The sequence below is a fragment of the Carya illinoinensis genome, chromosome 9 (assembly GCF_018687715.1).
Source record: "Carya illinoinensis cultivar Pawnee chromosome 9, C.illinoinensisPawnee_v1, whole genome shotgun sequence".
Classification (NCBI taxonomy): Eukaryota; Viridiplantae; Streptophyta; class Magnoliopsida; order Fagales; family Juglandaceae; genus Carya; species Carya illinoinensis.
In genome coordinates, this window is record NC_056760.1 from 23,899,013 (window position 1) to 23,971,101 (window position 72,089).

The 72,089-nt window shown below is 38.4% G+C and overlaps 2 protein-coding genes, 1 long non-coding RNA gene and 2 pseudogenes across 3 annotated transcripts; 2 read left to right on the forward strand and 3 right to left on the reverse strand.

Annotated features, from left to right (window-relative positions):
- Window positions 1-1,392: 1,392 nt before the first annotated feature.
- Window positions 1,393-5,501, reverse strand: LOC122276039 (annotated as a pseudogene).
- Window positions 5,502-44,185: 38,684 nt separating this feature from the next.
- LOC122276040 lies at window positions 44,186-53,510 on the forward strand. Its single transcript, XR_006228745.1, has 3 exons — window positions 44,186-44,522; window positions 44,833-44,935; window positions 53,168-53,510. It is a non-coding gene; the product is annotated as an uncharacterized LOC122276040 (long non-coding RNA).
- Window positions 53,511-54,145: 635 nt separating this feature from the next.
- On the reverse strand, window positions 54,146-54,950 carry LOC122276946 (G-type lectin S-receptor-like serine/threonine-protein kinase At1g11330). Its single transcript, XM_043086833.1, has 3 exons — window positions 54,917-54,950; window positions 54,573-54,787; window positions 54,146-54,488 (listed from the first exon to the last, which is right to left on the reverse strand). The coding sequence occupies exons 1-3, from the start codon at window positions 54,948-54,950 to the stop codon at window positions 54,273-54,275; spliced, it is 465 nt and encodes a 154-aa protein (XP_042942767.1). The 3' UTR covers window positions 54,146-54,272.
- A 6,531-nt stretch (window positions 54,951-61,481) lies between these two features.
- LOC122276947 lies at window positions 61,482-62,775 on the reverse strand (annotated as a pseudogene).
- Window positions 62,776-67,726: 4,951 nt separating this feature from the next.
- LOC122276948 (zinc finger BED domain-containing protein RICESLEEPER 2-like) lies at window positions 67,727-69,639 on the forward strand. The gene is made up of 3 exons (XM_043086834.1): window positions 67,727-67,852; window positions 68,593-68,954; window positions 69,135-69,639. Exons 1-3 carry the CDS (start codon window positions 67,727-67,729, stop codon window positions 69,637-69,639), a joined length of 993 nt encoding a protein of 330 aa, XP_042942768.1.
- The last annotated feature ends 2,450 nt before the right edge of the window (window positions 69,640-72,089 follow it).

Consider the following 72,089-nt stretch of genomic DNA (forward strand, 5'->3'; position numbering starts at 1 on the left):
TGTATTAAAATAAAATAAAATTTCTTTGAAATTTGTAAGCCTGTAAAATCCTTTAGAAAGTTATTTCCAAGGATTTGCATAGTGAATGTTTGATAAAATTACCCCTAGATAAGGCAAATCTTTCTTCCTGGGTTATTCCCCGCTGATCTTAACTAACAACACCAGAAGGAAAAACTCTATGATGTTCAACAAGAGTACAAATCACGTCATGCATTCGATCTAACCTATAAGAAAGAATCTGAATTGTTTGTTGCTGGCCCTCAAGCTACCTCTGGGTTAGTTCTTACTATCGTTGTTTGCTTTATTTATTATTCTTCAAAGCTAATGACCTCATCCCTTCTGCCATGAGAGAATCGTCCACTCTAATACCACTGTTAAGGCACAACTCAATAATCAAACAATAATGAAGATGGAAACAAGAATTACTTATGTAATTCTTGAAAGAGCGGGATTTTATTCAAGGCAAGATCTAACCTCCATATAAAACTAAGTGACTCGCTCAAAATTAAGTAGCACAAATGCTCTCTCAAGTGCAGGGAGATGTTGTGTAATAATTAGGAATAAAATTCTTAAATTGTTTCTATAAGAAAATGTTGCTTAAAATAAAACCCGTATAAAATAGTGAAAATATTCACAAAGTGAAAATAAAAATTGTGATATATACAATGAATGGAAGAGTGCAATTGAAATGAAAAATATACTAGTCATGAACTAAATTAATATTTTTGAATTTTTGAGTGTAGCGAAGAAAAGTAAACGACATCAAATTAAATAAGCAGAAATTTAAAAGCAAGTAAAATAAATGATGTCAAATTAAACATGCAGGAATTTAAATGAAAGCTTAAAAGTGCAAGAAAAATAAATGACATCAAATTAAACAAACTAGAATTAAAATAAACTGGAGAAATAAAAGCGAAAGGCGAAAGAAGAGAGACGAGCAACAAGTTATGCCTATTAACCATTTTTTCGTCTAAAACCAATAATAAAATAATAAAATAATTAAAAATATATTAGTTTTTAAATGTATAAAATATACAATAATGTAGCTCAATTACTAAGAAATTCTCCAAGATGATCTACAATAGCCCGATACACTTCCCTTATATACTACACATAACGCAGCGTTTAAAGAAATTAGTAAACACATCATTTTATTAAAAGTACAACACTACAGATATTGACTCTGCTAATTAAATGCCCTGTTTTCTTAAAACAAAACTCCCCATTTCACTTCAAAATCGTTCCTTTGCCGCTGTACTTCAGTTTCAACCATTGCTTCTCCCGCCACATAACACATGATCAAACAATAGTCAAATTCAATAGATGAGATGAACCAAAACAAGTCAGAGGCAAGTAAAAATAATAAGTGAATATAAATACTTTATTTGCAAATGGAGCTCATAAAAATAGTCTTCTAAATTGATGTGACTTGAAGAAATACATTAGTTTGTAAAAGTTTTTTTCCACAAAATAAATTTAGCATACCATACAAAGTCACATTATTAAATTATGAGTACAGCATATATATAGATGGATAAGCACGACTTTTGAAGATAAGAGATTGTCTCTCTTTCTTTTTTTATTGGCTTACATTTTCTTCTTTGAAAAACAAACCCTACTAACACTTAACTTCATATCAGTACATTGCACCGATCGAATAGAATTCGACTTTAACGACCATGAAGCAAAGTAATTGTTACTTCATTGATAGAAATATTGGCTCCTTCGCTAGTTGATGTGTCTTTTGGATAGCTACCACTCTTCAAAACAAATGCAGGTTGTTGTGGAGAAGGAAGAGGTGTGTCACTACCTAACATTGCAACAACTGTTGACATGTTTGGCCGATCTTTTGCATATTCTTGCACGCACAAAAGCCCAATTTGAATGCACCTTGCAGCTTCATTATCAGGGATTTTGTCACCCAGTGATGAATCAACTATTTCCATGGCTTTGCCTTTGTTCCATAACTTCCAAACCTACAATTAAATATCATGTTTGTATGTTTGGGTTTAAATAATATAAGGCATATTATTTGCATAAACGTGTACTCACATGTCCAATCAAGTTTGAGGAGGGATCATCATGATAAGATGTATTGTTCCTTTTGCCAGTAATAATCTCCAGCAACAAAACCCCAAAGCTATACACATCTGACTTCACAGAAAATACCCCTTGCATTGCATACTCCGGAGACATATAACCACTGAAACAACGTAATGAAATTATCAGAAAACTAAAAATAGATGCTTAATGTTTTGCTTAAAAACCAATTTGGTTTGTATAATTATTATATCCTTAATTTGTAACACACTTACTATGTTCCAACAACCCGATTTGTATTTGCTTCAATTTGGTCTCCTGACTCCCCTCCAACAATTCTTGCCATACCAAAATCTGCAATTTTCGGATGCATTGCATTGTCAAGCAGAACATTGCTGGCCTTTAGATCTCTATGGATAATCCTTAATCTTGAGTCCTGATGAAGATATAAGATTCCTCGAGCAATACCACAAACAATCTCGAAGCATTTTTCCCAATCCAACAATGACCGTTTTGTTTCATCTGAATGAAGAGATCAGATCATAGAGTATATATTTGCTTCGGTAGGGATGTTGTACACCAGAAGAAGAAGCTTAGGTGAAAAGAAGACATACCAAAAATGAAAGTGTCCAAGCTTTTGTTTGGCAAGTACTCATAGATTAACATCTTTTCTTCTCCCTGAACGCAATAACCAAGAATCCTTACAAGGTTCCTATGTTGAAGTTTAGCAATGATTGCAACTTCATTCTTGAACTCTTCTATGCCTTGTCCAGAGTACTTTGATAGTCTTTTCACTGCTATTTCCTTTCCATCGTATAAGCAACCCTAAAAGCAAATACCAATTTCAATTTTAAACATTCAGATCAATAGAATTACTGATGCATTGCACACATGAATTGAATTTTAGGGAGATTAATTACCTTATACACTGATCCAAAACCACCTTCTCCTAGCTTGTTAGAAATAGAGAAGTTCTCCGTGGCTGCAACTATCCTACTTAGGTCAAAGAATTGTAAATCTGAATTTCTCGTACGTCCATCAAGTTCCCTTCTAGTTGAAGAATCTTCAAAGGTTGCTGCAGCCGAGGTAACGCTAAAAGTTTACTTTCTTTGTCTTTTAAATGCGGTAATTTAAAGTTTTCAAAGTGCAATATTTAATGCAATTATGAATTCCTTGACAATGGCCACGACAGAATGAAATTGACTGAAGAAAGACACTAAAATAAAGGAATCAAACCGAGGAAAAGAACAGATTATAAAATAAATAGAAAGATTTAGAGCGTATAAATCTCGTACAAGCCCTTTGAAAATAATTACGGCCTATTATAAGAAAGTGGATTTTTGAAGAAATTCATGACCTAACTCTCTTCGAAAACAGGTTCAAAGAGAGAGTGTTGCTCATTGCTTATAAATATGCACAAGACCTTATCTACAGGTAATGTGAGATTTATTCCTTAACATTTTCCCTTACATGCAAGCTAGTATTTTTCCTAGTCTTTATCAAGGGATAAGTAGTGTGGGCCTCCATTTGTCCCGTGGTAGGCTCTAATACTATGAAAAAAATTCATGGATCTAATTTTCTTAGAAAACCGGTTCAAAAAGAGAAGGTTGCTCATTGTTTATAAACATGTCCAATCCACAAGCATGTGAGATTTATTCCTCAACAAATTTTTTCAAATGGTGCCAGCCTGTTTCAAAGAAATTAGATGCCCTGAGTTGGAACAATCCCTTTTCAGTGCCATGGCTGCATGATTTGTTCACCTGCCTTAAGAATAAACAAATATTTGAAATGAATAAACCGCTTTAAAAAGTATGTTTTACTTACCCTTTCTCTTCCTCACTATGAACCAATACACGATGGAAGCCGCAATAAGCAACAATATTACTGCAACAGAAACCACAAGAGTAGCCAGCATCCCCTTATTATGGAGAAGACCATTTTCCTTTGCATATTGAGCTAAGTAAAAAAAAAAAAAGAGTAGAAAAGTCAATCTTTTTAAGTTCTTCATGAACCTGTATCTTCACTGAAAACTCGATCTTTAAAAGAAGTAATAAAACTGAAGTACCTAATGTAGCTGCATCCACGCGTAGATATAATTCTTGTCCTCCACTGGAATAAACTCTCGTGTCCACCAGGCTCCCGTGCCATGTCAGGCACCCAATCCCTCCCTTTGTCTCGTTTGCGCTAGTGTATGCCATACAAGAACAATTCTTCAAGCACGCTTGCTTGCACTCTTCTAACGACAGACTCATGTCCACACGTGCTAACGAGGTATCCGGCACCTTCACATGTGCCAGCGTCACGAACCCTTCCCCGCTCTTGCACCTGGACACTCCTGGGTTCCTCACGCAGCCGCTGGACCAGTCTCTCCGGTACCAATCGCTGGTGTTATAGGGTTCAAACCCGGGCAAGCACGTGCACTCGAACATTTCTGGGTTATACGGGTCACAGTAACTATTTGGACCGCATTTTTGTAGTTATCGCAAGTCTCATTCGGGGCAGACCAAAACATGACCCAGCTGGTCTTGTGCCAAGTAGACCGCTTCACGATCCCGGGTTCCTCCACCACCAGTCTAGTGAAAACATTAGGAGCAGTGACATCGTATCGAATGGTGATCTCATCTGGATTATCCACGTAGCTGGCCTTTAAGATGTAAATCCGTGTCATCTCAGGTACGCCGCTCCATCTTTGGCCGGTCCAAGGTCCGCCCCGCCACAAAGCAACCCCACCCTCGTATAAGAACAGTTGCGGACGCCCGGTAGGATCAATCTCAAAGGTGCAGTTACCGGTTCCAGGGTCATTTTTGGACTTCCAAGATGTCAGGATCCTGTTCAATCCAGTCCGGCGGTCAAGCCCGAAATTCATAACCGGAAGCCAAGTGTCGGTCGGAAAGTCAAAACTCTGCCATATAGGGCTCTGGGTTTCTGGATGAGCCAAAACGAGGTTCCCGGTGTCCAAGAGCCGAGCCATGGAATGGTTCGCGGAGACAACAGAAACCTTAGTAGACCAGATAGGGAAGCTTCGGTTTGTCTCGGTGAGGACGAGATTTCCATGACCGTCGATGGAGAGGATACCGGCGGTGTCGTCGAGAGGATCGTCTCTGTTAGCGACCCAAACAACCGTTTTTACTGGAACTTTGTTATACCAAATCCCGACGTAGCGACGGCTGGAATTGGCAGGGCTGAAAAACCCAAGTGCAAACGTTTCTCGGTTGGAGACGAGGATGACACCGTCTTTAAGAGGCTTGTCCGGCGTTATGGTATCTTCGGAAACAAATTTTTGGAGAAGGAGAGAGAGAAGGAATAATGAAGTCAATAACTGTTTACAAGGAGAGTCCATGGTTCTTAGTTGATTTTTTTTTTTTTCTATTTATACTGGAAGGGTGTAAGAGTAGGGTAACGCGCTCTTCTCAAACGAGCTTTGCAATGTATAAGAGTAGCCCCCACACCACACATTTGTTGTGGATTTTGTCGCTTTCTTTTTTGTTTTTTTAATACTGAAACAATATCGTATAGAGGAAAAGAAAGGGCGTTTCGAATTTGTAGCACTAGCACCCAGCATCGCCCCTCCCTCTGCCCAGCTCCACCCCGCAACCCCCCTCCCTCTATTCGGGGTTGCTCCGTCGTTCACTCCTTGGCCTGCCCAGTGCTGCCTCGTGTTCACTCCTCCCTCTGCCCAACCCCCTATGGTCTCCAATTCCTGTTGAAGTGTAGTTGAGCTCTGTTTCGCCACCCCTTTGCCCAACTTCGTAGATAACTCCACTACTATTTTTCCTTTTGTATTAATTAATTCTACTCTTTTTCTTTTTTGTTTCAAAATAACCGGTAACCACTCACGGCGCGGTCCCAACCCAAATTTGTTAAAAAATCAACACTTCTGGCGGAGGAATACCAAACAAAAACACCCCAAAAACCAAACAAAACCAACGAACCACTCCTGAAAAACATCTCAAAAAAACAAAAGAAAACCTCTCTACACAAGCCTATTTACGGAAAGATGGTAATCCCCACCTATTCAACCGAATAATTCCCTTAAGATACAAGGGTAGATTATTACTCTCTTCATAAATCACAGTCTTCCCCATCTCTCCCTCTCGAGCAAGAAAGTGAGCCGCACTATTCCCTTCCCGATATAGATGAAGCACCCTGAAATCCATCCCTTCCATCTTCACCAATAAATCCTCCCAAAAATCCCAAAGATACCATAAGGAGCAAGAACCTTTCTGAAGCCACTTCACGACAATGTGTGAGTCACTTTCAATTATTACCTTCAAATATCGAAGTCGTTTGCACAAACGAAGTCCCTCCAAAATTGCTTTTAATTCCGCAGTATTATTCGTACCATGCCCGAAATAGTTAGAAAAGGCAGCTATCACCTTGCCCCAGCAATCTCAAATAATTCCTCCACCACCAGAATTTTTGGGATTTTCCTGACAACTACCATCACAATTAAGCTTTACCCAGCCAGAAGGGGGCTTGACCCACAAAATTAACTTACCAGGTCTTGTGCACAACGAACAGAGAGGAAGTTGTAACTCGTGCACTATCTCCATATCAGACAGATAGAATTTACGTAGAGGCCTTGAGGACTCGGCTATTGCACAAACCCAGTACCTGATTTGCCTTCAAACCTGCTCGGCGTTCTGTTTCACCCCCTCCCTTCTAGCTTTGCATCTCCTCTTCCATAAACACCATGTTAGCACACATGGCATTACACCAATTAAAATTCCCTTAATAGTAGATTTCCTTGCAAATGAGAACCAACTAATTATTCTATTCTTCCAAGGCATGACACGGTGAAATGGAATTCCCAATAGCACGCTACGCCAGATATCTGCAGCAACTTCTCCTGAATAGAAAATATGGTCGATGGTTTCCTGCCCCCTCTACACACAACAATCACATGCCGAAGCCATTTGTTTTCCTTTGGCCTTAATTCTATCATCTACAGCCAAGCATTTAAACCAAACTTTCCATAAGCAAATAGAAATTCTTTTTGGCAGTAACGGGTGCCAAAACCAGTCATTCCACTCCAGCATTTCACCTCTTCTTCTTATTACCTCCCATGCTGTTTTTGTTGAGAAATTGCCATCAAGGGCAGGCTTCCAAATGCAAACATCTTCCCCTCTTTTTCCAGCCAAAACATTATTCAGAATTTCCGTAGTTTTTTTAGCTCCCACAAGCTCTAACAATAATTCAGAATTCCAGTTGTTATCTAGCCAGCAATCTCAGATACATAGCCGTTTATTCATAATATCGTTTGAACTCACCGAAAGCAACCCAGATGTAAGCCATCTATCAAACCAAAATGAAGAGTTTCCACCACGCACCATGATTTTCACATTCTCCATGACTTCCGGAATGCATTCCATCATTGCTCTCCAAAATCTTGAGTCATTCAGTTTCTCCTTCCGGTCAACCACTTAGATATGTCTACAATATTTGGCCCTAAAAAAATCTGCCCATAAACTTTTTGAGGTGAGAAATCTGAAAGCAAGTTTCATGTGGACCGATTTTTGGACTTCCTTTAAATCTCGGACACCCAAACCCCCTTCCAAAAATGGTTTACATACTCTCTCCCAAGAACGCCAATGAACTTTCTTTTTTCCTTCCACTTCGCCCCACCAAAAATTTGCCCACAGCGAATTAATACAGTAGGTGGTACCCTACAGAAATTTAATAATAGACATCAAGTGAATGGCCAAGCTCAAAAAGACGTTTCGAATCAGCACCAATCTACCACCTTGCGAGAGCAATTTGAATTTCCACCTCGCAATTTTTGATCTAACTTTGTCCACTAACGGCTTAATCATTCGGGATGTCAATTTACTTGAAATCAACGGCGCACCCAAGTATGTCATTGGAAACTTGCCTTTTGAGAAGACTATGCTTCTCAATAAACCTCTTTTACGAGCTTAGGAGATATGTTTAGACAAGAATATTGTTGATTTCTGCTTACTAATTTTCTGACCTGACCACTTCTCATATGTCTCAAAAACCCTCACCAAATTCTTTATCGATTTCTTCCCACCGTTTGCAAAAATAAGGACGCCATTTGCATATAAAAGATGAGAGACTAGGGGGGCCCCGATAGGATGGTAAAATTTACCGATGTGAGCATCCTCAAAATTCCTCCAAAGTAACCTTGTCAGGGTCTCCTCCATAAGAATAAATAGAACGGGAGAGAGGGGATCTCCTTGGCATAGGCCCCTCGCCGATTGGAAAAAACTTTTAAAAGTGCCATTCATCATTACCGAAAACCACGGGGCCTTCACACAATTTTTTATAAGCATGCAGAAATGCTCTGAGAAACCAAAAGCCTTCAACACCTTCAAGAGGAAAGTCTAGTTAACCCTGTCATAGGCCTTAGCCATATCCAATTTAACCATCGCGTTGCCTCCCATCCCCTTCTTGTGCAAAGAATGAACCATTTCCTGTGCCAACGTAATATTTTCGAAAATACTATGTCCCGGGATAAAAGCACCTTGCTCATGCGATACCAACTTCACAACAATATCATTAGTGAGTCTGAAAGCAATAATCTTTGAAAATATTTTATACGCCACCGAGCACAAACTGATTGGCAGGAATTTCTCAAAGCTAGAAGGATTATCCACCTTTGAAAGTAAAACCATAAACAAGGAAGAATAGAACCTGGAAAGAGGAGTACCCTGAAAAAAATCTTTCGCCGCTTCAACGAGGTCATCCTTTATTATTTCCCAGCAAGCCTTATAGAATCCCAAACCGAAGCCATCGGGCCCCGGGCTGCTGTCCTCTGGAATAGAGAATAACTTCCTCTTCATTCGGTCTTGCACACAAAAGGTTATTATCAACCTCTGAAAGTTGCCGTGTGATTAACGCTGAGAGATCACAAGGCTCAGTAATCGATGTCTCCTGAAGAAGCTGCTGGAAGAAATTTGTGGCCCCTTCATGTACCAATTCCACGCTATCTAGAATCCTCCCATCGGATAGCACCATTCTCTCTATGCGCTCCCTTCTACTTCTCTAGTTGAAAACTAAATGAAAGAACTTGGAGTTTTGGTCTCCCTCAACTAACCATTTTTCTTTTTGTAAGTTGCCTCAGGCGAGATGCTTCTCTCTTTTCCCACACCTGTAACTCTAGTTTTGTAGCCAGAAAATCATCTTCTTCTTCCACTGAATAGCATAATTGTAAATTATTGTCCAGGATATCCAACCACTCCGCAAGGGCCTGAATATACGCATCCACCCTCACAAATACATTTATTATATTCCACGCACGTAAAGCAATCTTGGTGCGTTTTAGTCGCACAGCCAGTTTTGAAAGACCCCACCCCAAATCATTCCTACACCAGGCGTCTTTCACACACAAAAAAAATTATCATGCGAGCACCACATGTTTTGGAAACGGAGTGGGGCCAGACCATACCTCAAAAAAGGTCGATTCACATATACGACCATAGGATAATGATTAGAAGACTTCCGACTTAGATATTTAAAGTGTGCCGAACCAAATAATTTTGAAAAAGTAGTATTAATAAGGGCTCTATCAAGCTTCGCCCAGCTGCGCGACGCCCCTTCATGGCCATTGCACCACAACATGCACTGTCTAGTGCCTAATAAATCCAGAAGTCTACAGTGATGTATGCAGTCGTTAAAATCCGCCATAAATACAAGAGGCCTTGGATTTCCTCCAATTCTTTCTGCGTCTATTCAAATTATATTAAAATCCCCAAGAACCAACCAAGGTGCATAAGAAAATTGACGCTCTTCCAAACTCCTCCATAGCTCTCTTCTTTCCATGTAAGAACACTTCGCATAAACAAAAGTCACCAATAATCGCTGGCCATCTTTAGTAAACCAACCGGTTACCATTTGAGTCGTCAAAGAGATCTCCTCAAAGACATTCACCTCCTTCCAAAAAATCCACAATTTACCCCCTGACATCCATTGGACATAAAGTGATAAAAGCCCAAAAAATGCCCCAATGTTACCATCCGATCCTCAGCAACGAACGACTCTGAAATCGCAAACAAATCCACGTGAACCTTCCTTGTTAATTTTTCAACGTTCCTCTAGACCTGCCCAACCCCCTAATATTCCAAAAACGAATTGTATCAATCATAAATCCAACTTATTTGCCCGAGTATGCACTCATTGAGACTTCCTCAATGCTTTTTCCTCCATCTTATTTTTTGATGTCAAATGATGCTCTGAGTCCGAGTCATACATTTTTTCTTTACCCTGTAACAAAGATATTTCACTTACCTCTCAGATGAATAACCCCTCGTGCCCATCTCTTGACTACAGACCCGTGGCCCTTCTACTGGTTGATTCGAGCAGTCTTCCCCAGTCTCCTTTACACTCAACAGAGACTCCTCACGTGAGCATCTGATCTCTTCATCACACCCTACCTCCTCACAGTCCTCCTCCTCACTTGCATTGTCTCTAACCGGATCACTTTGGTCCACACGGTGCTACATGGCCTCCATATTAAAGGAAACTAAACTCTTCGAATTGTGATGCATTGGTATAGTTGGGGCTTCGGAAACCACATCAAGAGCCATCATCTCATTGCTAGGTTCCACCATCACTTCACTAGATTCACCATTCCCCACCCTCCCTAAAGTAACTGGAACATCCTCGGACGACGGTATCTCCCCTTCCTCTATCTGTACGTCCTCCTCTACCTGCTCACCACCCTCACTTTCCTTCCCCTCATTCCTCACCATCACATCCGTCCCCACTTCCTCTGTTTCAGCAATCCTCTGTTCCATGGCCTCAGATAGAGCCCCCACTGCCTCCTTCCGCCCCGCCTCCTTCCGCCCCACTTCCTTCCACACATGATCCTCCATTCACTCCTTTCCTAGTCCTCACATCCTTTCCTTCTTACCGATTTTAGCCCATGATTTCTCACCAGCTCGACAAAAAACTGCTGTATGGCCTTGCCGGAAGCATTTCGTACAGTAAAAGTCGCTCTTCTCATACGTAACCAATTGCCAAAGCTGTTTCTAACCAAGAAGCAGTGGAAAACCATCCATCGGTTCATCTTGGAGGTCAACTTCCACACAAATTCTTACCCTAGTGGCCTGAGTATGATATAACGTCGCATTGTCGGTTCCAAGGAAATGACCAAACCGAGAAGCCAGAATCTGCCGACAATCCATACTGTAGAGATGTAATGGCAAACCAAGCAAAAATAACCATTGAGGCACATCGAACTCCACCGACCAATTGAACAAGCGAAATTGGCAGCCTGTAACCATCCTGCCTTCCCTTATCCACGCATGTAGATAGTCTTTCTCATTAGCCAGATGCAACAGCACATGAACCCCATCCATGAAACTGATCATTGGTACTTCCGTAAATCCCCAAGTCTTGATAATATGCAAATGAAGCACATTGATATAAGGCCTCTTGGACACAAATTTCAGCACCAAGGCAAACTTCAATTCTTCCGCCACCTGTCTATCTCCACCTCCGAGAAGATAAAGCCCAGGGCCCCATTGATCAGTTCAGGCTTCCTCAAAGGCAAACGAAATTTGGCTGTGGGTAGGGGTCGTTGAAGGGCCTGAGCGAACGTGCGTCCACCCCCTCATGCACAATTGCCCCCCCCCCCCCCACCATCACTAGAACCCACGTCCCTACTCTCTCCCTTACCCACATCAGCACCCACCCCTCCAGCCGTCACTGGAGGGCCACAAGCAGCACTCCCCCACTTGAAAATGAAGAAAACCTAGCAGACGTTCAAAAGAAATCGCTTGCCACGTCAGCACTTTTAATTAGTTCTACTTGTGTACCAAGAGAGGTGAGTTTTGGGGCAATTTTTTAGTTTTGTGAGATGGGTATTGTGGCTTAGGGCATGGAGATGGCTACTATATTTAGTTGATAACGTTTGTGTTGTTGTATACAACTCAATGTTATATTATTCCTTTCTTGGATCCTCCTTTTGTTTGCATAAAGAAAATAAGACAAGGAGACAATTCCACCATCTTCATTTTGTTGCTTACGCTATAAACAAGAAACTACTTAGGGGTCAAAGCCAAACTATGTTTCATTATAAAACACAAGTTGATCTCAATAGGGCTCCACTCCCCTTTGAAAAAGTAAAAACATTGTTCACTAGCCTTTGATAAATCTCCTTTTGTTTTTTTAGATGAAAATAAACTTCATTTCATTCAATGAAACCAAAGTTACAGCTGTGACTAATCAATACAAGGAAAAAAAACTCAGATTACCAACCAGACTACACATCTGTTAGGGGCTCCCCTAACCATAAATTCCTTTATGACGGACATTGTATTCGATTTCTATAAACTCCCTCTTGACAACAATCAACAGAGAAAATGCTCTGTTAAAACAGAACAAGCCAACCTTTTTTTCAAAAGAAGAGAGGTACAAACATACTCCATCCTCCTAAAAAGGAGTATAACCACACTCCATTCTCCCAGAGAGGAGGAGTACAATCATCCACCTTCCTCCAAAACGTAGGCGATTGTGGTCTTCAACCACTCCCTCACTCTGTCATAAAATAGAGAACTAAAATTGTGGTCCGCTTTTGGACCAAAAAGTGTAGGTTCACTTTTTGATCCATAATCATCCATTTCAATCATACTATATGAATTTCTTTTCTTTCCATCCTCTTATATTGGAAACACCATATGCAGGAAACATTAGTTTTTTATTCCCTTATTTTCACACCATCTTTGACTTGAACTAAAGTTCCAACTTTAAGCTATAATACTCATTTTTTAGAGGGAAGAAATGGAAGAAGAGAATCAAATGGGATCTCAAGATGCTACTGGTGTTCATATATCCCATTTACCACGGCCAGATGGAGACCACATATGGAACAAACTAGCCATCCCCATCATGTTTTGAATACTTTTTTCATGCGTGGACACGACTAGAATATTAATACGTAGGTTTGGTCACCCAACCAGGTTTGAAAAGTGGAGTTCCAACCTGACCCGAACACAAAAGCTTCTGAAGAAGGGATTTCCAAACCAGCCAAATTAGCTGATTAACCGAATCCAATTTTTTCTAGAGATTACTCAATTACCCGATTTTTTTTTAATAATAATTTTAAGGATTTCCCACATGTTGTTCTTTGTCAATGCATTAAATCACTATATCTTTATCATTTTTGGTTAATGTAGAGACTCTAACATGGTTCATTTTTGTGCTAAACTTGCTCTTTTCAGGCTTTTGTTTTGGCCCTTGGGTTTTTCAAGAGTTGTTTTTCGTCAATGACATCAATGTATGATCAAAGAAAATATCGTAAGGCCTTATGTAGCTAACAAGAGATAGTTTTTAAGTGTTTTATTCCCTTTGTATACAGTAAGCAAGTAGGTGTGGGCAATGAATGAATTTGCCTTGGTTTGATGGCCACAAGGTGGGTCTATCTGTTAGAAGAGTTAAGAAGTGAAAAAATGTAGCAAATCTTGGTGCCGTTGGGCCTCTCCATCATAAATTACAACAAAGAGAGAACATTGAATGAAACCCAGAAAAGAAGATACATATCAAAATGCAAACTTGGTAGTAAAGCAGATTTGGATGAATCACCCAAACATTTAGTACTGAAGTGGGAAAGGTACAAAAGGAAGAAAGCAAAAGACATGGGATCTTTCATCTTTCAATCAGAACATAGAAACAAGCAAAGTAGCCAACCACATGGGGAAAAAAAAAATAACAAAAGCCTACAGTTCTTAAATTATGATTCATCACCAAGTGAGTTCATTTCCGGGATTCAACACAGGTTGGAACAAAATGGCCGAGTCAAGTACCAGATTGTTATGTGCAAGACCAGAGAGTAAGTTCCACTAGAGAGGATTTAACAACAATATATAAATTGGTCATTGACACTTAAGCTTGAAAGCAAAATAAACTTTGACAAGCACAAAATCTGAAGATTCATTCCAAATGTAAACTTTCAAATAAACTAGTAGCTTCACTCCCATTGAAATGTAAAGTTTACAAACAATTTACAAAAAAAGGGGATCTAGTCCCCTTTCTTCCCCCAAATCCAATCTCCCATGGACTGCCAAGAAAAACATACTGTTCGAAAATGCTCCCTTTTGACTCACAATTCTTGCTCCCTTTTGATTGGTTTTTTGAAGCCCTAAGGAAGTATTACCAGTAGTAGCGACCAGTTTTTTTCATCTATATAGGGATGTAGGCCGTAACCATTGACAATTTGATATTTTTTTCTTCTTATGTAAGTGTTCTAATGTACTAAATGTACCATCACTACAACAAAAAAGAGCTTTCAAGATGATTTTTGTTTTTTTTTTTAACAAAATGAAAATCGTCCCAAAAAGTGAGATTTATGGACGAATTTCATATTTCATGCCAAACAAATGGTGAAAGCGAACGACATAGTTAGGGATGAAATATTTTGTCCGTAATAGTAAAACCGTTCGAATGTAATGTTTTAAAGTTAGAACGGTTAAATTTAATCATTCAACATACATTTTGGCGTGTTAAGTAAAATTATTATAGCAGGATATTAATCTAATATTTGAATGTAACAATTTCACCATTCGAATGTTACTTAATCATTGTTCGAACATACTTTTAGGGTCATACGGTCATCATATGTTTTTTTCTTTTTTTTTTTACAGAATTATATTTAGATTAACTAGTAATTATAAGAAATTAATCAATTAAATAATAGGAATATATAATATAAATCAATAATTAGTTCATAAAATATAAAATAATATTGATTCATGATTAAATACTTAATTGACAAAATACAAGATATTGTCCATTCCAAAAACAAAAAATAAATAAAAAAAATAGACAGTACTAAGACCCCAACTCTTTGCACACTTCCTCGACTGCAGCTATGCATTCCTCTATCTCTCAATCGAGTACTGATGGTGACCTGAGTTGCAGACATGGCATCAAACTCTGTACATAACTCAGAGATGCTAGCATTAATCTCTGTACGTAACTCAAACATGGCAGTATGGACCTCCATACGCACTGCATCAATCACGCTGATGTCTATCTGCTAATTGCTACACGTATGATCTCGGCCACATCCTCATGTGTAGCTCCGTGTACTAATGCCTCGGCCTGTGTGGATGTCTCACCAGCCGATACTCCATGATCTTCTGGCTGTGCATCTCTCTGAGGATCAACCGGGTCTGGAACATGTCTACAAATACGTAGTCTCAAGTGTCCCATGCTACATGAGAGGATGGTGTTGTTGATCGGTCCCATCGGCTCCAGTTTATGTTTGGCAACATCAAGCATGATACCGACATATAGCATAAATCAAGTGATCAAGATCTCGAATGGAAGTATATCTGTCGAAATGTATTGAGACTCTGATCGAATCCTATTATATATATACCCCACCAGGTCGATAGGAATGCTACGTGCGACTCATATCATAATTTTTGTCCGATCAATGCCAACCTATGTCGTGTGCTACTGAGGGTCAATATTTTGGCAATTATCAAATTCAGGATCTTGAAGAAAGAAGATAGATCTTCCTGCTTGATGCTCTTCGTCCCGTCATATGGAGGAGCATCTGGACCAACAAACAAATTCCTCACCTCATGATCAGCGAGGGCATCGAGCTCATCTGTATAAACGGATGGCTTATTCTCAACTGTCTCTGCCTCAATTGAAGGATCGGACTCTCTAGGCACCACGTTCCGATATGCATCTAGCAGCCTAAGAATATCGAGATGTTCAGCAAGTCTGTCTGATGAAAATACAACTAGAACTTCTTGGACAGAGATCCTATATACCCCTCCGTCATCTGGGCTGGCACCACCGAGCTCTCTATAGAACTCAGAAACAATGTCAATATAGGAGACGGTCTCTCATGCTTCCTCTCACTCATCTAAGATAGGTCCCCAACCACGATCGCTGAAGACTGATAATAGGGAATGACCCTCCCAGACAAGACTCTGGATGTCAAAAATCTTCACTCGTGGCTCTAGTGAAACAGTCCTCTCCCTACCTGGAGTGATACTAGTCTCACCTAGATTGCGTCGCTTATGTCCTGGCCTAGAAAAAGACATTATAATCAACCTGAAATTTACAATTAAAAAATATATAATGCAAACTAGATTGCCATCTTCAGATATAGTCAAAGTTCCCGACAAACTCTTGAGGGGCTTGTTTCTATTAGCAACCCATATGGTGTTGTACTCAAAAATTTTAGCATACCATATCCCAACATAGCGATAGGTAGAGTTTGTAGGGCTAAAAAATCCCAATTTGAAGTCACCACTATTGGAGATTAGGGCTTCAGGATCATTGATGAACTTGGTTGTAGTGATGGTGTCTGTGGCAATGCCAAACTCTAGACAAGAGCAAGCTAACAATATAAGGAGTTCAAACAACTTACTTTTTTTCTCGAACAAGCTTCATAACTTTTCAATGCTTCTCGTTTCTTAGAATGCACGTTTTATATGCCAGGAGCATTACAAATCCATTGCTAGCTTCTTCTCTTCAAGCTTTTCTTCGATTGATATTTGTGTAACTGCTTGCTCCTGGAAGAGTTACACTTGATAGATACCGGCCATATAGACTAGAACTAAATATGTGGATATACACATTTTGAGTGTTTTAGGGAGTGTTTCATCACATACCATCTCATCATTATAAATTTTTCAAATTCTCTTACAAAATATAATATAAAATTCAACCTTTTCAAATTCCAATTCAATTTTTTCAAATACCAAAACAATAATAAGATTAAAAAATAATATTTTAATAATATTTTATTCAATTTTTATCCAAAACCATCTCATCTTATCTCTGAATCCAAATAAGCACTAACCTCCTAAAAAAAACCAAATTGGCCAAACTCGACAACATGAGGCTGTGTGATTTGGATAGTGAGATGAGATGAGTTGGTTTTAGATAAAAATTAAAAGTTGAATAAAATATTATTATTGTTTTGACATTTGAAAAAATTGAATTGTTTATTATATTGAACTTTTGAAATGTGTTGCGCTTTCGCTGAGTAACACAAGATTTTGAGGACACGTACGTGAAAAGATTGTCCATATTCCTTTTATGGAATTCGGGGATGATCTAATTGATAAATATTGCAAATGCAAGAATTGAAAAAAATGAAAATTAATCATACGATTTTTTTTTTATAATATGGTTCTTCTCTTCTCGAATATGTGTAATAAATGTGAAATGACTCGTGAATCTAATATGAATAGCACATGAAATTAAAATGTTAAGATATGATATAAATGGGTTCAGGTTAAAACGGGTTAACCCGCTTAACCTAAAATCAACACGCATAATCCATTTGAATTTTATATCAAAATTACATTTATACCCTACCCTCTTCACCCCAAAAACTAAAAAACCATAACTAATTATCACTCATCTCTCATTCTCTCACACCGCCCCTAGTCCCCATGCTAGTACCCCAACCTCTCTCAGTCTCCCTCTATCCATTGTCCAGTGTCTCTCTCAGTCTCCCTCTCTAGATCTCAGGTCTCTGTCTTACTCTCCCAAGACTTGGTCTCCTTCTTTTAGTTGCTTTCTATCCAAGAGTCATTAGGCATATTGCATGGTTGAAGACTTTCGATTTTCCAAAGCAGACCACATTGGCTACATGATTAATTAGTTACATCTTGGAATATGTGATGTACGCATTAATTTTGAGCACTCAATTGTCAAACTTGACATTTCTGGTAGTGATTTGACTCAATTTAAAAATTGTTTTAGAATTTTTCCCAAGTATAAGAGTTATCAAGTAGTAATAGGGAAGTCCCTAAGTCATTTTTTCAAGTAACGATTAGTTTAAAATACAAATTCATTCACTATTGAAATTAAAATAAAATTATTAACTAAGGCTATCTATAATGATATTCACAATGAGTATTGATTTTTTGTGGACATTATAAAAAATGCCTAATTTCCTTTTTGCATGAGATGGTGAATGTGCTAAAAATATGCAAGAAAAGTGAGTAAAATAAAGTGTTAACACGAGTAGAGAATAGGAAATATTTAACTAGCATGTAATAACTTTCGCTCTAATGCACCTTGACGCTAATTCAATCGCTTCCATACATTAAATGGATTTGTGAACGTGCATTGATTAAATTATGATTATCCTCGCTTAAGAAGTTAAACCACATTCATCAACGTCATTTAATCCAATGTTTCCAAACAATAAAAGGAAGTTTACGAAGTTTACGTTCTAAGGGACATTTTATCAAACACCATGTGTGCCAACCAAAAAGCCACTATTTTCCATCCAATAAAGTTCAATCTAAACCAGAAAAAATTAATCTACTTAGAATAATCAACTCCAATGAAGATAATCTAACGTAAAGGTACAAACAATCCCAAGCAACCAACATGAACCAAGCAAGAGTGGCATGAAGATGAATGGAAATTACAAAAAAAAATTACATACGAACGAAAATGAATTCAATGTAATAGCTACTGGGAATGCAAATTAATGTAGATGAAATGTAAATAAAAGTTTGAATAAAACACAAAGCAAGAGAAATGTAAAAACTGAAAACATGGAAAGGAAAAATGGGTTTCGGAGTCTCCAGAATTTTCCAGCAAAAACCAAGTGCTTTTTTTCCCCGTTTCTTGCGTTTTCTCCCGTGTTTGAGGTAACAAAAGAGTTTCCTTTCTTATTGGCAGTAGCTGTATGTCCAAGAAGGAAAAGAAACACTGCTGCAACAACGTCTCGCGTGAACTGGTATCCATTTGGTGCAAAGATCCGTGTGAGATGTAGCTTTCCATGAAGTGTGCTTGTGCAGGATGTGGCTGGACGTGAAGGGTGAAGCTGAGTTTGCTTTTAACACAGGTGGCCGTGATCTTCAAGATGATTTCCGTGATCTACTCGTTATGCCTTTAGGAGAAGTAAGCATGCTTGTAGTCAACACTTGCTCTACATATTTTCGTGATTGCTCTGCAGTACCTTTAGGAGAGCCGGGTCCATAAGGGAAAAAAGCATTCATTTAATGCAGGAGCTTTCGTTTGGCGCAGGTGCTTGAAGTTTTTCCATGTTGAAGCAATTCCACGGAATGCTTTATTGAAGACCAATTGAATATGTGTTGTGCTTTTGGAAACAAAGTTAAGGTGGGTCCACTTTAAAGATAAGCATGCATGTAGTAGTGTGCTTTTGCTTGCTTTTGGCACAGAATTTCCACGAGGGTGGAGTTAAATCCATTGAATCAAAGTGGAAGTCTTCATGTGGTGATGCAGGTGGCTGTAGGGTCCACTTGGACCATTCTATGTTAGGCTTTTAGAGTCAAGTGGGTCAAGCGGATAAGCTTAGTGTGCTTTTGCTTTCTTTTGACACAGGTTGAAGGATCAGCTTGCCAAAGTGCTTTTTCATGGGGTCCAATTTGAAGATGAGTCCAATGTGCATGTGCATTTAAAGACAAACCAGCGTCTACTTTTCCGTGAGAGTCCAAGTTGTTTTTTTCCAGGTGATTGGTTCCATGTAATGCTAAACGGTGTGAGTTCCTTCTTTCACCAAAAAAAGAGTGAAACAGATTTGTTATTGAATAAAGAAAAATCAGCTCCGCAACATTAAATATTGTGTGGATTTCATATAAATTTATTTCTGTGCATGCTACTTAACACTAAAAATTTTGTCATCTTTTTCTTTTTCTAAAATTTTTTTTGGGTATTTTAGGTTCTAATTTGTCATTGCTATTTTATTTTTATATTTTTCTAGTTATTTAAAATATTTTTTTAACTATTTAAAATTTTTGGTTAAGAATCCCATTTATAAAATTTTTGAAATTTGTTTATAGATAACATGTAATACTAACGCCTAGCATAAAAAGACGAAATAGTATGCCATGTAGTGATGCTCCCTTTACAAGGGGAGTTTTGCTACATACAAGCAAAGTCGCGCACTAATCTGCATACCAATACTGATTTCCTCATACTTAAAATTTAAATTAACACTGTTTTCAATCAAAATCTACTTTTTGACCAATCACATTAAATTAGTGCGCAAATTAGTATACAATTATGTTTGCAACTAGATTTTTCCTTACAAGAGAGTAGTTGCTGTTTCACTTGTAACAAGAAGGTAAGAAGAAAAAGCATACAGAAGACAAGGGGACAATACGAACTCCGAGAAAGACGTGTATGTTCAAACTACAACTTGGTAGTTGGCTTAATCTTACTGTATTATTTTATAAGTTATTTTGCTTAATCTTACTATAAATATGTTTTGGCCTTCCAAATTCGTAATACCGAAATTTGTGAGATTAACTATTCTAAAAGACTTAATTAGCTCTTGATGTAATTTATAGTAATGTCTCCAATGTGCTCAAATGACCTGGAATCAAAAAGAGAAAATTTAGGGAATTCAATAAGGGCAACCTTTGATGCTTAAGTCAGAGATGAGTTAACATTTTCAATGACTAGTAAATGATATTCTAAAACATACCTATAGGCTATTGATAAGGATTGATGTGTTCAATTATGACAAACTTTTTTAGAAGCATGATTTTCGATACTCAATTTGGCATGATGCATTTTAGAGCACGATTTTGTTCTTGATATCATCCATCTGGCGTGAGTACCCCCGCTTAGACTTTTCTTTGTAGATTCATATCTCTAAGATTGTGGATGTGGACCAAATAAAAAATAAAAAAGTTCCTAGTCGGATCCAAAACCCGCATGGCCGGATAGTCTTAGGGGTGTATCCACCTAAATAATAGCTGGGTGACTAACCATATAAATATATTTTTTTTTCATATGAAATTAAATCAAATCTTGAAAATCAATGAGTTAAGGGTGGACTTACACTAAGTTTTAGTTGAGAGAGAGCAGTACATTAGGGCTAGACTGGCTTTATTGGCCTTTGCACTCGGCAAGGGGGCCCGAACAACGAGCTAAGCCTGGACCCGCCTCATTGGCCCTTGCTCTAGGCAAGGAGAGGCCAAGCAGCGCGTTAATGCTAGACTTGCCCTAAGTCTTTAGTAGAGGTCAAGTAGCGTGTTAAGGCTAGACTTGCCCTATGTCTTAATATCAAATTTTAAAATTTGTAGTCATGTATGCCAAATTTTAAAAACTAATTAAAGATTGAAATTGTTCCTGTAATTCTCATTATTTTCAATGATACCATATGTTTTCAATTTATTTCTAGGGTTTGTAAAGTTTATTACTTATAACTTTGGATTCATATTTCGCAAATTAATGGCAAACGCGCCACATGTTTGGAAACCATTGATATCCAATAAAAGCGCAAAATACCTAAAAACTCTAACATACATGTCAACTCCAAAACCTAAAAGATTTAAAAAATAAAAAAAGATTTTGTGTACACAAATAAGAGATCCTATGAACTATGATCTCTTCTTTGTGCACATAGAATTTGTGTTTGTAGCAATGCCCTCTTTTTATCACTATAAGAAAAACAGGTTTTTACTATCAAAATTTTGCAATTAAAATGATTATTTTTGACGAAAACGTACTCGTTTTTATTAGAAATAGTCTTTTTGGTTGCAAAATTTTATTCACAAAAATTCATCTATCTTGTAGTGTATTTTATTTACTTTAGATTCTATCATTTTTAAGTCGACACAATTTTTTTGTTTTTGTTTTATAATGTAGTACTAAAAGTATATCGAACTTTTGATCAAATGTGTTGCACTTTCATTGAGTATCACAAGATTTTGCGGACACGTACGTGAAATTGTCCATACCCCTAATTTTATGGAATACGGGGATGATCTAATTGATAAATATTGCAAATTTAAGAATTGATAAAAATGAAAATTAATAATGCAATATTATTTTGATAATATGTTACTTTTCTTCTCGAATATATGTGATTAATGTTTTGAATACTATTTTGGTGAGTGTTTTGGTCGAAGTATTGAAACGAAATATTTCGATACTAATATTATTTGAAAATAGTATATATATAAATAAATTATATATATAAATATATATACATATATATATATATAAATTATAAATAATATAGTCTGAGGGTCTGAAAATGAGCTACAATTTGAAGGAAATAAATAAATAAATAACATAGGCTAAAAAAATGAAGAATGAAAAAACATAAAAATAAAAAAAATAAAATAAAAAACCTACTAAGTTACGTACTAACCCTGACTAGACCAAAGACTTTTGTCTTTATAGTTAGACTTTAAAGACTTTTGCTTAAAAAAAAAAAAAAAAAAAAAAAAAAAAAGACTTCTGTCGTTATCTATTGAAGAGAAAGTAATGTCAATGCACAAGTGAGAGATGCCATCAATTACAAAATGACCCTGCCAGTTTACTTAAATTATAAAAATACCATCAATTATTTAGCAGTTAAACATACCGGCCGAAATATGAGATATCGGATTGTACCGGCCGAAACACACCAGTATGATCGAAATTCTTATTGATACAAAACATGGGTATTCTATGTATCGATTACTTGACTCGTACGAAACGAAATTTAAAACACAATATATGGCAATATATGATATGATTCGTGAACTCAACATAAACATGACATAAAATTTAAGGTTAAGATTTGATATAAATGGGTTTGGATCAAAACGGATTAACCTACTTAATCTGAAATCAACATGCATAACCTGTTTAAATTTCATATCACAATTACATTTATACCCTCTTCACCCCAAAAAATAAAAAGCCCTAATTTACCAGTTATCTCTCATTATCTCACACCGGCCCACCTCTCTTGGTCTCCCTCTATCCATTGTCCTGTCTCTCTCAATCTCCCTCTCTCTCATGTCTCTGTCTTACTCTCTCAAGACGTGGTCTCCCTTACTCTCTCAAGACTTGGTCTCCCTCTTTCAGCTTTCTTTCCAAGAGTCATTAGGCTTATTGCATGGTTTAAGACTTTCGATTTTCCAAAGTAGACCATATTGGCTACATGATTAACTACATCTTGGAATATGTAGATGTACACATTAATTTTGAGCACTCAATTGTCAAACTTGACAACATATGCCGCTTGAAATTTGTGGTGGTGCTTCTTTTGGTTGCTTTTTAGATAAGAGTCATTGATTCCCAGTTGTTTGGGTTTTCTATTAGCTGATCTCAATGTAATTATTTTGGTATGGTTCTTATGTTTCAATTTTGTAATACTTCTTTTCAGTAAAAGAGTGCAACAGATTTGTCATTGAATAACGAAAAATTAGCTTAAAATCAAACCCAACATATATACACTACAACAATAAAGGCTTTTTGCATCCATTATTTGCAACGAGTGTTTTTTCCTTGCTAATGTGTACTTTTTTTGCAACGAAAGTCCATTGTTGTTTGCAAATGGATACATTCACAATAAAATAATTTCCTTACAAAATAATCATTGCAATTTACCTCAGATTTGGAATGCAAACTTAGTTAGCAATGATTTTGAGACAACGACAACAAAATTTATGAATTGTAAAAAGTTTCTTCCGGTAGTGCCCCTGACCCCATGTGTTTTAGGTATTTTAGGTTGTTCATCATTGCTATTTTCTATTTTATTTTTATACTTTTCTATTCTTTTAAATAGTTTATATATTTAAAACTTTTGTTTAAGAATCCCATTTATAGATTTTTCTTTTAATTTCTTTTTATAGATTACATGAAATACTAATGCCAAGAGTTAATCTTCCTGTTAACCTCGTGTTTTGTACACCATTGGGTCAAGCTCTAGTAACTTGGATCTTCTATCTTGCACTTACACACCAGGAGAAAACACAGAGAATCGAGGGCCTGGTTGCAGGTTGGGGAGTCTTCGATGCTTCAGTCAATATCGCCTTAGTAGTTTGTGCAAAAGACTTGAGGAATTAGAGAGAGTTCTTTGTACTTGGAGGTTGACTTTTATACTAGGTTTCAGAGGGTGGACCACCCATACACTATGTCAGGAGGATATGTCCGCTCAACTGTTCCTTTGGTCAGAATCCTTTAATGCTGCGTGGCTCCTGTGGTGGTGCAATAAATGAAGTGTGGCTTCCTGTCCCTTTTGTCCTGATGGTATACTCCATCAGACTCCTCCTCACTTACTGCTAGAAGATAAAGGGCTACCCGCCTTTCCCTTTTACCTACTTGCAGAGGCTCTTTAAGGTTAAGCATCGTAGGGGAATGCCGGGGTGAGTATCCCCTCCTTCCTTGCATTTTACGACTTCCCGCGTGATTATAACCATGGGTCGAACTCAATTTCAAGGTCGCAGTCCCTTAATGGGCCGAGGGGCCACCCTGCAAAGCCAAGCTCCCATGTTTAGGCCTGTCTTCTAAGCCTTCGGCCTGAGGGAAAAAATACCCTTACACTTAACATGCCAATTCCTATTACCACGGGGGCTGGACCTGCCTATTAGCCCTTGCAAGAAGGTAGGTTGTTCAAATAGTTTGGGATTGGACCCACTCCCTCCCGTTGGTATTACAAGTAAACTAAGTGTTGGATCAGGCATGTGTTAATCCCACTCTTTGTCATTGCGGAGGTCAGGGTAAGTTGTTCTGGTAGCCAAGAGGCTGGACTCGCTCTCCTTCATGGGGGAGGTAAGGCCATCACGGGGGCTAGACCCGCCTATTGACCCTTACGGGGAGGTAGGTTGTCCAAGAAATTTAGGGACTGGACTCACTCCTACCTGTTGATGCCCATGAAGAAGGTAAAATGTTGGGTAGCCGAAGGTTGGCTCACACTCCACTGCTAGAGGGATAAAGTAGACTTAGGCATTACACTCATCCCTTTGGTACCTCGCGGGGAGGTAAGTTGTTGTTGGCGATTTTGCTAATAGAGATTTACGTTGGTGGATATAGGGAGTTTAAACATTTTATTCTTGAAAATTTGAACTTTCATTAATGGAGTTTGTGCCATCAACATGGAAATGTAAATTACAAGTCATAAAACTTTTAACAATAAAATTTTTGTAGGTGCTAGACATTCCATGGGTGTGGCAGTTCGTTCTCTTGAGAGTCTCGAAGCTAGCAGGAACCTGGGTGGTTGTTGGCAATAATCACTTAGGGGCCATCACATTGAGGGCCCAGCTTCCCTTTGACTCGGTTAATGGTTCCTTTGTGCTTCAGCAAGAGGTCCCCAATTTTGAATGCCCTCAAGCATAGCCATCTATTGAAAAACCGCTTTGCCATAATCTTTTTGACAACTATTCTCACCTCCGCTTCACACTTGACGTCTTCCAGCAAGTCAAGTGCCTCTTCTAGTCGGTCATTGTTAGAGTCTTGCTTATAGTGCTCCACCCTGTAGGTGGGGATCTTGACTTCGATCGGCGGCATTGCCTCATGGCTTTAAGTGAGGGTGAATGGGGTCTCTCCCATCGATGTCTTTACCATGATCCAATACGCCCATAGAACTCCAGGGAGTTCCTTTGCCTAAGTGCCCTTCTTGTTACTAAGCTTCTTGTTTAGTATTGCCATCAACATCTCGTTAGTCACTGCCACCTACACATTGGACTGGGGGTGTCCTGGGGATGAGTAGCAGAATTTAATCCCCAGCTCCTAGCACCAATCTACAGATGATGATGTGGGAGATGTCGAATCTACAGATGATTGTCTTCCATAGAAAGCATGTAATGTTGCTCATAGTGATTGATGCCAATGCCTTGGCCTATACCCACTTGGTGAAATAGTCGACTACAACCACTACAAGTTTGACCCTTCCTTTGCCCAGGGGGAAGGGGCCCACCAAGTCAACTCCTCACTGGGCGAAGGGAAGTGATCGATGCTAATTCTTTCGGCTGGCGATGGGGCACTCTAGAGTAATCTTGGCATTTTTTGACTTCCATACATACTCCTCGGCATCCCTAATGGCACGCGCCAATAGTACTCCACCCTCATCAGTTTGCCTGGCCGCATCTTCCCTCCTAAGTGTTCACCACAGATTCCCTCTTGTACCTTTGCCAGCACGTATTGGGCTTCTTCAAATGAGCGCACCTTAAAAGGGTTGTGGAGTACCCCCTTTGGTACAGGACGTCGTCAACTATAATGTAATGTGCTACCCTGTTCTTGATCTTCTTGGCTTCCCACCTATATGTATTTGATACTTCATTGGCATATATGTATAGGATACTTCATTGGCATATATGTATTTGATAATATCCAATGCCCACTTCGAGGCACCTGGTTTGACTTCCACTACCTCAATCCCCACGATAGGTATCTCAACGATCCTAAACATTTTTTTTTTAGAAAGAGACAAAGGTCACCTATCTATGAGTGACTGCCTTCCAATTTTATTAAAAGCCCTCACTTATGGAGGAGGAATACCGTGGTAACAAGATGACACTTGGGATTTATAATATGCAATAAACCCATCACAAGTATCAAACCAAAAAACAAATTAATCAACAAACCAAAACCAGAGAACAATAAAACCAGTCTAAACAAGCCTATAAAGACCAAAACCAACTGACAAAAGGAGAATGACAGAAACAAACCAAAACTAAAACATATGAACAACGTAAAGAAGGAAGACCAATCTTGTCGAGTAAAACCATGCCTCTCACAACCTGCGGCAAGACTTTAGAACCTCCATACGTTCTATTGATCCCAAATTCACCTTGGCGAGCAAAAAAATCTACAACTTGATTACCCCCACGAAAGATGTGAGATATTGAGTAACTCATGCCTTCAAGACGCTCTAGCAGCTCCTCCCAGTAGTCCCAAAGATACCACAAATTACAATCCTTCGAGGTGAACGAGCGCACAAGTAAAAAAGAGTCACATTCGATTTCCACATGATAAAGTTGAACTCTTTACACGCAACCACTCCTCTAGTAAGGGTCCTTACTAGTTCAGCAGCAGTATTAGTACCAAACCCCAGATGTTCCAAAAAGGCAACCCTGACATTGCCAAAATGATCCCTAATCACCCCACCTCTTCCACAACATCCCGGGTTTCCCCTATAGCTCCCATAAACGTTTAATTTCACCAACCAAGCCACTGGTTTACACCACACCACCGCACAAGGATACCGGAGGAAACCCTAATTGATTGGAACATTAATAATTCTAAGGATCTCACAATCCATCGAGGACAGTCTCCTGCACTTAGAAACATTCTCAGAAATTCCACGAAACCAAGACTTCATTGCAAGCCAAATAGACTCTGTCGATTCATGAACCAATTCCATTCGAGCCTTACACCTTCAAACCCAAAGCCTCCAAGTGATCAGGCATGGGAGTAGGCCCATTAGAACACCATGCTGGGAGGAGCACTTAGCACAACTAAACCAAGAACAGATGCGTGATAGCCATGAAGAAAACCCATGCAGCGAACACCTAAGGCCTTTGATGCCCTGTGCTAGATAGCCATAACAATATCTCCAGAACAAAGAACGTGATCCAAAGACTCAGAGAAGCCTATCAACCAGCAATCACAACGGGCTGCAACTGAGATACCCATGGACATTATACGAGCATCCACTAGGAGGCACTGGAACCATGCCTTCCAAACCCAAACCGACACTCTCCTTAGGAGAAGTTTATGCTAGAGCCATTCCATCTAGGGGAGTTCCACACCACGAACCTGTATGATATCCCAAGCTGAAGATGTGGAGAAATTACCATCCCGACTAGGTTCCCATATATAAACATTAGGCCACTCCTTACCTACCACAACTGACCGAATCACCTCTAGCACTCTAGTTTCCACAAGAAAGTCCACTAGAGCATGCTCATCCCAGGTGTTACCAACTCAGAAGTCCCTAACTTGGAGATGAGGATTCAAAATGTTCTGAACTGAGACACTAAGCGACCCACCTGATAGCCAACGTTCATTCCAAAATGAGATCTTGCCTTCCTTAACCCGCACCTTCGTATGATCATAAGTCTCTAGAAACACCTGCAAAATAGATTTCCAAAACCATGAACCAATTGCACGTGAAGATGCCATACCAAGGTGCCCTCCTTTTACATACTTTGCTCGGAAAAACCAAGTCCAGAGATTATCTAAAGATAACAGTTGCCATACAAATTTCATATGCAACAATCACTGCACTTTCATAAAATCCCAAAGACCAAGACCTCCTTCCTGGAATGGCTTACAATCGCAAACCATGACACACACTTTTTCTTAGATTTTCCATTATACTCACCCTAAAAGAAGGCCGAGAGAATGGAGTTAAGCTTAAGAAGAATAACCTTTGGAAAATTTAGAACTACCAAAAGATGGGTAGCCATGCAAGATAAAACATGTCAAATTTAGAACTACCAAAAGATGGGTAGCCATGCAAGATAAAACATGTCGAAGCAAAGTAAGACGTCCACCTTGGGACAAAATTTGAAGCTTTCACCCCACAACCTTGTTATGAATTTTGGCTACCAAAGGCTCCAAAGCTCTTGCCATAAGACTCCCTATCACCAATGGCACCCCTGTAACCAGAAAAATCTTGTCATTCTTGTCATTCTCAGAAGGCTACATTTTTGTGAATAATTAATCTTCTTAGATAGAAAAAGAGCCAACTTTTCCTTATTAATTAACTGTCTAGACCAGAGCACATAAGTATACAGCAACCGTACGAGCATTTTAATGGATCTTTTCTCAACCGTCCTAAACACAGTTCGCTCGAGGGGAGAATTTTCTTGGCCAGACTTTGCTTTCATTAACTTGTTTGCCTTTTGATTCTCAGCCCTTGAAACTTGCTGAGTTTGGAAGTATCTGAAGTGGGTATGCTCCACCTCTATCAGTGTTATATATTTTTTCAACTTTTTGCTCTTTGCCACGATTTCCCCACGTACTTGGCCGACCACTACCTGGGAGTCAGCTCATACCTCTACTTCATCAGTGCCCAAAGACTTCGTGATTATTAGGCCAAAGAATTATGTCTCGTACTCCACCTTATTGTTCATAGTTTTGAATGCCAGCTTAATGGCATAATTATATTCTTTACCTTTGTCTATAACAATATGCTACCCCACTCCCCCTCCAGCCCGGCGAGACGAGCCGTCGACAAAGACTTGTTAGGGCTTTATGGGAGGTACATGTTCAACCTCTTCCGAGAAGCTAGTGAATTCTGCTGCAAAATCCGCCAACACTTGCCCTTTGACTAAAGCTCATGGTATGTAATCAATGTCAAATTCGCTCAACTCCACAACCAAGTTTATGACGTAGCTTGTGGCATTTGGGCTTTGCAGGATCTTTTTCAAGAAGGTCTCGGTGAGGATCTTTACTGGTTCAATTTGAAAATATAGACAAAGCTTCCAGGTGGTTACCACCAAGGTGAAGAAAAGCTTCTCTATGCATGAGCATCTTGCCTCTGCTCCCCGATAGGCTCAGCTGGTGTAGTACACAGTTGTTTGGACCCCGCCTTTGTCTCGTCCGAAGGCCAAGGCTGCTGCCTACTAGGAGACTGATAAGTACAAGACTGGAACTTCTCCTGGATGAGCAACGGAGGGTGGGTGAGGTACTTCTTCAGGGCATCAACACTTGTGGTCACACTCCCCGGTTCCATGTTTGAGCCTTCTGTAGCACTTTGAAGAATGGGAGGCACTTGTCAGTGGATCTCGATAAGAAATTGTGAAGGACTACTACTCGACCTATGAATATCTGTGCTTTGTTGATATTCTGAGGGGTTGGCATGCTAGGTATAACTTTCACCTTCTCCAGGTTGGCCTTAATCCCTCGTTCCAACACCATGAAGCCCATGAATTTCCCAGAGCCTACACCGAAAGCACACTTTGCCTGGTTCAACTTCATCTAGTACTGCCTCGACACTACAAAGGCTTCACAAAGGTCATCTAGGTGCTTCTTGGGTTCACTCTTGACCAGCAGATCATCTACGTAGATCTTCATGTTTCTCCCCATCTGATTTTTGAACACGCGGTTGACCAACTGCTAGTAGGTGGCCCCTCCATTCTTCAACCCAAACAACATGGCTCAGTAGCAATATAGCCTTCAGATGATGATGAACAACAACTTCTCCTTGTTCTTAGGGTTCATGCAGATTTGGTTATACCCAGAGTAGGCGTCCATGAAGCTCAGTGTAAGATGACCTACCATGAAGTCAACGATCAGGCCAATGCAGAGAATCGAGAAGCTCCCTTCGGGCAAGCCTTATTCAGGTCAATAAAGTCTACATACACCCTTTATTGCCATTCAGCCTCCCTTCGGGACCTCTTGTATGAATCCCGCTAGGAGTTATCGATTGACTTATGAGGCGATGACGACATCCTTCTTAGCATTGAAGCTTCAACATTTCTATCTTACCCCCTTAACCTTGGGGTCCACACTCAGGTGGTGTAGCATGAACTCCGGGTCAATTCCCAGCAAGTCCTCGTGACTCCAACAGATGACATCCCGGCTCCACGAGGAGCTATTGCATGGTGCCCCTTATTTCGAGTCACCTCGGTGCCAATCCTAGGGGTGGCTTCTGGGTGCCTCAGGTCTAAAAGGACCAACTCTAGCAGCTCGTTTGGCTCCTCCTTCCTAAGAGCTTGCTCATCCCAGATTTCGCTATCTACTGGGATGCACTCAAGTTGAGGTGGGAGCATGTTCTGTACATTTTTCCTTTCTTCCCCCGTGTCACCTCCCCTTCTAGAATTCCTGGAGCCTTCATGCTCTCTATTACTTGGCTCTACGTCATTCTCTAGCTCGTTAGTGGCCCTTTTGAGCATCTCGTTCTCCTTCCCTACTGGCTATTCCATTGCCGCAAACCTTGCTTTCGCGTTGGTCAATATCTCTTCTGCTTGTCCTTAAGTTGTTTTGGAACGAGTTGTCACAAGCCTATGAAGGACATGTGAAGTCTATAGGAATCCCACAGACGACGCCACTGTTAACTTCGTGTTTCATACACCTTTGGGTCAAGCTCCAGCGACTCGAGTCTTTGATCTTGCACCTACACATTTAGAGAAAACACAAAGAGTCAAGGTCCTAGATGCAGGCTCAGGAGTCTCCAAGGCTTCAGATAGCATCATCTTAGTAGTTTGTGCGAAAGAGTAAAGCAATTAGATAGAGTTCTTTGTACCTGGGTTTGGCTTTTATACTAGGTATCGAGGAATGGGCTGCCCATACCCTGTGTCAAAGGGATATGTCCCCTTAACAATTCATTCGGTCAGAATCCTTTAATGTGGCGTGGATCTTGGGATGGCACAATAAATACAATGTGACTTCCTATCCGTACTGTCCTATAGTCAAACTCCTCTTCACATGCTGCCAAAAGATCAAAGGCTACCTGCAATTTCCCATCTACTTGCTTGCACAGACTCTCTGAGGCTAGGCATCGTTGAGACTTTCCACTTGATTATGGCCATGGACCGACCTCAACTCCAATGCAGGGGACCCTTAATGGGCCGAGGGGTTGCCTAGCTGAATTGGGCTCCCATGTTTGAGTTTATCTTCTGGGCCTTCGGTATGCCATAGGTTGATAAGTTCAGCCATCAGTATGCCACGTAGCGATGCTCTCATTAAAGAGCTAATGGAAGATTAATATAGGTAGCTAATTAAAGTTTTTCTTTTCTTTTTGAAATCCAGGTATCTAGTGGGTGATTTCTTGCCATATTTATATACTCGTGTTTTATTGGTGTTTCCTCACATTGCACCCATATCATGCTATGACATCACACATTATTATTTTAAAATAAAAGTTAAAGGTCGAATGAAATATGGTTAGAATCTTATTTTTTAATAATATTATTATTTTAAAATTAGAAAAAGTTAAATTAATTATTATATTTTATGTGAAATTTTGTGAAAATTATAATGATGTGATAAAATAAGATGAGATGGGTTGAGAGCCCCTCTCAATCCAAACCAAGTCCTAACAATTGAAGAAATCTAACATTTTGCCTACTCCCCACCACCAGTATTGCAACAAGTCTAGAGTCAAATCCTTCTCAACCATCCATGTATCACCATATGGGACTCCGATCCAGGGGGTAATTTTTCTTACTAAATTCAAATCTAACATTAGAGTATTTCTCATTTAATAAATTCAACTATTATTGCAGCGGGAAATTTTTTATTATTAATTTCAACAATTAATGGAGAAGATCATGGAGACTCCCCTAATTCTCCATAATCATTGACTCATTGAGTAATTAGAACACAAGACGTACAAGAAAGGTCCTAATTTAGAGGTAATCGTGTCCGTCAATACTTGTAACACGTTTGGCAAATGTTTTAGATTCTGCCGAAAGTCTGTTTCATGCTTAACCACAAAATGAACATGCAATTTCAAGAAGCATGCACTATAGCTATCGACATTGAATCATTGTGATACTGACATAAAGCTGCATCCTCTTTTTGTTGAAGTGGGTCAAATATTAATGCTACGGTAATTCCATGCCTGAATAAAATGTGTTAACAACCGTGCATGACTTGATTCACGCCGCACGTACATGATATTGGAGTAACTAGCTAGGTCATGCACTCATCACTCTTCTGCATGCATGGCTACTAGTTGATCACTATCTCTACTCCAAAAGCTGAAGACATGATATGTGATTTTTCCGAGAATCCCCCTTCACTCACTACAACAAAAATAGGATTTAGTGAGGAAGAAACTATCACAAAAAATGACCAAAATATCACAAAATACATTTGATGACGGTTGAAAACCATCACCACAACTATCACGTAATGTGCGTCACAAAATATATTTGGTGACGGTTTAGTGTACAACCGTCACTAAAAATAGATTTGGTGACAGAATACATTTAGTGACGTTGGCGGTGTGCCGTTTGATATAACGTTCGAATGTTTCCTTTTTTTGTGACCGTTGAAATCTGTCATAGAAAGTCACTTTCGAACGTAAACCAAACCAATTGACATCCGAATTATAGAAGATAAAATTTGTTGATTATAATTCGAACGTATCATATTTACGTTCAAACGTTTTTACATCCAAATGTTACGTTCAAATTTAGATTCCAACATAAATGGACCAATGTCCGAACATACGTATCATAACGTTCAGACATTAATTAGAATGTGAACAAAGTAGAGTTCAAACGCAAGAAGTACGTTCGAAGGTTTGGAATGTTAAAAGTTTAAACATTCGAACGTTATGTTCATTTGACAGTGAGAACATTTGAACGTTTTGTTATAATTTTGTGTAATTACGTTCGAACATGGGTTCGAATTTGAAACACTGTTCAAACGTATTTTGTTTACATTCAAACATACATATCAGAAATATTAAACTCATCCAATTAAAAAACATACCAATTATACCAATTGTATCATATTGCATAACATATTTCACAACCAACAATATTTGCAACTGTTTCTAAATTAGATATTAAAAATATAATACACTGATAAAATTTATTTCTTTTTCTTTACTCGTCCACCGCAATTCTATTGCAATGACATAACACGCTCCATTTGCAGCACCATCTCCCATTGCACTTCCTCTTAGAGCTCACTGCGTATTCTTTCCTCTTGGTCTCTTTGTTGGTCTTGTAAACGCGTCTCTAAATGAGACTGTTGCTCTAAGAGGGACTCCAAGTCTTGCTGTCTGGACCTCATATACTCATTCTAGTGCCATGCAGCTTCTAAATCTTAGGTACGATTATTAATTTGTGAAGTCCATGAGATTGAGGAGGATGACCTGGAATTATTGAAAGATCGTCCCAAACCTCTTGCCATAATAGAGTTGGGCTCGAGCACTTGCCTAAAAATGTCTATGTCACTAGGAGAGGATTTCCCGAAAACTGATTGCATCTCCATCATTTTTTCCTGCAATTTGAAAGATCAAAACACACAATAAGTAACATATAAAAGAAATACAAATAAAAAATAAATTATTCACATGTTGCATAATTTATTTAACAAAAAGAACACTGCTAACATAATTATCTACTGTGGCACAATCTATCCACTCGCTACGCTCATTAGTGCAAGCAGCAGCTTAGACATGAACGAGTGAAAAGTTTTCAAGATCATTAGGTTTCTAACAAAACAACATTAGCAATTTTAAAAAGAGAATGTTAGTACTTATATAAAATAATAGATGGAAAATAAATGAATTATATAGTTTATTAATTACCATTTTTTCAGCAAGACGATGGAATGATCTTGAACTAGCACGATGGTGGATAGTCAGAGCAGATCTATTATGTGCATTTGTAGATTTTAAGTGCTACAAAATTAATTAAGAATGTTAATTGTAACACATATACATATAATATAAACAATAAATATAAATGTAAATAATTAAAGGAAATAAATCTAGAATACCAATATTCTGGAGATGCGAAAAGATCACAACACTTTCTCCAATTGTCTAACTTCATCTGCTGGAAAGGGGACTACACAGCCTCTTCAACTGTCTCAAACTTCTTTAAGTGGGCATGGCATCGTCCTTTGTGACGTCAGAATATTGTAGCCATTAACTCATTCACAGTTCTCAAATCCTCACTACGACCAAAGTCGAGGTCGAATTCATCCTAATTATAAATTAATTATGTCAAAAATATGATATACTAATTTAGGAGAAAAAAATGAACTCTCAAAGTAAACTCACCTGCACACAACTCTGAATATGCTCTTTAATCTCATTCGGAACATCTCGCCAGGAATGCACATAAAAAGGAGCATAAGCTCGGACTACTGTGCCAATATAGGAGGAAAGCGCTGCTACACTATCATCCACTCCTCCAGTGGAATTATCAGGAATGGTAACCTTCAATTTTTCATGCCTTCAATTTTTCTCAAGTGAGATGCCGCGTGTAATGCCACAACCTCGACGAGCGGATGCATCAACTAATAGATAATAGTATAATTTTTATAGTTATATAGTTATTTAGACAAAAGTATTAATTATATAATTAATTATCAAAGACATTTCATTACTGGTAGGTGTCGACTGTGCATCGTTCTCTGTAGTGTTAACTTCATCTTCAGGAATAGATTCCTCAGGTGAGCAGTCCTCAATGGATTCTAGACTTGGACTTGTTGAAAAAGCCCCTTTTTAATTTTTGTAATTTTGGCAGAATCCTTGAAATGATTAATTATATAAAAAAATTAATTAGAATAAATTAATTTTAGTATAAAATTCTATAGTCACGTGTATGAATAAAGTTTTTAATACTTTTAGTCTTCATCTTCGAATGTATTTTCTATGCTTGTTTCAAAATCTCCCTTTATAGCATCTTCGTCATCATCATCAACCTCTTCTTCGTCCTCCTTATCCACTTCCCCCCCGGATTCTTCTTCGTCTTCTTCTTCTGACTCTTCTTCTTCTTCCTCACTTTCTTGAATTGAATGATCATTTAATACAAATGGATCAAGATGGACGAGTGTGATGTCATTTCTACACAAGGGGAGCAACTCGAGTGCACCGAGGTCAACAAACAAGTTAATGCCCTCTCCATTTTCCTGGTAGGCTTCTACAATCAGAGTGTCATCTTCATCTCCAATATTATCATAATCTGTACTCGTTCCTACTTCAGATATATTTTGGGGGACAAAATTTTATACGACTCGCCAAGTTATCTCTTTACTATCTTCATCAGCGTTTTTCATTGGATCAATCAAGTAATAAATTTGAGTAGCTTGACAAGCCAATACGAATGGATCATCTTTGTACCATTTAGATGCAATATTGACACTCGTAAAGTGATTATCCCTATATATCGAAACCCAACCATCACCTAGATCACACCAATCACATTTAAAGACATATATTATAGACTCACCCAGATATTTCAATCTAATAATATCTCGAATGACAACATAATAATCAATATCATCTGTTCCATGATTCCCCTCGACCAACACACCACAATTTTGAGTCTTTGTATTACGTTCCCGGTCCAGAGTATGGAATCTGTAACCTCAAACCGTGCATGCAGTGTATCAAAGTGCTCTATTTGAGGGACCATGGATCAATGCATACAAATCAGGAGAGACTAATCCAGGATCACGAGCATGTTGTTCCAAAATCTAACGATTGAAATAATGTATATTTATTAAATATTACCTAGAGTTAAAACTTTCAAAATCTAACATAGTAATAGAGTTTAGTTCATACACATTGTTCAAACCATCCAAGAAATTCTTCCTCGTGTCTTGCCTCTATATTCTATACGCCTTCCGTCCTAAGTTTGTCCATGTGCTCACTATATATAAGTGCAAAATCATATTATTTTTTAGAACAAAAGTTATAGTTAAACTTTTGAAACTAGAATTATTTGAACCTTTTACTATGACATACCTAAGATAGTGATTAATCTCCCGCCAATTATTTAGCACGTACCACCGAATTTTACCCAACTCTGTATCAATTAAATCATAACCCGTTTGTGCACCCAATGGTCATACATTCCGAGAAAACACTGATAGCTCACAAGGAGGTGGAGTAGCAATATCAGCATTTCACTCTTGAACATTAAATCGTGTCTCAACACCACGAAGACATAGAAAGAAAAATGTTAACCATTCATCATATATATAGGCCTCTGCTATTGAACCTTCAGCTCTGGCTTTATTCCCAACAGTGCGCTTTAGTTGACCCAAATATCTTTCAACTGGATACATCCAACAGAACTGCACCGGTCCACCCAACAGTACCTCCCGAGGTAAATGTATTGCTAAATGGAGCATAACATCAAAAAATGATGGTAAAAGATCTGCTCGAATTTACATAGTATAGTAGCAATGTCTTCTTCTAGTTTTCGCAGCATATCTCGATTTACTACCCGAGTACACAAATCTTTAAAAAACATACAAAGTTCAGTTATGGCGACACGTACATTAGATGTCAGCTTCCCATGAATTCCTACCGGTAATAACTTCTTCGACAATACATGACAGTCATGACTTTTCAGCCCACCAATTTTTCAGTTATTAGGGCTTACGCATCTACTGATATTTGAAGCCTAACCATTTGGCAACTTCACACCTTGCAACCATTTGCAGAAATCCATCATCTCCTCCCTTGTCATTGTAAAACATGCATGCGGCATGACCACCCTATCACCTTCCACCCGTAAATGCAGATTATGTTTAATTCTCATTCTCTCATGATCTTTCCTTATCTTGATCGTAACTTTCATCTTTTTATTAATGCTCATCAATGTACTCAGTATATTATCACAAATATTCTTCTCTACATGCATTATATCCAAACTATGTCGCAACATGCAGGACGACCAATACGGCAAGTCAAAAAAATACTACGCTTTGTCCAATTCAATTCTGTTATGCCTCATTTTCTCTTGTCCTTTCCCTGACCTTTGCCAACATTGTTTGCTCTAACATGTACCAGTTATTCCAGTATCTCTTCTTCAGAAAATTCATTTGGCGCAATTCTATCCTCTGCGCACCCATCAAACTTAGCGCATTCTGTTCTCCATGCATGATTTGTTGGTAGATAACGTCGATGACCCATGAAACATAAATTTTGAGAGTATTTTAACCACTCACTAGTAGTTTCTTTATTTCACATTGGACACGCTAACTTCCCTTTAGTACTTCAGCCAGAAAGATTCCCATATGTCGGAAAGTCATTTATCGTCCACATTACCGTAGCATGCATCTGAAAAGATGTCGACATGGATGCATCATAAGTTGTGACGCCTGTTTCCCATAACTCTTTCAGCTCTTCAATCAATGCTAATGAATACGTCAATGTCATTCATAGGTGATCTCAGGCCAAGGATAAGTAAAGTTAACAAAAAGTTGAGCACCTTCATGCACCTCCATGGTGGAAGATTGTACGGAATCAACACTACAGGTCAAATACTATAACTTGTACTCATATTCTCAAAAGGATTGAATTCATCAGTACCGAGTCCCAGACGCACGTTTCGAGCTTCTATCCCAAACTCTGGATAGTAATTATCTAAAGATTGTCACGCAAGTGAGTCAGCTAGGTGCCTCATAAATGCATCATTGTTAACAATTTTCTCTTTGTGCCACCTCATATCGTGAGATGTTTTGTTACACATATATAATCTTTGCAACATAGGTCTCAATGGAAAATATTGCAACACCTTAATCAACAAGCTGTTCTTACCCTTCCACCTCGACTCTCTGCATACAGAACATGCTTGTTTCTCCTCGTTCTCCTTCCAAAATAAAACACAATCATTCTTGCATGCATGTATGGACTTGTAGTCAAACCCTAATCCCTTTCTCAATTGTTTCTCGTCATAAAAGTTCTTTAGCAATGCAGACCCTTCGGGAAGTACCTCTTTAAATAAGTCTAATACCATGTTTATTACTTTCGTTGACATCCCACACAATGATTTAATGTGAAGTAACCGCACAATAAACGACATTGTAGAATGTTTTGTACAGCCTGAATAAAGCTCACACTTTGCATCTTTCCACATTCAGAAAAATTTTCAGAATCAATCCCTCGACCACTTGAGGCATTGTCGTCAACATCATCCATAAACATCTCAATTCCAATGTCACTCAACATCTCCTCCATCTCATCTCGCTCATAATCATCATCCACGTGCTGCAAATAATTCGAATGTCCAAATAATCCATCCGCTGATAGCTCACCATGCAGTACCCATCGAGTATACCCCAAATCCATACCGTTCACAAATATATGACTTTTAGCTTCATCCAACCCTATAACACACAAATTTTTACAACCTCAATATGGAAACTTAATGTAATCATGACTATCAGCAGAGACCCTTGCGAAATCAATTAAGGTTCTTACTCCACGCACATAGAGTATGTAATCCTTTCCAAGTCTATCACCTAGATGCATCCAACTTTTATCCATTTCTAAAAACATCTATCTATTAGTAACACGTATATAGAAAATTCACATGCATGTCATGCTCCAATTAAAAATGCTCTTTCAATAAGGTAGTTGGTCCTATCCCATTCGAGATTATATTATCCATATTGCACATATTCCATCACTCTACTAATTTTCACGTCAGTAGAAATTTCAGCAACACCTCCCCACAGTTCTCCAAGTATACATGTTCACATAGAATGATTGTGACACTACGAACAGTATACCCGAAGAATAATAAATGAAGACACCGAAACTTCATACTAAACAAGTTCAGTATGAATAACAAGAATGTGCAATACATATAATATAATCTCAAACTGTCCACACTGGACAATTCAGGAATTTGTACACCTAAATGTACACTAATTCCCAAACGGGTTTAAGGTTACTTATGCAATGTCAACACAATATCTTACAAAAAACACTACTAACAATATTTCTATGTTGTCTGAATAGACTGAATTAACAAACTCAAACAAATATAATAGTGTTAAATTGTTAAACTAGAGCTTAGATAGTATTATATTATATAATATCATATAAATTCAATTTTTATATATTATATTAAAAATTATAATATAATATATTATATTATATTATACATATAAATTATATGTATGTTATTATATCATGTTATATTTTATATCGTGTATATATATAGTTGAAGACTATAATATTTTAGAAAATATATAGTAGTACACTATATAGTATTTTACAGTATATAGATAGGATAATATTATATATATACGTACATATATATAGTCTATAATTATACTACTAAAGTATGTAGTCTAGTAATACATATATACTCTAGTATATATATATAGTATTTTATAAGTATATATATTGTTGAATACTATATATTTAAGTACATGAAGTATAATTATATATACTATAATGATACTTCATATATATAGTCTAGTACAATATATATATATATTCTAGTAATATACAATATATATATAGTCTAATAATATAGTATTTTATAAGTATACTATAATATATAGCACACTATATATATTATTTCATATATTGTATAACTATACTAGTATATATAAACAATAATAAATTTAAAATAATAATTATTAATATATATATGAATGGTATTAATATATTTGAATATGATATAAGCCAATTCACATGTCCACGTTCGCATGTCAATGATTAACGTTCAAACTTATTTTGTTAACGTCTGAACATCAACAATGATTCATTCGAATATTGGACTTTACATTCGAAAATTTTGTTCTAAACGTTAGAACGTTAATTGTATATAAACTGTAACCCGACGGCTTTTCTTCTCATTTCTCCCTCATTCACGTCAATGTCACAACTCTCTGCCACTCATGCTGTTACCGCCACCGTCATACACAACCGCAACCATCACAAAAATGTAGTGTGCCCTCTCCGTATAGTATTTTTGTGCAATTTAATCGGTGGGTTTCGACTTTTCGAAACCCACCATATAGGCCGCATTTTCTTCTTGATTTTCCAGCCTCCACTGGTTGCAAATGGGTAAAACCCCACCGTAGAAACTTTTCTTGTAGTTTATAAATCATTTCTATGGTGGTTTTTGCCTCGAAACGTGAGTTTCCAAGCTTTCAAAAATGGCTGTGTCGACTCAGCCATTCTACCTCGTAACTTTCAAATGTTACCATGTAACGTCTGAATGTTTAACGTTCTAAATTCAAAACATCTGAACATTCCAATGTAACATTCGAACTTAAATTTTAAACCTTCAAACATTTTTATCCAAAGTTTGAATAGTACGTTGGATAAAACGTTCGAACGTAAACCGTTCGTCTCCTTCAGTTGGAAGAAACGTCCAAACATGTGACGTTTGAATTTCATAATGTCCAAAAGTTTCATGTTAACGTTCGAACGTAAATACTATATATTACCACATTTTTATCCAACGTTTAAAAAGTACGTTAGATAAAACGTCTGAACGTAAACCGTTCATCTTCTTTAGTTAGAATGAACGTTCGAACGTTAATCTTATTACGTGCGAATGTTTTGTGGATGTGATTTACATTTGATTATTTATCCAATTACGTTCGATTTTATGTGGAAAGAATTTATGTTTGAATGTACATTCATTTTACATTCGGACGTTAATTCTTTCTAATTATTTAACTAGGATCATTCGAATGTTAATACTTTATGTTCGAACTTCTTGGTTTACGTTCGAATGTACATTCATTGTACATTCAGATGTAAATTCTTTCTAATTATTAAAATATTATCGTTTGTTAATTACTTGACATTCAAATGTATGTCCCTTAAATTTTTCAATATACTTTTGTTATATTATTATTGTTTTGGGTATTGAAAGGTGGAATTATTTATTATATTTGCTATCGAAATTATGTAAATTTATATTGATGATATGAGAATTTTGTGTATAATCCAAAGCTGCCGTAATATGCATATATATGTAATTCTAATTATTTTTTTTAATTTTTTTTCTAGTTTTTTTTCAGGATATGACTCACTATATGACAACTAGGAAACGAGGGAGGGACGGAGGCAATTCGGACATTGCTCAACTAGGGGTGCAAATAGTGATGGGTGAGCGAGAAATACTTATTAATGAGTTCAATGAGCTCAACAAGGTGCAGAAGATGCTAAGAGACTTCTTCCTCACAAGAGACTGGGGTCCAATATGCACATTAAGGGGAAAGATTTACCCCTCAATGGTTCGGGAGTTTTACATAGGGATGACCATCATGCCTAACGATGCATTCTCCTATACCCTCACTGTATGTGGTGTACAGTTTGAGTTCTCAGTGGATGTTATGGCCAAGTTACTCCAGATCCCGTGTTTCCTACCTGAGGCGACAACTGCTCAGGGTGGTGTCACAGCAGCTACACTTGCTCCGGGCACTTATGAGGCAGATGTAGCCACTTCTGCTTCATCTACGGGCCTTGTTGACACAATGGCTGGTCATGAAAAAGATCGGCCCGAGGCAAGGATATTGCTCCTGAGGTCGGTGATGACGAGCGGGATCAGGATTTCTACATCCTCACTGGCAAAGACCACACGAACCTTGATAGGCTAAACTCATTCAGCCAGAATCAACTGCTGACTTTCTTTCGCAAGTCGCAAATTCTTGTTGCAACAAATATAGACCCTGTGGCACATAAAACCACATTCAGTAGGGTTTGCGCACAGTTTCTGATTCGCTTGGCACGTGGAGAGCCCATTGACTTGCCACTCATTGTATTTGAGTGGATCCGTTACGAGGCCAGCATCTATACAACAGACAACCTCCCGTATGGAGTCATCATCAGCCGCTTATTACTAGCCCGGGGAGTGCCACTCCAGGTGAAGGAGATTATGCTAAACCAAATGAGCCCCATCGACATGACCACACACCGTCGAAGCATTGGATAGCGGAGAGGCTCAGCTCGGCGTCAATCTGGTCCTATATCAGATCTTGTTCCTCCGACTGAGTTTGGGGCCGATGTTGCACCCCTGTCTGCAAGTAGTAGTTAGCAGCCAGCAAGTGCATCTGCAGGTGAAGTGCCACCTGCTTGGGTTGATGCAATGATGACAAATATGAAAGCACATATAGATTGACAAATTGATAGACAGATTGCGTATATAGATCAGGCTATCGTACATTTTGCCCATCATGTAGATGTGTTAAACCATAAGATTGAGACATTGACTAAGGAGTTTTGATCATTTGTAAACCAGCAATTCTGAATGTCCTTTGTAAAAATTAATCATATTTTAGTTTTTATTTTTGACATATGTAATGGACAATATTATTTAATGTATGTATTGTAGCTTAATTTCTATTCTCAATTTTCTTTAATATTAGCTTATACAACCTTAATATTAAACAAATATATATTAAAGTCAATTTCTGCAAATATAAATTAACATATAATGTTCGAACATTATAGCTTTAACGTTCAAACATTGGCGCTAAAATTTTTCACGTTCGCACATAAGTAGACATAATGTTCGAAGGTTAATATGATGTGTGAATAAAATAATTGACATGTTCAAATGTTAAAAGAATCATACCCAACATTTAGTGATGGTTTCCACAAACTGTCACAGAAAATACATTTTAGTGACGATTTAGAGACTGTCACAATTTTTAAACCATCACTAAAAATCATATTTGTTGTAGTGACTTGCATCATTAAAGCTATATGATATTGGTCAACTAAGGTGTACTACGTATATTTTTTTCTTTCTATTTTTCTGTTTTCCCATTAAAGCTGGATGCCGATCGAGGAGACCTTGACCCAACCTATTTTTCTTTTTTGATTTTGCTTTTTTTTTTTTTTTAAATGAAGGAATAATAGAAATGGCTTTTTGAATTATTTTTTTCCTTGAAAATAATAAGCTTTTTTGCAACGGTCATCATGTCTCTTTGCAAATAATTTTAATTGCTGAAATGTATGTTTCCCTAACAAAATTATCGTTTCAATTAACATAAAGTCTGTCATGTGAATTTAGTTACCAACGGTTTTTTGAAAATATATTACCAACAAGTAATTAGGAAAAAATAACAAATACATATTCGTTGCAATAAAGTCTATCGAAACTAAAATATACATATTACCAACGGTCTATGTTCGTTGCAATAAACACTTCCTCAAGTAGCAACAATTTGCAATCTGTTGCAAATGACAAATACATATTACGAACAATATATGTTCTTTGCAACAAATATTTCCTCAATTAGCAATGATTTGCAATCCGTTGCAAATAACAAATACATATTACCAACGATCTATGTTAATTGCAAGAAATATTTCCTCAATTATGCAAATAATAAATAGATATTACCAACGATATATGTTTGTTGCAACAAATATGTCCTCAATTAGCAACAATTTGCAATCCGTTTCTAATAACATATACATATAAACAAAAATATCAATCTATCACCAATGATAGTTATTTCATTGTGAAATGGACAATCTATGATTAACAACGAAAGTAATTCCTTGTTTAAAAAATTTGTCACAAATTTGCAACTTGATACTTTCTTTGCAAATATGAAACAAGAAATACCAAATATGTAATTCCATCAAAATAAATTTTTTCTTGTTAATAATGGTATTTGCGACAGCTTTTTCATATTTGCAAAATAAATCCAGAAATTTGTAAACAAGTTTTCCCAAAGTTTTCTCAACAAAAGGTTAAATCCTTGCAAAAAAGTGTCTAACCACAATGAAATATTTATTTCATTGCTAGTAATGGGTATTTACAATGGTTTTTTCCTCCTTGCAAAAAAACTTAACGGGTCAAAACTTATTGCAAATAACAAGTTTTTCCAATGAAAACCTAAATCATTGCAGATGAGTGTCTAGGTATTTGCAATAATTTTCTTCATTTTGTTGCAAATAATAACTTTTCCCGACGAAAACTTAAATCATTGCAAATATTTGATATTCCCTTCTTGACCAGACTGGGTATAGGAAGCTAGGTGTTCAGTGCACTCTAGTCCATTAATAAAACCACGTCATTTTGTCCCTAGGATGTCAAACCCTAATAGCCCCTTTCTCCTTTTCCTCACCTTTCTCTTTCACCCCGTGCCGTTCCTCTCCCTCTCATTCTTCCCCTAATGCATAGAACCCGCCTCCGCGATAGCTCTCTCTCTCTCTCTCTCTACACAATGGGTTTTCTGTTGTCACTCTCTGTCATCCATTGTTTGTGCCATGCCATCCTATCTAAGGCTGCCCATAAGTCTCTGTCTCAGTCTCTCTCTCTCTCTCTCTCTTTCTTTATTTCTCTCTCCCCCAAGTCTTTCGATATCTAACCCAGTGACATCATGTCATCACTCTCTATCCTAGTTTCTGCTTTCACTTGTTGTTGGTGAGCCATACCTACTCCACTGTCTCTTTCTCTCAAGCTCTATTTAGTTCTTTTTTTAGATGAAATTTAAGATCTTTGAGTATGTTGATATGATTTTGGATTTTTTTTTTCTTTTACCAACTTTGGGATGGTCACATATTTAGGATTTTTTGTTTTACTTTTCTTGGTTCGGAAACTAGAAGTACTTGTTGGTCCCCTCAATATTTTCCTCGTAGCTATTACGGGGTCCCCTCAATTCAAAATGGTTTCTTTCCATTTTATTCTCCATTTATAATTGAATATAACAATAACACATTTTTGATTTGTTTAGCATAGCAGGACGGTGTCCATGCCTATTGATGACCCTGTGCTATAGTTCCCGTGATGAGCAACTCTGCTTTGTCTAGCCTCGCCTATTGTCTTTGGCACCTTTGGTAACTCTTCTTTCTCTCATTTTCTCTAATAATTTGGGCAATTTTGTATGTGATTAGTTACATATATTCCTTTCAATATACTATCTAGTAAATTCAATTTTGTTGATGTTCACCTATAAAAGTAGTGATATAAGAGACCATGCTGAATTTAATTGTTAAGCTGAAATGGTCAATCACAAAATATATTTTTAAATATAATAGCTGGATTATTATGGAAATATATAGTATTTATATATTTTGGTGTGTTTATGGAGTGATTAGACAACAATAAATCATCTATTCTAGGGATGAGGTTTGCTTATGAATAGCTTATTATTACGTGCCTACAAATTTTTGTGAGCCCTGAGCACATAATGTTAAGGCTCAAGGAATGCTAAAACTTCCTCTTCAACATGTTGATTTCAAGTCCTAGAAAATAAATCACTTTTGGAAAGAACTAGATTAGAGCCATGTGACAATATAATGTAATGCTCAATTCGATACTCACCTTGTGTTCTCTATACTTTACTGAGAATAAATTTGGCTAATAGTCATTGTCAGTAAAATTAGCCAAATTTATTCTTAGTAAAATTTGACCACTCTCGTCTTGCTAAGAGACTCTCAATTTTAGTGTGTTTACAAGGCATGTCGAACGGATTGCATCTTCTCTTCTTGTGCTGCAAGAATGATAATTTCCCCTCAGAACGTGCTAATGATTGGTTGAACTTTTATGTTTTGCATTAAGGATTATGTTGCTTGGGAGGATTTTCATTTTTTATTCGTTATAGATTTTTCATTTTTCTTACATTACTTTTAGCGTCAACAAAACATTAACGGCATCCTACCAGATGTTCATATTTCAGAAGGCAAGTTTTCATAAGGTCAACCATAATTGTTCTATATGCTATTGTACTTAATCAATTTCTTGATGAAGCACCCTATTTATGTAAGCATCTTTAATAGTTATCTTTTTTTAAAGGATAAGCATCTTTAATTGTTCAAAACTCATTCATTTTAGGCCTTCTGCCAATTCTACTTTAGGAGACTTCCTTTCTAGAAAGATTAAACTATCCTTGTTGACAAAGTGGTTGGCCCACCAAGTACTGGGCTCAATTACTTGCAACAAAAAGACAATGAGAGACTCGAGGTGGAAGGATCACCTCCTATGCCTAAATCTGGAATTCTAGCTTCATGCCTAACTTTTATACTACTTGTCGAGATTGTACTCTGTATCCTATGTCAGAGGCCCCTGTCTCCCATACGAGATACCATGTTGCCATCTTTGATGTGGCATGGCCTCCTCAGGCCATGCCTTGGTGCTAGATGGGTCAATGCGAGCACCTTTAGTGCACTCTGTCAGGGACAGGTGTCAGGAGGTCTTGTCGTGATATCTATCAATGTCATGTATCCGATCCTCAAATGCGGCGTGGCCCTGCCATGACGTCTGTCTATAGGGTAGTGTTAGGGCAGGTGGCGTCCTATCTTTCCATATTGACCAATTTCTTACGTAGGCCCTGGGCCTTCATCTTCCTTAAGCAACTCATGGGCCGATGATACTGCTGATCACTTGGCCTCTAGGATAAGCTTTGCCCGGCCCAAAGGGATGTAAATATCCCTTCCAGTTATCCCTCAAATCCCACTGCACGTGAGTGGTGGAAATTTAAACCTGCTTGTCCCGAGTCTTTTCCCTTCCTTTGTTTATATCCACAATATTTTGTTGGTTAGTCATGCTTGATGGGTGGGTTACCCAAGCCGATTCACTTCCCCATGTTTGGATTACAAGAGACAGTTCACTCACACATCCACCCTCATAGTGGAAATCACGAGATTTGTTCCTTTTGTTCCACTTTAGGCAACACATGTAGCCCTCTAGTCTAGGTAGCATAGCTGGCGCGGATGCCCATTTAAGCATGAATACCATCCTATCGTCTTCCTTCTTTTGAGCATCTTCTAAGGCTGTATCCAGGTTGGACTCTAGGACCTCCACCCACAGATCCTATCACTAAAACTTATCCTTAATTGAAGCCAATTCAGACTCCAAGGACCCAATATGCTTCACCTGAGAATCGTGGGTAGAACACTTGCACTTCTAGAAGTTGGTGAGTTCCATATATGTTTTATGAAGCCAACTATGGGAGCTCAGCAAGAATCATGGAGAGAACACTTGCTCTTCTAGAACTTGAGCAACCTCGCCTTCTCACCCTAGAGATTGTGGAATGAATTGCAGAGTTCCTCCAGCTCAAGCTCTTTGTGGTCCCACATGTCACACAAGTAGTCATGCTCCTCCAAAATCTTGATCTCGAGGAGGCATTGATCGACCTCTTCTTGAGATTTGGTCAAGTCATCTTTGAGGAAGGCCTTCTCCTGGTGAATCTTCTTCTTCTCTTTGAGGAAGGCCATCTTGATCTTGAAGAGGTGTTGATTGGCATCTTCCCTAGATTTAGCTAAGTCATCTTTAAGGAAGGCCCTCTCCCAGTGAAGCTTTGCAGTCTTCTTATTCTCCTCTTCTTCTTCTTCTTCTGTCAGCTAGACTATACCAAGTCGAATGCTTTCTCAACTTCCTCCCTCTCCCTATTCATGTTACGAAACTCCAGGTGAGTGAGGATGGCAAGGGACCGCAATGGTTTCAATTAGCTAGAGTATACCAAGTTGAATGCTTTCTTGACTTCCTCCCTCTCCCTATTCACCTTATGAACCTCCAGGCAAGCGAGGATGACAAGCGAGCGTAGGGCTCAGACTTTCTCTTCCAATTTCCCCCTTTGGTTCACGATCAAGGTAGCCAACTCGTCTACTCCCTAGGCCAATTGGTCTACTCCCTGGAAAACTAAACAAGATTAGATATAGCGAAACACAAATCAGAAAAAGGAAATACAAAAGACAACGATAGATGACGATGAGAATACCTTACACAGGCGAAGAAGTCTTTGAGTTTGTCAGATTCCCTACTAATGGCCTCAATTCGAGATCTATCAAAACCAAAATTAGCTTGTGGGACCCCGCTTCCGCTAGCCCCTGTGGTGTGCATCGTGCCCCAAACTGCCAGAGGGACAAGGGAAGAACCCGGGTAGTAGAGCCTCAAACTTGTCAAATGCCTACTCTAGGGGCACTTCAACACCGCCCATGGCACCACCGCCCGATGCCTGCCTGGATCCCCTTGTGGCTCTAGCATAAGCTACTACCTCTAATTCGAGTGTCCCCTCGATCTTGTAACCAACAACAGTCTCCTGCTTGGGCGTCTGCTCATCCTCATGGCTAACAAAGGTCTCCTACTCAAGTACCATTAGTGAACTTTCCCCGCCTTTTGGGCATTGACATCACTCATCAGATTGGACTCTGGTATGGCCTCAACATCCCTATCAATTATAGTACTTTATTCAGTTTTGACCGAGATGATTGCCAGCATCTGCTTGGGAATCATTAGGACGCCTACATCATCCAACGGCCCCAGCTCTAAACCTCCCAAAGGATTTCTAGCAACATCTTATTCTTGACTGGCTGGAACACTCCCTTGACTGCGTTAGACATTCAAGAAAACACAATCGCCTAGCTGCTAGCCCGACTCCGACTCCTTAGTTTAAGCCAATAGACCCCCTTAGGGCCTCCAACGAAGAAACCTTGAGCTCTAGGGAAACACAAAAAGGGGGTCTCTGAGATAGAAACCTTATCCTCACTCAAATTGATGACCAAGAGGTGACCAGAGGATAGCCATGTGGTTTGGCCATCCTTGGAGATGTCTACTCCTTAGCATTCACCACCACCTTGAGATCAACAACATGTGCATAAATGTCGGCACTCGGAGAGGGAACCATCTCTAAGGCTTCCTAGAGTAGAAGAACGAAGACACAATCCTTGGAAGCAAGGTCGAGGAAAGCTAGAAAGAAAGTCATCTTCAGCTCTTCCTACCCATCTAAGAATCCTTACTGGCCCCACACCACCCGGCATGGTAGAAAGTGGCAACTTTGGCTTCAACGAGTGCCCAGTACTACCCTGTGGGGTAAAAGTAAGGAATGTTGACAGTGACGAAGTAGGGTGTTGGACGAGCCGAGCAATGCCCCCTGCCTTGAGGTATTATGCTAACCTTGAGACGTTTTCACTGCCTTTGATGAGAATGGGACTGAGAAGACTAAACTGAGGGAGGCAACTTAGCCGATCCGAAACTACTGCTGCTAGAGCTTGAAGGCTTGGGGACTGCCTTATCTTCAGTATGAGGCTTCTTCCCTTTGCCCTCCAATAGTATGTTGGGGAGGCTCTTACAATCCAAGCTGTGTGGGCCTTCTTCAAGATGCGACTGCCAGAGTGATGCTAGGTCAAAGACATCAGATACTGATCAATATTGATAGAAGTTAGTAGAACGTTAGTGTGGATCTCCCCCTAGTGTCTGCCCACCTAAACGTAGACCACCTTCAATTAGGCTTGTTCCTGCTCAGTCAAAGTCATGCCAATCTCTCTATCCTTTGGCACGACTCCCTACATGATGGCAATAGGAAATTTGTGACGGGTAACCTCCTTTGTGGGAAACAATCAATCATGACCAAACACAAAGATGAACCGTTTGCACTAGTCCTTAACACACGAGAAGTGCATCTCCAAGCGAGCGACCCTGTATCTCGATTGAGAATGGAAGATGCACAAATTGCTACTAAGCCGTTGCACCCTGTGGGTAAAGAGGAACTCCCTATTAGTGAGGCATGGGTAATCATCACCAGTGACCCCCATGACCATGGCTAGATGATGTAGTAGCATGTCAAAAGCAGCCATACATTAGTGTGGAGCTGCGATGAGGCCAATCGAAGATAGTCCAAGACGTCTCAAATAGGAAAATAAAACGGAAGTTGTAGACCATTGGAAAACATCAAAAGGTATAGTGCCACCATCATGGCAAAACCCTGCAAATCTATGATACCTAAACTTGCCACTAGGATCTCTAAGACAGTAAAGTCTGACACTCTGTAAGAAGACCTTAGCTAGCTTAGGTTGGCTAGGGAAACATTGCAGGACCAGTGAAACCCCTCAAAATATTAGGAGTCCCCTTGAAACCGTAGGGGGATCCTTTAAGCTCCCTTTGAGCAAGATGAGCAAGAACCTCTAGGAGCAAAATGGGAAGTGCTCTTGGGTGCCATTGAAGAAAAGAAGAAGGCTGGGAAGGATTGAAGAACAAATGGGGTAGAGAAGCACAAAAGCTAAAGACGCTCAGAAGTTGAAATGGGAATAAGGAAGGTGTGAAACAAAGAAGACAATGGGATGTGCTTTGGGTTTAAATAGGTGCCCTCGCCAGCTGGGCTACCCAAACCAGAGGGCGACACGTGTTGCTAAAAGTGGAACAATGGGAGTAGATCCTGTGATTTCTGCTGCACAAGTGGACATGGCAGCGAGCCATGACACGCAACCTAGACGTGGGGAAGCGAACACCCGCACACAACAAGTGACCCACCCATCGAGCTTAATTAACCAATAGAATATCAAGGGTCATGAAAAAAAGAAGGGAAAAGATGGGGGCAAGCAGGAGAAGATTCCAAGCGGTGACAGTGTAGTAGGAATTTGTACGGTAATTGGAAGGGATATTTACATCCCTCCCGAGTTCGGCCAATCTTATCCAGGAGGCCCAGTGATCAATTGTACCGTCGGCTCCTGAGTTGCATAAGAAAGAAAAAAGGACCTACACGGGAAGTTTGTAGATGTGGAAAGATATGACACTGCCTTCCATGACGCTACCCTGTAGACGAACATTGTGGCAAGGCCCTCACCGCATTTAATGATTGGATATAGGACATAGACAAAGATCACGGTAGGACCTCCTATCCCTGATAGAGTGAATGGAAGGTGGCTGTACCCACCCACCTGTTGCTAAGGCATGGCTCGGGGAGGCCATGACGCATTAAAGAAGACAATGTGGTATCCTGTACGGGAGACAAGGGCCTCTAATAGTAACCAAGAAGAATTAACACGAGCATTAAGCTTTGTTAAGAGGACATGATTTGAAGCTATGATGGCAAACCCAGGCCTAATCATTAGTATAGTTTTTTATTTTTTTTCTAAGAACTTAACTTCATTAAACTAAAAAGATGATACATGAGGAGGAGGTGGGGTTCCCCAACAAACACCCAAAAATCAATAGATAACACTGCAAAGTGGTAGAAAAAAGAAAAAAAAATGGTTTATTTGGAACCAATTTCTTGGTCCCTACCTCTGTCCTACAATAGGAAGCCGTCTTATAAAAAGAAGGAAATAAGGTGTTCGCAAAAATGTGAACAATGGAACCACCACTGTCACATATTGTCTTGAGATGATTTTTGGAGAGGTCCACGATCCCTCTTACAAAATTACGGGTTAGGGAAAGTAATAACATAGGGTAGTAGTCGGAATCTAAGTCGAGTCATCGGCAAAAGCCCAACATAGGCGGTGGCGGCACATGTAAGACACGCGCCAATTAAGGAAGTAAACGGACAAACAAATCTGAAGGCTAGGAGCTGAGGCCTCTGAAGCTGATAGGGCCACGAGTGCGCTTGGAAAACATGCACAATAGGGGTGGTGCATGCGTCGAACCTGCCAAGCAGAATTGCATTTTTCTTTCGCAAACATGAAGATCAGCGACCGAAGAGGCTAAAACGGCATCACATGTTGGTCGGAGGTTGTCGGAAGGCAGGAGATCTGCAAGGTCGGCGCTAAAGAGGAAAAGCTAAGGAAAAAATTGGAGAAAAAGTACAAACGGAAAAGCATAAAAAGTAAAAGCCACTAGGGCTGGCTAGGGGAGGAGGTGGTCGGAGCCTAAGCTCCGAACCCCCTCCGCCCAGTGAAAACAAGGAAATTCTGGGTCTATGTATTTTAAAGAGAGAGAGAACCATCTCAATCATTAGTATAGTTTAGAACATCTCTAGCATCATTCTTTATTTTAGCTAGTCAAAAGGTCATTTCTTAAATTTAAAAAAAGAAAGGGATAATTATACTTTCCCCCTCAAACTTTCACTCGATTCACAATGTGCCTCCGAAACTACTAATTGCGTCAAAGTGGACCCTCAAACTTTCAAAACTTCCCAATCCCCCCCTTCCATCTACCAGCAGCGTTAAATCTAACGAAAATTCACTGCAAAGATATAATTTTCATTAAATTTATTATCATTGATCATATAAAATAGCATATGCTATTAATTAATAATAAATCATTAATAATTAACCATATATAAAATTAATTTATACCTAAGTTGCAAGTAAGTATGAATAATTTATGTGCACAATTAAATTATTTTATATTCATTAACCATATATAAATTAATAAAAAAAATTATTTAATGGTTTATTATTTATTATTAATTGATAGCATATATTATTTTATACTTTATATGGTTAATGATAATAAATTGGATGAAAATTACATCTTTGCAGCGAATATTATGCACATGAGTAGCACGTGCAGTGAATTTCTATTAGATTTAACGCTTCAGGCAGACAGAAGGGGGGGATTCGGAAGTTTTGAAAGTTCAAGGGTCCACTTTGATTCAATTAATTGTTTCAGAGGCACATTGTGAATTGAGTGAAAGTTCAAGGTCAAAATGTAATTAACCCAAAAAGAAGAAAAAAACAAAAAAAAGGGACTTGGCTACTCAGTCTCTTCACTTTCATTAAATATTACATTTTATTATTTTTTACCATTTTCTTTCCAACATGAGAATCATATTTCAAAAGTTAATCTTTCTTTACAGTCATTTTCTCAACGACCATATTTTTCCACAACTAATTTTCAACAGTAATTTTTTCAAGAGTTTTTAAATGAACATATTTTTCAATGATCATATGATCTTAAAATAATTATGTCCAACCTACATGGGAAGTAAACATTTAATAAATTGAAAAAACAAAGGAAATATCAAAATTCAAGCAAGAAAGGGAACAATCTATTATATATAAGCTATTAAAAACTTAGACTGATAGAGAATTAGCTTGAAAAGCCATTTACACAATGTTTCGAAGGTGTGCTTTTCTACCATAAATATCCAAATTTATGATGCTCCTAAGCAAGGTTCGCAAGGCAGATCAAGAAAGGAATATCCTTCTTTACTTCAAATAAAATATCTTATCTCGAAAATCCAAACATGTTGATAGATGGCAGTTGTTTCAATTAGATCAATACTTGCATGCTACCAGCTAATAGCTACCGACCCTGAATTAGCATTGTAACGCTGACATTGTTTATAGAGCACCCACTTTGTTTGCTTTGAGAAGCTGTATCTGTGGCAATCTGAGTTGCAGTGAATGCAGGTTGCTTTGGACGAGGCAGATCAACAATCTCACTTTTAAGCATGGAAATTGCAATAGATACAGTTGGCCTATCTTTAGCAAAATCTTGAACACACAATAGCCCAACATGTATGCATCTCAAGATCTCCATTTCATTGCATGGCTCAGATATCACGGGGTCTACCAAGGCCGCAATTTTGTTGGCGTTCCACATTTTCCATACCTAGAAACATGAAAACATGATTGAAATTTGTTTGATAATGTGGAGAGAACAAAATACCTTTGGAGTGATCTTCAACCGAGGTCGTGATATATTGTGTTTTCAATACCACTTAATTAAATATTTTGGGCTCAAATTCTCACATCTTCTAACAACTATGAGTTCAATATACGACTTATCCATCCAACTTAGTGTTATCCAATAACATCATGGCATAACAATTTCTACAAGGCTCATGGCCTTCTCATCATGATAAAAACTGTTGTTCCTTCTTCCACTCACTATCTCCAGTAACAACACACCAAAGCTGAAAATATCTGATTTTTCTGAAAATCTTCCTTCCATTGCATATTCAGGTGACATATAGCCACTATATTTCAACAATTAAACAAATGCAAGTTTTGTCATACTTCAAAAATAAAATAAAATAAAAGATACATTAGCTTTAGTATCTAATTGAACTAAGACAAAAGGTACATACTATGTTCCGACAACCCTATTAGTATTGGCCTGGTCTTCATTGCCTCCAAATATTCGGGCCATACCAAAATTTGATATCTTTGGATTTAGATCTTCATCCAACAATATGTTACTTGCCTTTAAATCTCTATGGATAATTCTTAATTTGGAATCCCGATGGAGGTAGAGTAAACCTCGACCAATACCTTCGATAATTTGGAAGCGTTGTCTCCAATCTAGTAGTTCTTGTTTGCTTGGATCTAATGAATTTAACCAAAACATAGAAGAATGCAGATTAGAAGATTTATGATATACATGCATATGTGAAAATAAAGTAATTTTGAGGAAGTCATAAGAAAAGAATATCATTCCATTTTTTCATTTGATTTATATAACTCTAGATTATCATCATATGCAAAGTTATTAACACAAAGGCATCAGAATGAACTAACCAAAAAGAAATACATCTAAGCTTTTGTTTGGCATGTATTCATAGATCAACAAATTTTCTTCTCCTTCAACGCACCCGCCAAGGAGTCTAACGAGATTACGGTGTTGAAGTTTAGAAATGACAACCACCTCATTCATAAATTCTTCTAGCCCTTGTCCAGAGGCCCTTGAAAGTCTTTTTACTGCAATTTCTTGTCCTTGTAACAATTTTCCCTATGAACAAGCAAAAATCCATTAATTACTATATATCAAAATAATTAGGCGATCATGAACCTCTGCAAGAGAATTAACCATTACCCTGTATACAGGACCAAATCCACCCTGCCCAAGCTTGTTAGATTGATGAAAGTTGTTTGTTGCACTTGATAGGTCCTCAAAACTAAATATAGGTAGCTCCAAGAGTTTAACTTGGTTGATGCCATCCTCAGGCTTGCTTTCACCTGAAAATTTTGCACATACTTGCTCAATGTTGAACGATAGTGTTTCCTTCGCTTTCCTTTTATTTCCTAGTACTTTAGAACGTATGTAATACTTAGTATTTATATGTAAATCTATGTTAATTAATCTATACGTAAATATATGCTAAAAAAATTAAAAATTAAATAAATAAAAAATAAATTTAAGAAAACGTAAATATATGCCAACATTTCTTAGTCCACTAGCTAATTGGAGCATGAATTTTACCTTTCCGTTTAGCCATACACCGCCATAATGTGAAAGTGCATATGGCAACAAATAACGTTCCAATGGTCATTGTAATTGCTATGACTACCTTCACCTCAACCCCTTTTCTATCTGTAAATCAGGTAAAAAAAAAAACATCAAACTAATTCATCTAAAACAAGACATATATATATATAGAATAACTACTATTTCTTTTCTCTTTTTCTTATTAAATAAATTTACAAGGATTAAATGGGTGACGTGGGTTTGGGTTGAATTAATACAAATTTTATTTGTTTTCTAAAATACCCCTAGGGTTGGCTCAAGTTCTAGGGACTATTGGACTAGGCAGCGAACTTCCCTTTAAATTATCAGAAGTACACTTACGGAAAATGGCATGTGCAGTCCCAGAATTAATTGGGACTTTGTTTTCTTACACAGCGCCCATAAAAATAAGTAACTAGACAACTTGAGGGGACAATAATCGATGAATTAAATCATAATATAAATTTGAAAGAAAATAAAAACAGCCCACCAAGTTCTGAATCAGCCAAACGAACATAAAGATCTACTCCGCCAATGGAGAATTGCTGTGAGTCAATTAAGTCTCTAGTCCATGACATACAACCAATGCCAGCATCATATGCATAAGCTATACATGAACAATTCTTTTTTTTTTTTTTTTGAAACAAGATATCTTTATTGCATTAGCAAACAGATTACAAGTATTCCACTTATACTACTTGCTTAATACAAATAGGTATCTCCTCTAGATCATAAAGATCGGATTCACTTAAAAGGGCACCCTTGGCTAGCATATGAGCAGCCATATTAGCATCCGTTTTAGTATGACAAACACTCCAATACATGAAGGATTTGAGTACTTCTTTGGTATCTTCTATGATTAAGCCTCCTGAAGTCCAGTCCTCCAAGGAGCCTTGTAGCCTTTCAACCACCTGTTTTGAGTCACCCTCAAGGATAATCTTGGGGAATCCAGCTTCTTTGTAAAAAAGGACAGCTACCATCATGGCATATGCCTCAGCAGTGTATGGGGAGATTCTAAGATTTCTTCTAGCTCTTAGTGTGCCAAGAACCAATCCATTGTAGTCCCTGATTATAGCCCCGATCCCTATTAAGTTCTTTGAGGTATTGACAGCAGCATCCCAGTTCACTTTGTACCGACCCTCAGGGGGTTTCTTCCATCTTTGGGGGCTTTGAGGACAAGCAGGCAATGCTGCAGTCAGGACCTTGGAGTTGCTTTCCTTAAAACACTGCAGGTTTTCATGAACCTTGTTAATGATTTCCTTAGGGTGTCTAAGTTCTTTCCCGTGCACATAATCATTCCTTCTAGACCATATAAGCCTTAATATCATCCCTGCTTCCTCCAGTGTTGGTTTAGGCAATTTCCTATATAGTTGGCCCCAGATGGATTCAAATTGGGAGCCCTCCAATGAGAGTTTTTGTAGCTGCCTACTAGCTTGACACCATACATCTTGGGCTACTCCACAAATCCACAGTACATGCGTGACAGATTCCTCCTCTAGATGACAAATGGGGCACATCTTATCCTCTGTAATTTTCCTCTTTTGCAAGTTTTTGAATGTGGGTAATGAGTCATTACATGCCCTCCACAGGAACATTCTGACAATATTTGGCACCTGCAACTTCCACATAACCTTCCAAGAATCCGATTGTGTTTGGACCATTGAAGAGCCACCTCCTTCATTTGCTAGTAGTTCCCTATGTAGGTTGTAGGCACTTTTCACTGTGAATATCCCATTATTAGTGCCTTCCCATATCATGCAGTCTCCTCTCTGACCCAGGCTGATGGGGATCTCTTTAATGATGTCCACCATGGACTGAGGGAACCATTTTGTTAATAGAGACTCATCCCAACACCTGAGAACTGGGTTTATTAGTTCAGAAACCCATGTGACAGCGGCTGTATCATTCAGATTGGAGGGAGGGATCAGAAAATGGGGCCTTGGAAGCCATTTGTCTTCCCAAATTTTCACCTGAAGACCATTACCAATTCTCCAAGACAGGCCTGCCCTTAACAGTTTTAGGCTAGCTTGCATGCTCCTCCAAGCTAGAGAGGGTCTGCTTCCCAGCTTTGCTTCCATGATAGAGCTATGAGGGAAATACTTCTCTTTTAGTATGAGGGCAGGGAGAGACTCAGGGTTTGTAAGGACTTTCCAAACTTGCTTTGCTAGTAAGGCAAGATTGAAGTTGCCAAAGTTTCTAAAACCCAGCCCCCCTTAAGTCTTGGACTTGTTTAGGATGCTCCATTTCACCCATTGAATTTTTGATCGATCCTCATTGAAGCCCCACCAAAACTTCCTTAATAACTGGTCCAGCCTATTGGTGATGGATTGAGGGAACAGAAAAATGCCCATGGCATATGTAGGGATGGCCTGAAGGACTGACTTGAGCAAGACTTCCTTTCCAGCTGCAGATAAACTATGAGTCTTCCAATTTGTGATCCGAGACCACACTTTGTCAATAAGACCATGGAATGTTGTTGTTTTGGCTCTCCCCACAATTAAAGGAAGACCAAGGTACTTCTCAAAGGAACCTGTTGCAGGCACCCCAGCAATAAGGAGAATTGTCCTCTTGTTATCTGGTGGAGTATTCTTGCTGAAAAAAATGAAGGACTTCTCTTTGTTTAGTACCTGGCCTGATCCAGTCTCATATAAGCTTAGAATCCTCATTAGTCTACTCCATTCAAGAGAGTTGGATTTGCAGAAGATCAAGCTATCATCAGCAAAAAGCAGATGACTAACTTTTAGAGGGCCTCTTCCCAATGGGATACTGGTAAGGCTGCCATCCAGCTCAGCCTTATTCAGAAGGCTTGTTAAGGCTTCTGCAACAAGGATAAATAGGTAAGGGGATAGAGGATCCCCTTGCCTTAATCCTCGAGAGGGTTTGAATGGAGATTGTGGAACACCATTTAGGAGGATTGAGTATGAAACTGAGGTTATGCAGTTCATCACTCGAGAAATCCATCTTCTATCAAACCCCATCTTGCTCATCACTGAGGAAAGAAAAGCCCACTCCACCCTATCGTATGCCTTGCTCATATCAAGCTTGAAAGCCATGAAGCCAGATTTTCCTGTCATTCTAGTTGTCATGGAGTGAAGGGTCTCATAGGCTACCAGAATATTATCTGTGATGGCCCTACCTGGTACAAAAGCGCTTTGATTCAAGGAAATAAGATTAGGTAAAACAGCCTTAAGCCTATTTGACAACACTTTGGAAACAATTTTATAAATAACATTACAAAGGCTTATTGGCCTGAAATCAGCAACAGTTTTTGGTTCCTTAACCTTTGGGATTAAGGTAATAAAAGTATCATTGACCCCCTCCAGTGAGCTGCCTTTGTTTAGAGTTTTGAGCACAAAGCTACAGACTTCCTTACCAAGAATCTCCCAATTAGTTTGGTAAAACACTGCTGGAAACCCATTAGGTCCTGGGGAGCCCAATCCTTTCATTTGGAAGACTGCTATCTTGACCTCTTCCTCAGTGAATTCCTGCAGTAGACCTTCATTCATCTGTGGTGAGACTCTGTGGGCCATGTGCATTAGGCATTCATCAATATCAAAGGGGTGGGATGTTGAGAATAGATCAGAGAAATGATTGGACAATGTAGCCCCAATTTGCTGCCTCTCAGTCACGAGTCTATTATTACTATCCAGGATTTGAGATATTCTGTTGACTTTCCTTCTGTGAGTTGCCTGCATATGAAAGTATTTTGTGTTTTTGTCCCCCACTTGTAACCAGTGTTGTTTTGCCCTTTGCTTCCATTTTATCTCCTCCTCGGCAAGACTTTGTTCAATATCTTTTTGTAGGCTTTTGACAGATTCTACATGATCACCTCTGCCCTTGTCTTGCATCTCCCTTAGCTTACCTAATTTAACCTTGATCTCAGTAGGAGTCGTTTTGTTCACTTTGGCATTCCAAGATTTTAGAGCAGACCTGCAATTGAGGAGTCTACTCTTCATCATGGTGGTCTTATCCTACCCACTTGTTACCTTTCCCCAAGCCTCCTTGATGGTTTGAGCACAATTTTCCTTTAAAAGCCAAGCTGCTTCAAACCTGAAGCATTTTCCTTCTGGGTAGCCATGGGATCCTTGCTTCCTTATTGATAGGGCCAGTGGTGAGTGGTCTGATTTTACTGCAGGTTCCACAGAGCACCAACTGTCCCTATAAATTTCCTACCATGATGGGTTAGCTAGAACTCGATCCAATCTTTCTTTGGTAAAGCTTCTGCCTCTTCTATTATTGGCCCAAGTGAATTTGAGCCTCTGGTCTGAATGGGCAATAGAGAGCAGTATTCAAGTGCTTCTCTAAACACTTCCACCTGTTTGTATGGTTTGGGACATCCTCCTTCCTTCTCATTTTGACAGGTAATTTCATTGTAGTCCCCACAGCATAACCATGGTGTTGAGGACTCTGGTTTGATGGCCTTTAAAAGATCCCAACTCCTCTTTCTTTTGGCAGTCACAGGGTGGCCATAGAAACCTGTGAACAACCAGGTGGGGCCACCCGGGTCATTTGTTACATGGGCACTAATATGCCACCTCGAGTAGTTGTAAATGACCACATTCATATGGCTCTTCCACATTAGTGCAAGGCCACCACTACTCCCTCTGCTTTCAACAACCAGACAGGAGTCAAACTTTAACCTATTACTGACTTCCATCACTCTCTTTTTCGAGCATTTTGTTTCCATAATAAAGACCATTCCTGGGCTCTTATCCTTAACTAGTAAGCTAAGGAAGTGAACTATCTGAGGGTTCCCAAGCCCTCGGCAGTTTCAGCTTATAAGACTCATACTTGTGCGCAGGGCTGCATAGCAGCTCCCACCAATTCCATTTGTTCTTTGTTCTCAGCATCTCCATTCTTCTTACTCTTCTTCTTGCACCTACTGTTATTGTGGAAAAATCCCATCTAGGAGTCATTATATGCTGTTAGCGAGGTTCTTTTCTTACCTTCCTTCCTAGTAGTCATTCCACTCTCAACCACTAGTGGTTTTAGCCTGGCCTTCCTCTTCCATTTAGTTCTATCGTGGATTTCCTCATGCTTGCAACATGAGACCCCTTTGGTGGTGCTGTCCCCCACCTGTGTCATCCCATTATGTCCTTCTTGGACCAGATTATTACTGTCATCTACCTGGACTGCCACGTGTGCCACCTCAGCATCCTTGCTGCTTTGTAGGAAAGGGTTGTCCACCTCAACAACCAAATCACTTTCCATGGGGGGAACCTGCAAACAGTGTGGTGCAGGGACCATAGGGTGGTTTACATGCTGACAAGAGGGATGCAGGTTGCTAAAGTCATGATACCTAGACAGATCAGTGGTCGTGTCTCCTGACCTAGTTGCCTTATTTGGCACCTCGGTAGTTGGGAACAAATCCATATTTGGTAATGCTTTCTACACTTTACTACCTGCATTGGCATAGTTACCATAAGTAGGATCAGCATGATGAGGAGGGCTCGAGGATCCAGGGTTGCAGGCTGCATTAACTTGCTTTCCTGCTGCTGGTTCAAAGGTTTTCCCGCCCAAACTAGCTTCCCTGCTGTCCGGGAAGTCCTGCCTGGGCACTTCTTTTTCCATCGGAACTTTCCTGCTTCTTTGGTGGGATTGGTAAGGGCTAAATTGAGAGCTTGCCCTGAGCCAGGTACCATACTGGAGTTGTTCTTCTACCCGTTGCCTTCCATCCCATGAAGGTTTTGAGCAAGACTTTTTGGAATGTTGGAGAGTCCCACAGTGGAAATAGAAACTAGGCAATCTCTCGTATTTGAAGGATATCCATTCTTTATTCTCTCCCAGGTTGAGGAAGCAGCCTCTTGATAGAGGTTTTGTAGTATCAACTAACACTTTGACTCTTAAGTATTGGCCCCAAGCCATACCTTGATCATCAGCATCGACCAACAAGACTTGACCAATAGTTGCACCCAGCTTTTCACCCATTTTTTGTTCATGCCCGCAAAAGGCAAGTTATCGAGTTGGATCCAAAAAGGTTCCAACGTGAGTTTTATGGATTGTAAGTTTTGGCATCCAAAGCAATCTTGTAAGCATATCAGATTCCTGTCAAAGGACCAAGGCTTCCCTTGCATTACCTTCTGCTTATCTTCTCTATCGTGGAACTCGATTAAGAACTTATTCTTCCCTGCCTCTTTGAAGGTTACTGTCCCCTCTGTTTTCCATACCTTGGTCATTGTAGACTTGAATGCACCTTTGTTGATATCTTTCTCTGATACAATGAGTGCTGCAATACACTTTTTGCTCTTCTCTATTGAGGCCAAAACCTCCTCTTCTGATAGGTTAATGGATAGCTGCTCTTCTTCAGTTAACCGTAGCCCCTCATATAAGTTGGAGAGCTCGATCTCCATTGTGTCTTGATAGCTTACAGACACTCGTGGCTCTACAGAAGGAAGAAAGTAGAGACAAACCTCAATGCTCTACAAGAGACAAAGAGACGATACCCCACCTTTCCTAGAGAGAGAGGGGACCTTCAGCAATCTAGGCAAATTTATCACACTAATCGAAATTCGAAAAATTCTTTAAACATTGGTCTCGACATTCATCTTTAAAAGTACTAGATGACCGATCTACAAAGTATGGCACTTTCATCATCTTCAATTTCAAAAACCCATCCTTCTTGCCTTCTTCACCATCATTGGTTACTCTATCACATTGCAAGGGTGTCCTTCTCACACATCCACTACTCCAATTTCCTCTATTCCATTCTTCTATATTCTTCGGCTCAAACCCCACTAAGCAATTGCAAATAGGTGAATTCTTTGAGTTACAGATTCCATATGCCCCGCACTTTCCGTAAACATCGCATTTGGTCTCCAAAGTTAACCCCCGGGCCTCCCAATTGTGACCATTATATGAATTCTTTTGGATCATATTTCCTTGCGCATTCAAGACAAAATTATATAATATAGACTCATTCGAAAAGGCAAAAGTAAGATAGAATGTTCCTTCTTGATCACCTGTAAGTCTAAATCCATCGAGAAATACAGAATCCATGGACGATATTCCTATAAAGACCCGACTATTCCATGGACCACTACACCAATATCGGCTACTGCCATTCCAAATGGATATCTCAGGAAGATTAAAAACGTCAATAGCAGCAGAGAAGGTTCCTATGAATGGATCAGATTCGTTGGTCCAAGAGGTTAGCTGCACTTTCTTGCTTGTTCTTACATTAGTACTAAGTTTCATCTTTGGCACATTTGTATCTGCAGGATGTTGGAAACTTTCCCATATGCTTGTCCCAGTTTTGTTTTCCTGCAAGACAAGGTTACCATAATCTAAAAGTTGGGCACTTGAATTGAAAATAGAACCCGATATATTCGATGACCAAATAATCTTCTTTTGTTCATCTAATACTACTAGATTGCCATCTTCAGATATAGTCAAAGTTCCCGACAAACTCTTGAGGGGCTTGTTTCAATTAGCAACCCATATGACGCTGCGCGGAGAAACTTTAGCATACCATATCCCAACATAGCGATTGGTAGAGTTTGTAGGGCTAAAATATCCCAATTTGAAGTCACCACTGTTGGAGATTAAGGTTTCAGGATCATTGATGAACGTGGTTGTAGTGATGGTGTATGTGGCAGTGCCAAACACTAGACAAAAGCAAGCTAACAGTATAAGGAGTTCGAACAACTTTGTTTCTCGAACAAGTTTCATGACTTTTCTAATGCTTCTCATTTCTAAGAATGCCGGTTTTTTTTTTATGCCAGGAGCATTACAAATCCATTGCTAGCTTCTTATCTTCAAGCCTTTCTTGGATTGTATGTGCTTGCTACGGGAAGAGTAATACTTCTTGAAAGATACCGGCCATATAGACTCTTAAATGTCAAATTTAAGCTCTTCGAGAAAACCAAATTGGTGAAATTTGAATTGACAGTATTGGCAGCTACCAAGAGACTTTGCAGTCAAGAGAGATATGAGAAGGGATAATTTTGAATAAAAATTTTATTATATTTTAAAGAAAATAATTAAAAATATTATAATAATAAAATGAATTGAAAGTTTTTTAAATCATGTGCAGTCATGGTTGCTCTTTCGTCTTTCTATCTAAGAGTGGTTGTGCTTATTCCAAGGGTGGTTGGACTTTCAATTTTCGAAACTAGACCATAATGACTACAATTAATACATCTTGGAATTTGTGTATGTACACATTTTGAGCCGAGTTTTACTACATACAAGCAAAGTCGTGTACTAATCTGCGTACCAATACTGATTCTTTCATATTTAAAATTTAAATTAGCACTGTTTTCAATAAAATCTACTTTTTGACCAATTACAATAAATTGGTGCACATATTAGTGCACAAATATGCTTGCAACTAGACTTTTTCTTTTGAGCCTCAGTTGCCAAACTTGACAAAATCTGCGGCTGCTTGACATTTGTGGTGGTTTTGTTCTATATGAGAACATGGTTCGTTTACTTGAAATTAAACAATTTATGCTACTTCTTCTTATCATTATAATTGTTTTAAATTTTTATATAAAATATAATAAAAAATTAATTATTTTAAATTTTAATACAAAATTAATATTAAAAGTTATATTATAATAATATTTTTTATTATTATTCAAAATATCTAATATCATCTCATCTGAACTACGTAATCAAACGAAACTACTTAATTCTTTATGGATATTTTGTTTCGCGTCTTGAAAAATGTTGGAATGCTTCATTCCACCAAAAGAGTGCAACGAATCTGTTATTGAATAAGGAAAAATCACTCCTCTATATTAGTTGTGTGAATTTCATATAAATTTATATTTGTTGTACCTTACTAAGATCCACTAAAAGTGGAAGTCAACAAATTCTTGAAGGCTTTCTTTTGTGATGGAGTGTAAATGCGAATTTGAGTTTAAGATAATTTCAATATATATTCCAGCTCAAAAAATAACTCAAATCCACACACTGTAATTTTCTATTAAAAAAACTCGTGTTAATTGTAAAATTAGTATGTGGATTTTTACTCATTTACAAAGGCAATATAACATTTTAACATTTGCACGTTAAGTTTCTTATTTAAAAAAAAAAAAAAGATTTAAGTAGTTACTTCCATTAGATCACACCGCATTAATTACTTCATCCAGAGAGTCACACCGCATTTAAAAGAAGTATGGCAGATGGGACTCCACGAGGACATCCCTCCACCTAGGTCATAGGATATGCTCGTCTAACCCTGGGGGCTAGGTATAAAAGGAGGCCTGGCCATCAGGTAAAGGGGGATCAAACTCTCAACTAAGAATTTACTTGCTATATCCCGCTTTCCTATATTATCTGAGGATCATCACTGATAAATTCTAGAATATAGCGAATGGAGCTTTACTTTTGCATGATGATGTAGTATTTATAGAGGATGTACCAATGAACATTCATCTTATTGTAATTGTTGATATTACTGGCTAGAAATGTGCTTTGCTTAAAATAAAACAGCTAGTCATACACTAACTATTTCATATGGTTAACAAAGGGTTGCAACTTAGCAATCTCAAAATGGCAAATATAGTATGCAATTCTTTTATTTGCAACCGATTCAATGAGCATTTGAGAGATCATAAGTCAACTTTGTGGAATTAGCCCAAAGTGAATTTAGCATCAGAGGCTTCCCAGGCCACACAAGGTCGTCCCTTGCCAATGCTCTTTCTCTATATTCGCAAGCCCACAAAATTGAAGACCCAGACCGTTGAGAACTTGGCCCTTAGGTGTATGAAACACATCATCAATTGTAGCGAGATCTATGGTGAAAAACCTTAACATGTCCTTCATATGCCTGCAAGGACCCGTTCTCAGTTGGTGCGGGACCAAGAAGAAGGGGCATTAGCTCGTGGAAAAGATCACTAACGAGATGAATATTCTTTCCAAAGAAAACTAGGCTCTCAGGGATGACAATCAAGACTCAACACACTGCAAAGATCCCAGCGCCAGTGAGCTCTAAGAATCTAGACAGGAAGAAGGAGATGATAACGAACAGGAAGAAAGGAAGAACATGTAGGATGAGCTTTGCAAATATGAGGAGATGATGAGGAGGAGGGTAGCTCGTCATCAATGGATCAGCTGCTTGTCGGTATGGGCCTACCATACAGTGCGAAAGTCATGGTATTCCCACTACCGCCTAAATTACAGGTTTCCCCAATGGAAGTATATGACGGAACCTGAGACCCAGTGAAGCATTTTGAAACTTTCAAACGACCCTGCATGGGTTTCCCCAGGAGGTGGCATGCAAGGCCTTCCCGCTTACTTTAAGAGGAGCGGAGAAGATGTGGTTCGACTCCTTGATGCCTAGCTAGCTCCATAGAAAACTTTGACGACCAATTTCACAGAAAGATAAAGACTTCATGCAGTTACGTGATCATTCCAGGTAGGGGTGAACAAATTTCCAAAAATTTCGACTCTGACAGAACTCCATTCCGATCCCGACTCCGACGTCGTCGGAATCGGAAAGACTCTAAAAATGGGGTCGGAGTCAAAGTTCGGAGCCCCTTTTTTAAAACATAGATTCAAAATGACGTCATTTTGAATCTGTTTTTTTTTTTCCCTTAACTTAAACTATGGCATTCCTTGAAATAGGAACGACGTCATTTTGCTACATGAAGATAAGCCACGTTGTCCTTTCTTCTTCATTTCTCCTTCCCTTGCTCTGTTGCTCAGCCGCCCCTTTCTTCTTCTTCTTCTTCTTCTTCTTCTTCTTCTTCTTCTTCTTCTTCTTCCCTTGCTCAGCCGCTCACCGTCGTTCCCTTCATTCCCCCATTTCATTTGTTCTTCGTGCCGCCTTCAAAACTGTGCCGCTGCCCACGGTGTCGTCTTCACAGAATCACAGTGCTGCTGCCCACGGCACCACGCCTCACTCCGAAAGTACAAAATCATTGTTAGGAACTTAGGGTTAGTATTTTATTTTTCTTTATCTTATTTATTCTCATAGTTGGTACTTGGTAGATTTTTGTACTTCAATCATCTTTGGCATCTTTGTTTTCTCTGAACTCTGAAGGCAACAATTACGAACGTATGTGTTATACATTTAGAATTTCTTTTGTTTTTTGTCGATTTGGATGTGGTTGTGTAGATCATTTTCTATTTATTTTTGTGTAGATTTGGATGTGGTTGTATTATGCCAGAATCTTCATTTGGTATGTGTTTTTAAGAACCATAGTCTTTTTTTAACCCTCTCTTTCAAAACAATGGCAATTTATTGGAGAAAATGTTATGGAAAACCAGTCTCTTAAAATAGAAAAATTAATTGCGAAAGAACAAATCAAGTCTCGATTTATTCCTTTCTATCACTCATATTGAAATGCTAATATCTTGCTAGACATGGTTTTTATTTCTTCTAAATTTATTGGAGGGTGATATCCAAATGAAGAAATTTATTGGGGTCAAGAATGTATGAGCAGCATACGAAATGAATTTGAATTACTTCTTAGACAACATATGCATCTGTATACTCAGGGTGGTACTAAACGTAATCTTACAAAAAAGAAAAGACTCACAAGATGTAGACCATTTAATATGTAGTACACGTATCCTGCTCTTATTGAAGACATGTTAATCATTCTAGAAGCATTGTCCAATTTGTCCAAGGGTGATTTGAGATAGAAGAATTCTGCAACAACTGTCTTCCCTTTCCATAACTACCCTATAAGTTTTGCTTAGAAGACTACTGAAGGATAGTTACTTTGATCTGCTCCATCGCTTTTCTTCTGGATGAACCAACATATAGCTTCGATTTTAGGTTGAGTTATGAGAAATGCTAGTTGAGGAGAACCATTTACTTCAATGAAAAACACTTTTTATTTTACTCGTCTTGGTTTTGCCTTTGCAATTGATCTATTTTTTAGCCTTTGAAATTTGGATAGAAAAATAATCTCAGAAATATTGTGTTTGTAAGAGCACACACAGGCTTTTCTTGACCATCACTTGGATGGGTTGAAGAAACTGAGGCAAATAGTGACTTTCTTCTTCATTTTCAAAGTCTTACCTATTCAGCATGTGGACAAGGAAAATAACCATACACACGATCAAATAACTTCTTTAAGTCTGAGTTGAAGTCACTTGGATGCAGTGCATCCTATATTTCCGTTTTGAGAAATTCTTGGTCCATAAAAAGAATTACAAAATCTGTTTCGTCAGATTTGACACAGTACATTAAGTGTTATAGCTCTTTTTATATCATATCAAGCTATATCAGCTTTTAAAGTAGATTTTTGTAATTCTCCTTATAGACATAGCACTTCTCTTCCCTTTTTACAAAATACGATAAGCTATTATGCTGCATTGAGAATTCACTCTCAATAGGAAATCAGTTTATTTGGAGATGTCATTTCTGCTACAATCTTTAACTTGTATGTGAACACTATATTCTTACACACTACCCTGCAGACTAATTTGTTAAGGTTTTGAAAATCCAAATCCTTTCTAAAGGGGGTGGATGAAATGAAATTAGTATTTGTTTTTTACTTGCTTAACAGTCTCAAAGTATGTCTTTGACTCTCATGGAGTAATGGCTCGTGTTAGCTTGACCTTGGTTAATGCGCAAACCCTCTACACCCAATTTGACACATACTTATGTTAAAAAGTTGATTGAACCAAACCAATGTGAAGAACTCTCATTCAAGAAAATCTACTTTCTAAACTGTTTATTCCCCCTTGGGCTTAAAATGTTAATGGATGTTTCAATATTTATTTTATTTTATTACCATTTAAGGCAGCAGCCTCCAAACTAATTTATTTTATTTTTGATAGATATGGAGGCTTCACCTAGTGGAAGGTCGGAAGGGAATCCAAATGCAACAATTCCATCACCGAGGAATCCAAATGCCACAATTTTGTCACCAAGTTCTAGACCCATTTCTAGAGCAGCTACTTGTTGTGTAAGTAGTCGATTCCCACTTCTAGTAGACATAGAAGATGAGGATGTGTTTAATGAGGATGAGAAGATGGGTATTGGGGATCTACCACCTCCATCTGCAACGCCACCTCAGCCACGAACTACTAAAAAAAGGTCTTGGACATAGAGCATTTCACCAAGATTCCTAGTAATCGTAAGAACCCACAGGCGAGATGCCACCACTATGGGCAACTCTGTGGATGTCATTCAAAGAAGCAAGGCACCGTTGTCTTAATAGCCCATCTTAATAGTTTCCAGCGGTATAAAATAGTGAAGGGAGAGGTAGCCACTGATCAGACGAAGCTCAGTTACGAAACTTCTACGGCCACTGATGGTACACAGATTAAAAAAATGGTCATCCCTCAATACAATGAGAAATTGGTGAGGGATATGCTTGCAGAGATGATACTTGTACGAAGAGGCATGCAAAAGAGAAGGCGGAGATGAAGAAGATGTTCACTACCACTAGCCAGAGAGTGTCATTATGACTGACACATGGACTTCCATACAAAACGTTTCCTACATGTGTATCACAACACACTACATCGACAGTGAGTGGAATTTGAGAAAACAGATTATTGGGTTTAAAGAAATTATTGATCATAAGGGAGCATCAATTGGGGCATTGATGGATGATTGTTTAAAGCATTGGAGAATTCAAAAAGTTCTATGTATTGTAGTTGACAATGCCAATGCAATGACACTGCAATTGAATGGTTCAAGAGGAATACGAGTGTGAAAGCTGATGTCCTCCACAACCACAAATTTATTCATGTTCAATTTTGTGCTCATATCCTTAACCTGATTGTTGTTGAGGGGTTAAAAGAGATTGACGATTCAATTACCAAAGTCCGCAACATTGTGAGGTATGTGAGGGCTTCCCCTCAAAGGCTGTCCAAGTTCAAGGCAATAGCAAGCCAGCTTGGGATTTCATGTTCTAAGACATTGTGCTTGGATGTTCCAACTCGATGGAACTCGACTTACATTATGTTGGATGTGGTACAAAAGTACCAAAGAGCATTCGAATGGATGGAGGTCGAGAATGGGGGCCTTAAGTATGCTTTGCTGGAGCCTGCAAGAAAGGGGTTTGCTACGCCAGACACACATGATTGGACTAGTGTGGGACACTTTGTGAGATTTTTACAAGTTTTTTATGATATGACTATGAGGATATCTGGATCTGCATATATAACTGCAAAATTGTTCTTCAGCGAGCTTTTAGAGCTTCACTACCACTTGTAAGAAGGTTATACTGATCGATGCAGACTATTATCTGGTATGACTATGAGAATGCAGGCCAAATATGACAAATATTGGGGGGATGTTGAGAAAATAAATAGATTACTTTTTGTGGCTGTGATCCTTAACACTCAATATAAGTTGGCATTGATAGAATTTTGGAGAAATTACACAATGGGGGTAGTGAAGGCTACATGGTTTATTACAATGCTTAAAAGGGATCTTGATGAATTATATTCCCACTATAACAATAGTGGTCAGCCTTCATCCGTAGCGGGCACCTCACACTCGATTCCGACACCTCTCTTCAATGACTGTAGCTCAGATGACTCATTACATCCACCACGTCGAGGTTACAATATTGTGAATCAGTATCATCAACTCGTTGCAATGAGAAATATTATACAGTGTACTTCTGAGATTGAATGGTATTTTATGGAAGAGGCCGAGGCACCTAGCGATGTATTTCAGTTATTAACTTGGTGGAAGGTTAATTCCACCAAGTATCAGATCATTTCTCGTATTGCCTGAGATATGCTGGTCATTCCTATCACTACAGTTGCCTCTGAGTCGGCATTTAGCACTGAAGGTCGAGTATTGAATTCTTACCAGAGTTCATTGTCACCGTCAACTGTGGAGGCCCTCGTTTGTGCACAGAACTGGTTAAGTGATACGCCCATTGGACTAGATATCATTAGCATCGATGCTGAGAGCTATAAGTTTGAATCGGGTAACTTTATTTAAGTATTTAAATTGCTTTATTTAATTCTTTTTATGATTTCATAAATCTATTAACCTTATACTTTTTTATGATTTCATAAATATAATTGGGAACCCTATCACACTTGCCAATGACTGATACTTGGAGTGTGGCTAAGTTGATAAACTCCCTTTAAATTTTATTGGTGAGAAATGATAATCAAATTTTATTTTTAGCGATAATAAATTTTCTGAATCATTTTTTTTCTTTTTATTGATTGTGACTTTTTATTTAAATTTAAGGTATCACCAACGACAAACCACGATGTATTGGAAGATGTTCGAAATGGATTGTTTAAACTATTATCAATGTTTTGAACAATTGTATAGAAGTTTTTGAAAGATGTAATATGTATTATATTCATTTTTTTATTAGTTTAGGGCTTGGAATTGGACCGACGGGGTCCCAAAATATGTCGGAATTGGATCGAATGGAGGTCGGAGTCCGACTCCGATCGGAAATCCTCGGAATTCCGATCGAAGCTCCGAACTCTGACCTCTGATCGGAGTCAAAGTTGGAGTGAAATTTCTGCTTCGACTCCCGTCGGAGTCGTAGTTTAGAATTCACGATTCCGACTCCGTTGGAGTCGGAGCCCAAACCTAATTCCAGGTATCGGGTGATAATCCACACCAATAAAATTTGAATAAGATAAGCATCATGTATGAGTCTATATATACCCGGTAACCCTTGATGGTAAGGAGTCGAACTCTCTTTTGAATGCACTTACTAACTTAAGCATTGGAGTTTTTCCAAGTGGATCACACCGGAGCCTTTTAACAATACGTAGTCGAACGGTTGCAAAGTGAAGTGGAACATGTCCTTAACAATAGCCTTGGGGGATGCACACCCCACGGTAAAAGACTATTGAAATCTATTAAAGATAGCCCAAGACTATAAGGGATAGTACATGATGCACAATCCACTTGGGAGGACTTACGTATATTCATTAGTGTTTAATATGGTTGATTTTCGTATCTTGTTATTGAATGGAGTATTGTTACAACCATAAAGGAAAATAGGACTATAATTATATAATATTATTGTCAATAAAAATTAAGCATAAAATTATTCTCAAACCTTGGTTTAACATAAGCAAGTTCCTCTCAAACCCACATTTTCCTTTACCTTGTTCAAGCACTATAGGGAATGCACATACGAACAATCCCGCTGCATTTTCCCTTGATCCCTTGTCACGAGCTCAGTCTCTCGACATTTGGCCAAAGGGGGGAAGCATTAGAAATTTGGAGAAAGCTCACATTTTTCATATTCCCAACTACCTCACCACCACTTCCACCAAATTTGGAGTCAAATCCTCCTCCACCATCCATGTATCCCCATTTCGCACTCCGATACAGGGCCCGCCCCTAGCATAGGCCAACAGTAAAAATCTGAGACTTCAAACTATGTGGCTAAGAAATATATATACTCTCTTCTTTAGGAGTACTTTTATAATATTTTGCAATCTTCTTTTTGATGCAATGTATCAAGCCTATAATGTCTCTTTTATGTGTAATATAGTCTTAATTGCTATGATCTCTTTTATTAATATTTACTTTATATATAGAATTACATAACCTCACAAAAAACAAAAAACTAAAAACAAAAAAAAAAAACGAAGAAGAAGAAGAAGAAGAAGAAGAAAAACACGAAATGAAAGTCTTAGCTTAATCCAATGATATTTCATAACAATTATAAGTTTAAAAATACCAATCGTGACAATTTATAAGGTTTCTCATCCATAACGACATAGAAACAAATGAGAGCAAAGAGATAGAAGAGTACTAAAGATTTAGTTTTCACTTTCTAAACACGAGCTTTTTAATTTTTATTTACTTATCATGCCATTTTATTTTGGCACACTATCTTTATTTTGTGAGAAGTGCAATAAATACAAAAGTAAACTCACAAATTGATATAATTTCATGCGATCCATTAGATTTATTTTACGATAAAATTAATTTTATAATATGATGTATTACGTCAAGCCACGTCACTTTCTAGGATCTTTGTGGTTAAGATATTTCTCATATTTTATATATACTTAATTTTAAAAGCATAGAACATTGTTCCATATCCAATTAAATTAGTAATTAATAATTTTATTTAAAACTAAAATTATTAAATGAAGGATTGATTAATTTCAAATTCTCTTTAAAATTAGTAGTCTTATAGTTTTCTAACACGTTTTGTTTTATATATATATATATATATATATATTCTC

What these genes read in the sequence shown, in the direction of transcription:
- LOC122276946 (XM_043086833.1), bottom strand. Translation starts at nt 54,950, where the DNA reads ATGCTCCAATTAGCTAGTGGACTAAGAAATGTTG. An exon ending in TAGTGGACTAAGAAATGTTG is followed by an intron (nt 54,788 to 54,916) that starts GCATATATTTAC and finishes TACGTTCTAAAG; the next exon opens with TACTAGGAAATAAAAGGAAA. An exon ending in GATTTGGTCCTGTATACAGG is followed by an intron (nt 54,489 to 54,572) that starts GTAATGGTTAAT and finishes GCTTGTTCATAG; the next exon opens with GGAAAATTGTTACAAGGACA.
- LOC122276948 (XM_043086834.1), top strand. Translation starts at nt 67,727, where the DNA reads ATGGAGGCTTCACCTAGTGGAAGGTCGGAAGGGAATCCAAATGCAACA. An exon ending in CTAGAGCAGCTACTTGTTGT is followed by an intron (nt 67,853 to 68,592) that starts GTAAGTAGTCGA and finishes GAATGGTTCAAG; the next exon opens with AGGAATACGAGTGTGAAAGC. An exon ending in CTGGAGCCTGCAAGAAAGGG is followed by an intron (nt 68,955 to 69,134) that starts GTTTGCTACGCC and finishes TGATCGATGCAG; the next exon opens with ACTATTATCTGGTATGACTA.